A 72089-nucleotide genomic window follows, 5' to 3' on the forward strand; every position below is an offset into this window, starting at 1 on the left:
AGCAACTGAAACTTCAGCACAGGAGAATTGGTTATTGGAGCTGAGGGGAGTCCTCAGGCTGGTGCTCCGGCTAAAACCATTTGAAAATTTCTGTTCTCTATCTGGCACCTGCATACGTTAAAGAAAAGCAAAGGTTCCACCCAGACTCTGTTCCTACTCCTAATCCAGAAGGCCACTGCCACCCAGCAGCAGCACAGTAACAGCAGGCCGGGAACGGAGCTCAGGAGCAGGAATGGTTTGACTGGGATGGCGGGCACGGGCAGAGAAAGGAGGTGACTACTTTGGAAAAGCATCTTGCCTGAAAGAGAGCACCTCAATGTCCGGCAGCGTGAGCAGCCTTTGCTTTGCTGGCAGAACAAGGAGCTGACCTGGCGAGGTCCCCTCCTCTCTGCAAACACTCAGCCTTTATCCCTTCTGCTCTTAAATTAGATTTTGCTTGTGACTTGTACTGGTTTAAGCAGTTTACTGCATGCTCGTTACATGCAACCCGCAGAAGACAAATTCCCTAGCACACAGGCTTAATCAATATCTGCCTTAGACAGCTTGAGTATATAATACAAATAAAGAAATACTGTAAGATAATCTTTAGAGATAGAAGCACAGTATAACTAACACAACAATGCTACCAGTAAAAGTTTTACAAGTATGAGTAGCCATTGTAGAAGCTTAGACTGAACTTCACTTTAAGTTATGTTAATAGACAAAATGGATGGAAAACAGTGGTGGAGAGACGATTCGGGAGAAAGAAATTATCTGGGGCTTTCCCTGGACAGAGGACAGGAAGCCCACTGAGTCACCAAGTAGCCAGCAGATCTATTTGTGATTTCACAGAATCACATGGGGTTGGATGGGACCTCTGGAGATCATCTAGTCCAGCCCCCCTGCCACAGCAGGTCCACCCAGAGCAGGTTGCACAGGAACTTGTCCAGGTGGGTTTTGAATGTCTCCACAGAAGGAGACTCCACCACCCCTCTGGGCAGCCTGTTCCAGGGCTCTGCCACCCTCAAAGTAAAGAAGCTCCTCCTCATGTTTAGGTGGAACTTCTTATGTCCAGGTTTGTGCCCATTTCCTCTTGTCCTATCCCTGGGCACCACTGAAAAAAGACCAGCCCCATCTTCTTGACACTCACCCTTTAAGTGTTTATAAGCATTGATCAGATCCCCCCTCAGTCTTCTCTAGACTAAAAAGACCCAAGTCCCTCAGCCTCTCCTTGTAAGGGAGATGCTCCAGACCAATTTCATATAGGATAACTTATTATCATGGTATATTTATCTATTCTCAATAGATCCGATTAATTTAATACTAATAATATCCAATTACCAGGATGCCAAAAAAACCGTCCTTGAAAATTTCCTCAAACTACCCCTAAATTCCCACAAACTGGGGGGACAGTCCTTAACAAGCAGACGAGTGGGCCGTGTTCTCTGAAGGAAATTCCTAACCAGTTGATCACAACATATGTTATTACTAAAATATTTACCGAATGGATATGGTGCAACATAGCCTTCTGTTTGCAAAGCTCTCCTAAGGCCAAAAATAGGTTATGACTTAAAAATAATGTGCAGCACAGTGGAAGTCAATGTAATATACCCTGACCAAGACCCAGTTGGTAAGTCACGAGGTGTCACACTTCTATTTTTAGCAATAAATTATGGCTTTTCCTGGGCATTGACAATGACTGCTTTCTTTCCGCATCAATTACATAAAGTGACCATCCATTTACTAAGATTTTTATACACAACCTTGTGACAGTGTTTGTGGCAAATACTGGAAAAATGATGACCAGCATTACCCAGAGGCTGTGCTGGAACGGCGAGATGTGCTTTAGGCAAAGACCAAACTTCTCCCGGGTGCCTTTTTGGCTGAAGTAAACCAACAGAAGAGGGGTGACAAAGTAGATCGCAGCATAGGAGCCAGCTATTCCTACAGTCACTTCTATGTTCTCTGTGGTCAGAGCACCTGTGGTTGACAGTGTTGGACTCTCACCAGGAAAGAAAAGTCTTCAGTCAGTCCCACAGGGAAGGAATGAGCACAGAGCACAGAACGTCACTTAAACCACTGCATTTAGGGTAAAATCAGCACTTATCTTGAGTGTTGAATATAGTCTGAAGAAATGAATGAGGAACAGCTCAGGAACAAGAGAGCAGTCCAAAACAAAAAAAAGTAACAGCATAATTGCTTGAATCTTACCATTTTAGCAGTTGAACAGAACTGGCAATGAAAGGGTTATAAAAGGCCCCAACCACCAGAAAAACAGCACCAACCCCAGCATCAAGGTGATTCCCAGTCTGCTGGGAGGAATGATCTGGGGAGGCACCGTGTGGGACTCAGCAGCTAGCTGGATTTCCTCTGCCTTGGCTCATCACCAGGGGATGGAAAGCTACCATGAGCATGAAGTAAGAAACTGCAAGAACGAAATCAGCATTTACAACTCACGGGGCAATTCTTCGTTAGGACCTGTCACCTTTCTAGCCAAAGCCTGCTGCGATGTCCTCTTGTGTTTGGGGTTGTTTTTTTAAATTAACCCTGATGTTAACCATTATCACTTCCTGCTTTAGTAATTACAGCAGATGAGAGAGATGAGCCTGAAACGTCAATGGATGCAAGCAGCACTTGACTTTGCAGAGCTCCAAATCAATTATTTTTAGTGCAATCTTAGCTTGAGCAAAACAAAAAAAAATTGTTAAAAAACAAATGCAATGAAGAGTGAAATGCAGGTTGTCAGGTAAGGTAATTGAGGGGCCTGATAGTCCTTCAAGGAGGACATGACACGTGACAGAATGCAGATACGCAATCTCTCGCTAAATGAACTGGACCTGGTGTTCAGCCCAGACCAAGAAAGATCAATCCCACAACAGCTTAAATACATGCCAAATGGATTACCTGGGCAACACACCATTTCACATGGTGCCAGCTCATCTTCAGTTGGCCTCTAACATGTGACAAAACACGGGTGATAAATTCCATGATGCCAGCACAACATCCCGCATGACACCCACAGCACTGAGCAGCTCTGGCTGATGTCAATGTCACACGCTATGATAAATTCAGGCTCATTTCTTTTTGCTTCAAGAAGTATTCGACAACCAAACAGCAACCTGCTAAGGTGTTCTAAATCATCCTAGCCAGGACAACTAGGGCAAGGATGTGACCAAGGAGCCCTCCTTACTCTAAATTCTGGCATTTCTCATAGACCATTATCAGCTTTGTTGCCAGATGTACACACATGTAACAAAGGTGGAGAGCCAATGCACACCTGTGTGGTATTTCACTGCTGGAAGCATTCATGGCTCTTGCTTCTACCTCTTCCGCAGCTGAATCCCCAACTTGTCATTCAAGACTCCAGATATTCAAATCAAATAATTTCACTAGTGTCTCACCAACATTTTCTGCATTCTAGCAGGATATATTTTTTTCAAGAAGTAAAAATTTGTCTTTCCTTGACCCAAACAAGTTATAGAATCAAGTAAGTCTACATAGATTATCCCTAAAATGGTGGCTGCTTTTACAATTGCTCAGCTAGCTACTCCAGACTGGTGTACAATGGCTATATTAGCTGATTGCAGGTAAGATCTTGTCTAAATGGAGGGGAAGATGTGTAAACATCTGCCAGAAAAAAAGCTATACAGTTTCCCATAAAACTCTCATTTATGGATATTTTAGTCCATGTTTAGCCTGCAGCCCCTTATTCCACACTACTTTCATTAACTTTTCGTACTGATATTGTTCACCAAAATCTAAAGCAAAAGATGAACCTGGGCATGTCAAACGCTTGTACATTTTTATACTGTCTGTGGTGCAGCAAGCATAAAAGGAATGTGATTTCTGTTTCTCTGCTTCCCTGGGGGACTTACTGCTCCAAAGAATCCCACCATCTGTTGAAAATACCTTATTTCTTACCTTTTTTATTTGCCTGTACAAAATCAACAGAGCTTTACATGACAGTCAAACTTCCCACAGCCCTGATGCAGGAGGCAAACTCCTATGCAGCACTCCTGCTCCCAGTGGGAGTGATTTCTATTGCATCCTTGCCACCAAAACTTTAGAACCGTTTCACTGTAGCAGAGCTGTTATAAATTCGTGAGAGCAGAGATCAGGCCGGGACCTGTCTCGTGTGAACCAGGCAGTTTTACATGCCATCCATGTAAGGCTTCTTAAGGGACCACCTCTTAAATTTGAAGGATAAGAAGAGCTCGCTGTCATTGCCTCCTTGGAGGGAGTGTGCCCCATTCTGCCTGTCGCCGTTCTCCAGTAATGCAGAAATACCATGTATCAGAGAGAATAGCTCCACATAGGACAGCCAGTAGGTAATGGGGAGGGAGCAAAGCCAACTCAACAGTACTGGAAGCCATGCTTGTAAATGGTTTTGGTTTATTTTAGTAGGAATAATGTAACGGTCAAATTGCTTTTGCACAGATCATTGTTAGAATGGGGTAGCAAGAAAAGGAGGAGGGATTATTTGCAGCTTTTCAGTACTTAAAGGGGGCTTATAAGAAAGATGAGGACAAACTTTTTAGCAGGACCTGTTGCGAAGGGAAAAGGGCTAATGGTTTTAAATTAAAAGAGGGTAGATTTAGGCTAGATATAAGGAAGAAATATTTTTACACTGAGGGTGGTGAAGCACTGGCACAGGTTACCCAGAGAGGTGGTCAATGCCCCATCCCTGGAAACATTCAAGGTCAGGTTGGAAGGGGCTCTGAGCAACCTGATCTAGTTGAAGTTGTCCCCGCTCATTGCAGGGGGGTTGGACTAGATGACCTTTAAAGGTCCATTCCAACTGAAACTATTCTGTGATTCTGTGATTATGCTGCCTCCTGTAATTAAGTTAATTCTATCAGGATAACCATTATCTGGGTGTACCCAACCCTATAAAGACCTTTCTTTTCATGCATTGGCAAATTATGTTTTAATTCCTCATTATCACTGATGGAAATAATACATGGAAATCCATGCACGCATAGATAATATGGGACTTTGCACCCACCTCTGCCGGCTGCCTCCTCTATGGAGTTACTGTGCTCCGTGTTCTACTCAAGCACCTGAACAGCCTGCTGATGAGCTGAGCTCACTTTCCACATTTAAATTAACAATTTTGTGTATCATTACCTGGACTCAATTTATTCTTCATCTTTGGCTTCTTAATACAGAAAAATGCAATAAGAAAGAGCCAGCCAGAGGGGTGTTTTTATCAATAGATTATTCAATATGTTTTTCTATCCCAAATTTGAAGCCCTTAAAAGCTCTCCTACTCCACTGCGTATTGAATCCTGTGGATGTTTCTTATCTCATCTACTTCTCCTTGTCTCATTCTGTTAGAGACCCTCCCTGTCGGATAAAGTCATCAGATCTTTGGATAAGGAGAAGCAATTTCTTTCGCTTGATTAACTGCATGACTTAATGCTATCAGCTGCATTAGGGGACAGAAGCACGAGACAGGCTATCAGGGAATCAAAGTCAGCCACAGCCACACAAATCTCTGCAGCAGCAGCACCGTGAGGTTTGAATAATCAATTGCACATTCCCAGACAGTTTGCCTGCAATAATAAAAATATTTCTAGTAGCTTGCAAAGGAAATAGCTAGATTGACAGTACAGACCCAAAAAAAATCCTACAGCATCACTTTTTATATTATTTGCAGAGCTTGAGATGGGTAAAGAGCAAATTTTTGGCAGTCCAGATGTGAGAATCTGTTATTAAGAAGAAGATTTGCTTAAGTAACTGCAAGTATTAAAATGAGGGAAGGTAACATTGGCTCTACCCAGGTGTGACCGGGCAGAAGAGCACCCAACAGAGAGTAAACTCTCAGCTGCCTGAAGCCGGAGAGCCCTGCCAAGGTTTTCGCACTGACCAATAACTCAGTAAGTGTGAGGTCACTTAGCCAATGCTAACCTGCTAAACGGTTGTTGGGTGTTTGAAAGAGAGCTTCCCACCACCCGAGGACGGTGTTTGGAAGTCCCAGAGAGCCAGCAGAGGTACACCAGCCCATGCTGAACACAGCACAGCAAAAGCCAAGTTCTCCCAGAACCCGAGTGAGAGCCATGGCAGGAGCAGCGCACTCAGCCCTATCTTCACCTCCCTTAACGAGGCATTCATATTTCTTCAGCTCATGAACTGCTCAGCTAGAGTGAGGTTTAGAATTTTAGCTGGGAAGGAGATAAAGTGGAGCATACTGGCCAAGTCAGATAAGGCTTTTGCTTCTAAATCAAGCAGTTTAGTTCAAATCACTAATAAATGCAAGCTATTTTTGTCCAATGGCATTCATCAGTCAACTCTAGTACATCAGTATCCATGTCAAAACTGTCATATGTGGTAGATGTCTCAGAAGAGGAACCGGGACTGATAAAGTCTGATAAAGCTAACCAGCTTTATGGAAACTTGAAATTTGGAGTCCAGGCCAAACACCAGACTTGGTAAGCTCCTGGCTGAAATTAAAACCCTTGTACCACCTCAGGCAGAAAAACCGCCCAGAATAAACATCACCATAGCTAACAAGAACATGGAGTGAACTGTAAAATAATTAAACTCATCATGTGTCAAGGAAAACCTGACTGATTGCTGTAACCCTGATTAGTTGCTCCCCCTGCTCTGTAAAGCATTAGCATGAGAGCAGAAGATAACCTTGATATTTCATTGAAGCTATCTGTTCAGCAGCACGAGCGAGGTTATCGGCCCAGAAGAGGCTTGTTTCAGCTAATTATCACAACCTCTTCCGCTCCTACTGCTGATACACATGTAGGGGTGGAGGCATAGTTCCCCCAAACAAGAAACCAGTCCAGTCTTGGGCACTTCTGAGCAGCTGCTGTTCTTCATGCCTGATGAGGCCACTTCTTTCACCCAGCTAGATGGTACAGTAACTTAATCCACTTTCTGCAACTACTGCTTTCCAGGGATTAGGACTTTCAGCCCTTTTTTATTAACTAAAAGAATTTACATCTCTAAGTCAATTCCCAGCCTGCTACAGTTCATCCATTTGACAGGAGCACCCCAAACCTAATTCATATATTTATATACATATATATTGGAAATTCATATATATAAGTTCCCAAATAAGATATATTCATTATCTGAAGCCCAGGCTCCAGGCCTTTTTCTGAGATGCTGAGCTCCAGCCATCTCACATGCTGCAGGAGGAAGCCATAGGTCTCACTACCCAAGTAGATTAACTCTCCAGAGCTTTTCTAATTAGAGACACCAGCTCCATGCCAAGGAAATGTGCTTGCTGCAGCTTATTTTAGCTCTGCAGTTCTGACAAACCAGTCACTTTTCTTCTTATGATCTTGTGTAATTGGAAGACAAACTTTTTCTGAATAATGAATGCTCAGAGATACCACCGCTTATGAAGCAATGTATTTTCATGGTAAAAATAGATCTATAAAATGATAGATTAACAATAACAGAGAATTTGCTCCTGTAAATCACAGAAGCAGAGAACAGTTGAGGTGGGCAGGTGGTCCCCACTCCAACCACTGCTCACAGTGGGGCTAACTTCAATGTCAGACCAGGTTGCTCAGGGCTGTGTCCAGTTAAGCGTTGAGTGCCTCCAAGGACAGAGGTTGCCCCACCTCCCTGGGTCCCTCTTGCAACATCTGACCACCTTCAGAATGAAAATGTTTTTCCTATCTAACCAGAATTTCATTTGCTGCAAATTCTGCCCACAGCCACTTGCCCTTAGCTGTGCAGCTCTGAAGAGTCCAGCTCTTCTCTGTAATTTCTCATTAGATGGCATTGCATTTATTACTTGAATTGCTATTTGATGCTCTCCGCATTTTAAGGTTTCAGAAGTTATCAGGCTTTTCTTTCTTCCTCCACCATTAGTTCATGGACAGATGCAGTAAATGTAGACCCTAAACCCCACCGAAACTTAACATTTTATCTAGTGAAGCTCAGGCAAATCCTTGCCAGGCACTATTTCTAGCTGAAAGACTTACGCTCGGCTGCAGTCCATAGGATTTGTCAGTTTCAGTCCTCCTCCTGGTGGGGAGAGATATAAGGGCTCACACCAGGGGAAGAAAGGAGAGGGTGAATTAGGGGTGGGATGTGCCTGGTAAATGAGCTGCTCCTACCTCCCCCTCAAGGAAGGTCTCTCCAGATGGACAATCAAAACACAGTCACAGAGCCAAAAAGGAGCATTTTCCTCCTGCTGTAAGTTAGTGGCATGTGGGCAGCACAGAAAGGCACCTCTTCCCTGCCTGAAGTCTGCTTCATAGCAAAGGGGGTGAGAAAAATGAGGTCAAAGAGCTGTTTCCATTCCTCCACCACCAGCTTTGACCAGCTCTGAGCTCCCTGATGGGTAGCAAGGAGCCAGCAGCAAGTAAACAGCATCTTGCAGTGGAGGGCTGAGGAGCCGGAAGATGGAGGTTAAGGGTGTACTGGCTCCTCAAAGGAGCAAGCAACAGCAGAACAAGGCCAACACTTCGGTGTTGTGGAGGAGCCCAGCGCAGAGACGAGATTTCCATTTGACCTGATGGTTTCTCTCCATGTGTTAGTTGTGTGCCTCAAACATCTGAACTGAAATCAAGAGCTGGGACTTGCACTGCCCACCCTTCCCCACAGCCTGACATGACACCACACAGCACCCAGAACATCACAGAAATGAGGAAAAAGATGGGAGCAAATAAAAGGTCAATGCAATACAGAGGGATTAATAGAGTTTTCTGCACTGTTTCCCTTGGACAACATCGAGGGCTCAGCCCTTTGTCTCAACATACCAATGCAACTTGTGGTAGGTTTTTAATAGAAAAAATACCACAGGGATATTTTAGTCTATCTGTTTCCTTTTCTGCTCTTTCTCCTTCCTACGCTGTCTTGGGAAAAAGTAGCTAGAGGAGTTTCAGCTATTGCCAACCACTGTATTAAAAAAATACAGTTTTGGGTAGCCCCCAAGCATTATTTGTAGCCAAAACAGAGTTTATAACTAAGGTTTTCACGTCAGCAGGTCACAGGCAGGGGGCTGAAAAATTTATTGCGTACCTAAGCACATACGCATCCCACCTAAATATCAAGATTTAATTTGCAGTGTTAAATGCCCACAGCCCACACATTGCATCCTTCAAACTACAGAGAGAGGAACATCTGAGGTGAGCTGAATAACAACCCAGATGTGCACCTCACTCTCTGCTTCCTGCAGAGTGAGCCCAAGGGAAATGGTGTCCCATCTCATGGAATAAATGCCAAACCTCAGGTGAGATGAACCCAAAGCCCCACCCCAACATCCATTGCTGCCACCAACAGCTCCACAAGAATCGATAACTGAGCCTCTTCGCTGTTTCTGTATTATTTGAAAGTTCAGCTGTTGATTCTAGCAGTCTGTCAGATCACAGCATATTGCTGTTCTCTGACTATAACGGATAGTGTGGGGTGAGGAAAACAGCAAAGATACGTTTTTTCTTCTCTGAGCTTTAACTCCACAGAAGAAGTCCTTCTCCCCCAGATCTTTACATCCTTCTCCTATGTTCAGCACACAGGCTAAAACGCTAACCCTGAAAGAGCTCCCTGTAGCACAAATTCAGCAGCAGTACGAAAGAGCACAGCGGCTTTTATAATTTGCTATCTACTAATACAACATTATACATCAATCAATAGGTCAGAAGATTTCACTGCTCACTGGTTTTGTGGAACCGATTAACTGGGTGATAAAGAAGATTAATTCATTACGGGGACTGCTAGGACACTAATTGTTTGCAGGAGGAAAGAAATTGTTGACTTAGATTTAACAGAGGAATGATTCCCATTTATATATGTGTACATGTATATAATAAAATGTAGGACTACATGGACCTTAGTTCCAAGCAGCAGCAGCGTGTGGTGTTGAGTGGCTTTGCATTGCAGCATGAAGCCGGTGCCATGGGGCACAGCTGAGCCCCTCTGCCCCACAGCACACTGCAAACCCTGTGGCAGCCCAAACAGCCCCACGCCATGTCCCTCGGTGGTGCACTCTGTATGTACCGGCACTGGTAGTGTGTCCTGTGCTCAGTCTGAAAACTTGTGCAAAACTGGCTGCAATGTCTCCATCTGCTGAGTGAGAAGCAGAGATTTAAGTCAGACTGGAGAAAAGCAGCACAGACCTTCCTTCTTTTGCATCCCTTCTGCACTGGTGGAAAAGCAGCACTGCTCTTCTCTAAATACAGAGATTTAGGAGCCTTTAAGCAGTAAAAGGTAATAAAAAACACAGAATAAGGCACTTTAGTGGCCACTAATGAGTCTGTGTGAGCTGTGTTGCCATTAATCCCACGGGCTCAGCATGGCCATGTGTAGGTGGGTGGCAGCACACGGGCCAGCGCAGCATCACACATGACACAGCTTCAGTGTGACCCAGCTGTGGCTACCCTGACCAGCAGCTACATGACTGGTTTTACCATCTCAAACCAGCCAAGGTGGCTTTGCAGCATGCTGTGACTTAGACATGCCCCAACAGCCTCTGCATTGGTCCTGCTCATGTTGCCAGCCTCCAGGACCCATCTCTGCATTAGCATGTCTGCTGGCTAGGCTCTGCCACCCCACAGTGGCTCTTCCCTTTAGTTCATCTGCCTAAAAAAGAGCAGAGTTTTCCTTTGGGATCTAGCTGCAGCCTCACACAAGCCCTGAAGAGCACGCAGCACCCGGCACTAGTGCCACATGGCATCACTGTGGATTTGATACCACCAGTGCAAAGAAAGAGATCCCCGGCAGAGCAGAGAAGATTCACCCATGCAGGCAAGGGCTGGGGGACAATGATGGGCACTGATCCCCCCCCGTGTCCTCATGCCCCTGAGTGCTGGGTTGCGGAGTGCCGGCAGATCACCTGCGGGGCTTGTAGTACAGGCGAGACGAAGTGAAAGCCACTGCAGCATGAAGAGATTGGCATCCACCCAACGGGGCTGCCGCTTAATAGACTGATTTTAGATACATATATTTGGACAAGGAGCAATCAATATTGTACAGAACAGCGCAGCACATACATTGTCTCCAGCCAATTATGCCACACTCTCCACTATACAATATTCATTTTAATGTTACCCTGAAGGGAGGGAGCATGCCAGGTCAGCCAAGTAAAGTGACAGCCGTTGCTATACAACCCAGTCCTCATTTCTTTGAAAATCCATGTCAATACAGTGCAAATCCTGACAACCAGGCCCTTACAAAGCACAGTTCTAGGAAATCCATTAAACCTTTACTCGGTTCATTGCCGTTGCTGTTTTCTCTTGCCGGTGCCACACATGCCGTTTGGGCTCTGCTGCTGGCTCCGCTCCATGCCCAGCACAGCATCACCCCTTCCCACCAGCACACCCCGGTAACAGCACACCCTGACTCCTGGGGAGGAGCAGGAAGGAGTCCCAGGGACTCAGTTCATCCTCCTCTTCCGCACCAGGCACAGGGAGTTTAGGGTAACACAGATGCTCGCATTGAGCCTGGATGCCTGGGGGCCTTGCCCTGTGCCTGGGTATCTGACTATAGATTCACACAGCACAGGGCAGCACTGTATGGAAAGCCATATTATGGCACTAAGGGTGCTGCTCGGAGCCAAAGGGCCTGCCCTCGAGACAGCACTGCAGTCTGCTGGGTCACAGCATCCTTCACATCGAGTTATAATCTGCGAAATACCATAACCATCCTTTTCTCCCAGCCTTCATCTCTCTGTTCTCCAAGGCGGAAGCTCCCCTCACAGCACCTTCAGCTCTCGTAAGTTAGTCTCATGCTATCTGGCACCTGTTTTAAAACCTCAGAATGACAAAGGGAAAAACCAAACAACTAAAAAAGCAATTATTTTAATGACTCACTCTGGGTGCAAAAAGACCCTCAATTGTTTGAAACCCATGATTCAAAGGTATGACTTTTACAGACAGCTGGCCAGCACAACATACGCTGCTGCAATGCTCTGTGCAGTACCTGAAGGTGCTTCTCCATCCCAAATAATAGGAAATTAATGTTTGCAAGAGGCTTTTGAGTGTTCCCAGGCAGGAAGCATTACAGGAGGCAGCAGAATCAGTATTATTTATATAGCTCGCATTATTACAAACTAGAACTCCACACTGTAGCTATAATAAAGCGTTACCCAGGAGACCACTGAAAAACCTGAACAAAATCCTGTAATATGCTGGGATGAAATAAGAACACAAAAGCAGACAGCCTTTCAGATCATTTGCCGTTATCCCTTTAAACAGAGCCGCCTCGACATATGCTGTGCATTGCAGGGGATTGGCACGTCAGCAGAGCGCTCTACGACAGCTGCAGGACTTTAAAACCACTTTTTCCTTCTCACCTGTATTTCTTGGTTTAATTCTTCCCATTTTGTTTTTTTTCTACTGATGTGAATATGCCTCTTCCGTTGGGGGATTTGGCAGTAAGAAATGCCAGGGGATAGCCTTGGCAGATACTGCCCGATTTGAAGGCAATACTGAACAATCTTCATGCGGAAGATCCCTAGCAGGGACTGACCGAGCCAAATTCCTCCTGAAAGACCAGGATACTGCTCTGCGGAGCCCCATAAGCTACCTTGTGCCCTCTCCTTTTAAGCAACCAGCTACAGAAATGGCAGCAGCAGCATGTGCTGCAGAAATAAAGCCAAATATTCCCTGTGTTTGGAGCATGCCCAACGGGCGAGCAGTTTCTACCTGCTTTTTATCGCAGTGGCTGCATCGATTGAGCAGCCGGGGCTTACACCGCAGCCCTGCCTAAGCATGGTATGTATGTACCAGTGCTGCTGACCCGGCCAGTGGCTTTGCCTTTGCTCAGGCATGGCTACAGGCTTGGCTGGGGGTGACAACGTTTTTGCACCTACAGCCAAGGTAATTCTTTATTTTTAGGCAGAGGCTGCTTGAATGCAGTGCCCCAGGAGCTGGCGAGCTGCTCGCTCGGCTCCACTGAGGCTCCCTCCACGACTGCAAGCAGGAGATGCACACCCCGGGGAGAGGGAAAGCCAGTATTTCTTGTGCTCTTGCTGAGGGAGCTGCAGAGAGAAGCTCATTAGTATTGATATAGAAACCCAAAATCAGGCCACTTCAGTCCCTCCTATTTGTAGAAGCAATAATTCTCTGTAGGTGCTTAAGTGAATACAGAACAGGCCACGTGCAAAATAAGCTCATTTCAGATCTGGATCCACTTCGGAACAATTATGGGCAATTAGCAACGTTTGGTGATTGTGCAGTTGGTCAGCGTCTCAGTAGTGCCCGTTAGAGACCCTAAGAAGCAGACGAGCAAGTGACGAGCAGACGTCACTGCAGACCCTAAGAAGCAGACGAGCATGTGAAGAGAACTTGCCCAAGGAGAGCCCTGAACAGTTCATGCCAACTGTTAATACATTCAAAAAACATAGCAAGATCCATCTGAGGACTGTGGATAAAGCTCAATATAAGATAATACTTATAAATAAATGGGGTATCTGGGAAGCAAGGGTCAGCTAATCTGTATATCATCATCATCAACAACCACCATGGAAAATAAAATGTCAAATGAACCAGGTATTTTGATTGCATCGGTACTTTGTTTGACAGAGACCTAAGCCTGAAGCAGATTTCCATGGGCAGTAGATTTTCAATCTAAAAGTGTTTTATACAAAATAGAGGTACACAAATCATTTCAAAAATAGTTAACCGATAGGTTCTACATGATAAACAGGCAAATAGCCAAATAGTTTCCGTCCTTGATTCAACCCTACTCAGTACATTACTCAATTATCTGGGAAATACACAAAACCATTACTAATGCAGTTTGTGCATGGCAGTACTTGGTGCCAGGAACAGCATTAATGACGGGAACAGATCTGGAAAGCTGGGTAATATCAGTTGATTTGAGCAAAGTGCTCTGAATAGCTGCAAATGACACATTGCCCATCTAAGGACCAAGTACACAGATCATGCTAATAACATGGGTGACACTATTTTGGCATCAGTAATTAAGAAAAGGAAATGGGGATGTTTGTACAGACACAGCCACACACGAACTCCTCACGTGATGCTGTTACTAAGAGGGGAGAAGCAATCCAGGGCTACATAAATAGGAGATTAACAAGCAAGTGCAGGGAAATGGTGTTATTTCGGCATCCAGTATCCAAGATACCATTGCTAAATGCTGTGAGCAGCTCTTGTGACCATAATTCAAGGGTAGTCTTGAAAACATATGAAGGATTCAGACAAGACTGAAGTTATATTGGCTCTGGAAAAGTTGCCTGATAGTAAGAGGCTTTCATAGCTCAGGCTATGCAATTTTCCAAGAGGTGGTAGGGATAATTCAGCCATGGTCTACATCTACCTCCCAGAGGAAGAAACTCTGATAGCATGCGGCTCCTAGCCCAGCCGAAACGGATACATAACAGAAGCAGTAAATGAAGTAAATATTTTAAAGTAGAGGGCAAGCTGGCACAGACAGCACAGCTCTAGAATGTAAGCGACTCCACTCCACCAGCGAGAATCATAGAATGGTTTATGTTGGAAGGGATCTTAAAGATCATCTAGTTCCTTCCCCCCCTGCCATGGCCAGGGACACCTCCCACTAGACTAGAAGCATGGGTGAGGTGCGGAGAAGACGCCGGGGGGCTCAGGCTGCAGCTAGGAGCCCAAAGCAGAAGATGTAGGTGGTGTTTGGATGTACAAAGCAGCACTTTCCGGCTTGGACACCTGAGCAAGGCAGGTGCTGGGGATCCTGCATGAGAAACCCCTCCCAGCCATGCTTACATGGTCTCCCCAGCTGCCCCGTCTCTGCCCCGTGGGCGATGGTGTTCCCTAAACAGTACCGAACTTGAGGTTAATGGCAGTGGGAAAACTTCCAAGTGAATAAAAGAAAAAGATAGTTCACAGAGAGTACCAGGGGAGCCAACTGCTCAGACCACCTGCCAGGGCCATTTGAAACACAGAGGCTGACCGAGGTCTTTTGGGGTTTATTCCTCTGAGGGGACACATGAACAACATGAGGATGGTTTTGGGCTGTGTCCCTGTACCTTCCTGTTGAGACCATTGCAGGGTACTACAAAGATCATACAGAAGATGCTGCCTCCAACCGAAAAACATCATGCGAAGTGACTGAGTTCTGCAGGTGGAAAAGGCTCTGAAAAAATGAGAGAATCCCCCTGCAGTAGTAGAAAACCCTGCTGGGTCACTGTAGATTGCGTTAGACAGCACCAAGGCAGTGAGGTAAAAGCAAGCCTGACAAGGCCCATGCTCCCTGCAGACAGACCACAGTTGTGGGGCTGGCATGGTCCAAACTCCACGCCACCCATGACACCGGCACTGACAGACACACAGCCCCAGGCAGCATCTGTCAAACAGTGACACACACGAGCATGTGAGCCCTCAGTTCACCTCAGGCTCCTAGAAAATGCAGCCCAGCTCAGTATTGCTCACGGCGGGGGTGGGAGAGGGGCGTGTGCCCCCCAGTTCCAAGCTGCCAAGCAGCTCTGCAGCCTCTCCCCAGGACCAGGACATTTGTCTGGCACTCAACACCACGAAACCTCAGCTAACACAGGAAGGGGCAGACTAACCCCTCCCCGCGTCCCCCCCACGTCACTATGCAGCTGCAGAACGGGCAGATCCTAACGCCAACCTGGGCTGGGGGCAGGAATCCTCATTTCTGCTCAGTAGCAAGTCCACTGGGGTCAGGTTCTCGTGCACCAGTGGAGCACGGGAGGACTCATCAAGCCTTAGTGCCTAATTATATATAAATGATCTACCCTCTCCAGTCACATGTCTGATGTGCTTTCCAAATTACCGTGAGCACTTACATCAAAACCTGTGCGTGCATTAGCTGGGGGGGCTCTACACACGGTCTAATTAAAAGGAAGGGGAAAATAATGCGACAAACCTCCAGAGTGATGCAGCAATGTTTCACATGTCAGAACAGCAGTTTTAATTCAAGTTTGGAATTTGATAGAAAGCTTTGACTAAAAAGTAGTAAAGGCTGGCCCTGTGAAAGAATATATTGTTAGTAATGGAGGTCTGCAGCATGAGATCTTTTCCAGGCAAAACCTACTTGTTACAATAAATGATCTAAAAAATTTAGTATTCATGTAAGAATCCATATGCATCCGTAAAATAAAAGAGTTGCAAATAGCTTAGGTTTCAAACAAACAATCTCAGGAAAAAACAGAACTCATTTTCAGTTAAGTTCCCCCGTATCCTGCCCTCTCAAATCACTGCAAAGAGCATCTGTACAGTCTCAGAAATCCCATTATCTCCCTGTTCTTGTCATAAATTCAGCAATATTTCTTTGATAAATTACATTCCTTTCTATCATATTATTTTACAAAAATTACAAGTCAAAGTTCTTGATTAAAGGCCACACCAGTAAATTGGGGTTATATATATATAGAATTGGAATATATATATGTATACAATATAAATACAGTATATGCACATATAGATGGGATCATGATGTGCCATTACCAAAACAGCACTATCATTTCTATAGCTCTTAAAGAGCCTATTGTGATCTGTGATTCATGTGTTTTCAGGAGCTGTGCTTATCACCCAGAGCTCTATACCTCCTTCATTTTTCTGGTTAAAATAGATAATTATTTTTTTTAGTTTGTCTACGTGATAAGTTATTCTGGAACAGTTATTCTTGTGCAGATGCCCTCAGTCTAGAATGAAATGCTTTATCGTTTTGATTTAGCTTTACCCATATGCTCAAAACTTTTCCCTTATTCCAGCTGAGGAAACCAAAGAACAAACCAACCAGCCAGCCTGGCTCCAGCCCACATGACGGATTAATCCAGACACCCTAACACTGGTTCTGGGCTCAGCCTAAGGACCCACATGCTCCGTTTACACAAATGCTCATAGATCAGGGACTATCCTGTGCTTATTTGGGTTTGTTACACAAGGCAAATTTCCCACCCTCTCCACATAAAATACAAAGCCATACACAGAGCACATGGAATTAGAAACAAATCTTCCCAAATTTCTGCCATCTTCCCAGCTGGGGAGTAATGGAGCCAGGAAGCAGTCTTTTGCTGCATTGATCGAGCATATTAGCCAGCAATTTTACTGGGACGATTTTAAATATATGAGACCGCAGTGTCATTTTGGTTTCCTTCTGAACTTTTGAACAGTTACCCACTGACCAGCCTTATTCAAGATTTAGATCTCTTATGTGCAACCCACACCTCTGCATGCATGTTATTTTCCCCAATAAGTCTCTTTCAAAATGACTAAGAATGCTGAAATATATAAAAGTAAAAAAATATCACTCAACAAAAAAAATAAGCCATAGAGAAAAAGATGTTTCTAAAACAACAGCAAATTTCAAGGAGTGCTGTGCATCCTCAGCACATCCTTAGTGATGCAGTGGGTGATGCAGGCTGCTGCAATCAAACACGTGCCTCCGTTGAAACATTCAAATAAAAGAAAAGTAAAAGGCACCACTTTGGTGCTATATGTGTGTTATTAGCCTGAGAAGGGAAAAAACCTCCCTCTCTTTCCACCTGCCAGCCCCACAAACTCAGCTTGGCATAACAGAGGTAGCTTCATGACAGCTCTTCCCGTCCGCCTCTGCTCCCATGGCTCAGCACCACTCCCTGAACTGAACTGCCCTCTAAGAACTCACCTCTTCTGTTTTGCAGGTTTTTAGGTCAAATCAGTCCACAGCATGGCCAACAGTGCTGCTGCAGCGGGACTGCAGGATGCTGCTGCTGGGAGCAAAGCAGGCGGCAAAGGGGAGGGACAGGCAAACCTCGGCTTTCCCCATCCTCGGAAGCGCAGCCCAGGAGCCTCACTCTTGCAGCAGCTGGGATGACATTCCCCACCTGCAACTCAAACACCACAAAACTCACAGAAAAAGGTCCTTAGTTGGAAAGTTCACTCACACATCAGCTGTACGTTGGCATCTTTCCAAGGGGTGACCGGTCCAGCCAAGAGGAGAGAGAAGACCCTGCAAACCCCATCCAAGATACAGGTGCCTTGTCCTCGTTCTTGTGTTCCTCATCACATCTGTAAGTCAAATGCTGCACTTTCACCCATTTTACAGACAAGCAGCTGAAGCACATGTGGAAACATGGGTAATTCCTTTATCTGAGGGATTTGGGCACTCAAATCACACAGACTTCCATCAAAAGCCCACAGTGATTCCAGTGACTTGCCTGGGGGCAGGAAAGGAGCCTGTAGCGACACAGGGAATTAACCCTGAGTGGCCCCGAGTCCAGCTTTGGAACTGGCCATTGATATTCTCCCACTTAGCACGAAAGTAGCTTCTTCAGGAAAAGCTTCACTACAAGACTTTAATTTTATACAAAGTTACTTAAAATTAGCTTGTGCTGTACAAGCACGTAGGAAACAAGGAATTATGGAAAAGCATGGGAAGACTAGCCATTCATTTTCCTGTGCTCTCAGCCTGCAAAGCAGCCGGGCCACCGCTCCTCTGGCCGAGCGCATCGCAGGGGCTGACCATGGTGGGGCTCACAGGGACCCCCGCACACACCGCCCTGCCCTGCTGCATCCCCCATCCCCGTGCCCGAGGCCAGGGAAAAGACTTTTCCGCTGAACCCAAGGCTGCCACAGCCACCCTGGCCCCACAAGCAATGCACAGGCTCATCTTGATTTCGTTAACAGCGGTTTTGGCAAGACTCAGTGCCCAGGTTGGTACAGCAGCAGCGCAGGAAGCAGAGGAAACCCAAGCGGCCCCAGGACACACCGGCAAAAGCAACAGGGGTTTTTGTGTGCAGCGTCGCACAGTATTGATAGAACTGATGGTATAGAGCGAGCTGACGAGGCTGCAGGAGTGCATCTGATATCCTCACCTGCCCCAAGGAGGCGGAGGATGAATCACAGCCGTAGGTAGGTCAGGCTGCGCAGCACTGCTGGCAGGAACACGCTGAGCAGCCCCAAAAGCATCCCCGCGGGAGACAAGCAGCCAATTCACCTCTCTCTTCCCAGCCAGCAAAAAGTGAAAACCCAGCCAGGAGCTTTATAGCCTCTTTATTTGAAAAATAAAATGGAAATAAACTTTAGAATGACATTAACTAAAACTTTCTAAAATAAGACTTCCATTTAAGGGGAAGCTGAAAGCAGGTATTTCTGAAGCTGCTGTGTCCTCCACGGTACTCGCACTTATCACATCCTGACCGACCCCCCCACCCCCCGATCCACCCCCAACCTCCTGCTCTAGCCTTGAACTACTTGCTCTAGTTAAAATAAAAAGGAAGGATCATTGTCTGCAAAGACAGGCTTGCTGAGAGACCAAGCTCCTAACAATCAAGTCACAGTATCAGGTTAATTAGCACATAAATTAAGAAATGTTTTGCACACAGTAGTACAAGGCACAACCATGGCCCTCCTTGACACAGCACAGAAGAAGGGTTGTGGGGATGAAAGTGAATGAGGCACCAGGGAGCAAGGGCACAACATTTTGCCACATCTGTGGCCAGTCTCAATAACCAAAGCAAATTAAAAAATAAACATACCTTGTTTCTATCCTAGCATCTATTTCTTCCTTGATTAATTTTGAAGTTTTCTAGGAACTTTCTAAGAAAGTTGGGACATATATTCCAAATATTCCAAATTGGGCACCTAACCTATGTTTCAACCACACTATTTCTGGGGCCAGACTATAGCTGGGAACCACCATAGAGCTCCACTATCAGGTCAAACCCTTGATGCCAACAGCAAGTGCCACCACACGAGGAGAAACTAGTACATCTGCAACCACCTTCCATCCTGCATTGCTCCCCTCGCACCAAAGCAGGATCTTTGGATGATGATGACGACATCATCTAAATACTTTTTTTTTTTTTAAATTATTTCTCCTCATTTATGAAGAACCATGAATTAAATTAATCACTCAAATATAGAATGGCAGAGGTCAAAACGTGTCTGCGTTCAAAGTAATAAGCAATTCCACTCAATTGCCTGAAATTTTCTTGAGGCTTCTTCTTACCTGAGGATGGCACAATTGTAGAAAAGACTTGAATAAACTTATTCTTCCGAATGGAGAAAAATGAAGAAGTTCTTATCAGTAATACTAAACCAGCCTGCCAGAAGAAAAGATGTGGGTGGAGGGAGACAAAAAACATGATTAACAATGTTGTAATTTTTTCATGCAATAATTTCTGCCCTCAAGGGACTTCTGGTAAATACCACAAAAAAATCTCACCAGGAAAATCCCATAAGTGTTTATCTTGATACTGGGCCCCGACAGGTTTTCAGTGCTGCAGATGACAGTCAGATGCTCCCTTGGCACAGCAAGGGTATGGCTGGGACAGCAGACAGATGTGAAAATCTATTTCTGCTGTAAAAGCAGCACAGCTTGTAACATGGGGAACCCCATCTGGAGCTCTGCCACCCCCTTACACTGCCAGAATCCTGAAAATCCTCTTCTCCTCATGTCAGCAGCTCCTCTACAGAGCCTGAGGCTCTTTCTGGTGCTCCACCACAGGATGCCCAGTCCACCACGTACTCACTACTCCCTGTTTGCTCCATGACAGGGCAGGACAGCAGAGCTCCTTCAGGTTACTCACATCCTGCATGAGCAACCCTGCGGTCCATCCAGTCACACCTCCCAGCCCACGTGACAAGTGACAACCCATTGGGACCATACCCAATCACTCTCCTGCCTTCATCCTGTGGGGCAAGCAGCCTGGGAGGAGATGAGGTGTAGCAGTCAAAGACAACAGGCTATAAAATTTCCAAATCATAGTCAAGCAGCTCTGAAGAAAGAGTGGGTTCTCATGAACCCATCATGAACTGTGCCTTTCAGAGCATCTATTAATTTTAGGAGCATTGAGTGATGCAGCTGAGGGTTTGAGCTTCAAGTCAAAGCATCACCTGAAGGGCAACACTCTGTGGAAGGGACCAGTGGACAGGGAATGGAAGGACAGGGATGGAGAGAGACGGTGGGCATGTAGATAGGTAGGTTTTGACACATGCTTGGTCAATAGACACTAAGAGCAGGAAAAGTCTTTAAACCATTATATAAATTTATTTATTTAAATCTTCCAATTTGCACACATTTCATCCTCTTCTACCTTGTCTTAGCAGTAGCAGAACCTTGAGGGCAGGGATTTGAAGGATGGGGCAGCAGCTTTACAAAACCATTTCCCAGAGCCCTCGTTAGCCCCAAACAGGCAACAACTGTTGGGTGAACACAAAACAAAGGAGGCACACGGGTTCTACAAGCTGAACCAGTGCAAATTGGTGTACACGTGACGCCACCCATGCTAGAGGCGCAGAAATTAAAGGGAAGGAGAACTTCAGGAAACACATCCAGACAGGCAGGCAATCATGCCAGAGATGAGTAAGAGCAAAGGAAGGGAACTGGTGGGAGCTGGAGGAGGAGCAGGTCGGCCAAGCTCACACCACCCCCTGGCAGCACATGTGGGCATCCAGGGCAGAACCACAAACTGGTGAAAATGGACATTGGATGGACAAACCCACTGCTGCTCTGATAATTGCCACCCAGCAAAAAGTTGCTCACTGAAAACAACTCAGCAATGTGTGCTGGAGATTTGTACTGGGATGAGGCCATGGCCAAGTGCCCCAGCCCAGAGAGAGGTGGGTCCCCACAGCAGCTCAAGGTACTTTCCATGTGCCATGTGAGAGCTGGTCACCGGTCAGAGAGGGCTCAATTAGAGCAAGCTCACAAGACATACAGAGAAGTATCTCAAGTAAACCTCCCCAGACACCATTCCCGGTACTCAGCCATATAGTTCCCCTTGCAGGCAAGGGCCATATGGATAAACAAAGGTGTCCCTTCACCAACACATGCTAAGGAAAGGAGAGCGCCAGGCAGTTATATGATGTGTTCATCACCTTTCGTCTCATTTAGGCCAATAAATTTCACAATTCTACAGTAAGATATATAGGGAATTGCATACATGTGTTGCATATGAACCCTGGGCATCCCTGGACATTTGCTTGGCCAAAGATTAAGGTGCTTGATTTTCTCACAGTCTGAAGTCAATGTCATGAACTCAGACCACAGGAAAGATGGCACCAGTGGTATTCTGCTTCTGTTACGGATGCTGGCATTTTAATGCAGCTTAAAAATGCACATTGCTCTTCCCAGTTCCTCCCTCACTCTTCTTACCTCTACCTCACTGCATTGTGCCCTGGTCATTTTAGCACATCCCCATATATCCCTTTCTCATCATCCCCAAATTGCCAAATCGAATCCTGCTTTGTATTTGGTACCCCCAGACATTCCTCTTCCTGCCAGAAAAATAAACTCGTAGAAGGCAATAAATTTGCCTTTAGAAGTATGAAAGTACTATCCCAGGACAGCTCTATTTTCTGCAGTATGTTAGTATCTAAATAATAAGCATCTTTGTTTATTTTTCTAACCCCTTTTCTTACTTGCAAGCCTTTGAAGGCCAGGCTGTACAACATGTAGTGACCTGGGAGGCAGAATGGGCAAACAAGCTCAGGTGGGCGAAATATCCAGTACCAGAAAGGCTCAGAAGCAGCACAGCCTACAAGGACAAGAAATAGGTGGGTGAGTTGTGGAACTGGTTAAGGGAGAAGAACAGCAGGACTGGCTGTGCTGCAGCTTCCCAAAATACGCAGCATGTATTTATCAAGTGAACATTAAAGGACCAGCTCCAGGAGAAAAGATTATTTTTTTCTAAGGTCCCAGAACTCATAAACCCTAAAAAATTCCATTGATGTAATTTCTTTTTGCCTCCTCTCCTCCCTTTCCTTTCCCACCCATTCATGTAACCAGAATTTGACAAAATTAAAACTGGATATGCAGGCTCCCAGCTGTGGCTGATGAAACGTCACTCTCCGTGTTAATTTGCAAAAGGCTTTTTCAGACTGCAGAGTGCCATCTAGATGAAGGAAGGAGGATTTGCTGCGAATCAGCCAGCTGGAGGTAATAAATCCTTCGGGGACGCATCGCAGAATGCCTACAAGATGCTTTGCAGAACAGCTCTTTGCAGACTGCAGATGTTTTGTGGCAATTTTTTTAAAGTACTAAAGTCCTCCTGTGGCTGGATGAGCAATGCTCTCAAATGGCTTGTGGGATGAGACGAGAGCCCTTTTAGTTTAGCATCTGAATATTTATGCATTCTTATAGAGAAACATTTTAGGTCCTTATTTTTTTCCAGGCTTTTTAAGGGTTCACCTAGTTCAGATGGATACTGAATCTGGACAATTTTGAGGCTGTGTTTCCAGGCAGACCCTAATTAAAGGACTCATGTGGACAGGCATAACTGGACCTGAATGAGGTCCTGCACCTAAACGAATGAGTTTTTTCATACGTGCAAATATTTGCCTATGGGGAGGTATTGAAAGGCATAGGCTCTATGAGCTGTTTAAGACAGGCTAAAAATCTCACCTATATCATGGGTGGAAAAAAAATCATCCAAGATAACTATAGAGACGCAGTGGGCAGCAGTTGCTGCAGCAGAAGGGGACTGCTCCAAGAGACGGTTCTCCCACAAACCTGCTGAGCAGCAATAAGGAACCAAACAACATATACACCTATCTTCTGCAATAAGGAACCAAACAACATATACACCTATCTTCTGTTCTCCTTTGCCAAGAACGCAACCACAGACTTAAAAAGCATCTTCGTTTTTGTAAAAAGTAGTAACAAAAGCGCAGGAAAGTCTCTCTTAACTTGTTACATTTGCCTTACCCCAAGCTGTGCATGAGGGCAGATCACTGAAGATGCTGACCACCACACATCAATATCAGTAACTCTGTAGCCCTTCAGGAACAACACTGGAAACGCAGCGACCTCCTAAACATGCTTGTGCTAGACCCAAATGTGCTACACCCAAATGTGCCTTCACTGCCCAGGAGTTTGCTTCTGGTTCGGATGAGCCTGAGGACAAGGTGGTGCTGTGAAGGTCATGGAGGAGGATGAAATCCCCACTGATCTGCTTGGGTGGGAAGGTACCTCCTGCTGTTCCATCGCCCTCGTTAAATCCAGCGTGGAAATCAGCCCACCACACCTTGCTGGCTCCCCTTGCCCAAGCTCTCCCCCTCGCAAGATAACCTCCATTTTAAGGAAAAATTTGGCAGAAGGCAGAGCGAGGGAGACAGCAAGCTGCACGAAGCGCCTTTCTCCTGGGCCTGTGTCAAAACCCAACCTGACAAATGCATCGTTTAAACTAAGCAGCACTGAAATTGCCAAACGACGTCTCATATCAAGAGCCCATATTTAAAAGACAGGCTGCGGCTGTGGCAGCAGAAACCTGCCCTCCAGAAGCATGACCATTTCTTTGGGAGTTATAAAATTATATACTAGCACAGCAATGTAATAAATAATAGAACCTGGTGAATAATGCAAATAAAACATTTTCCCTTCCTGTTTTTCATGTTTCTAAATATATTTCCTTCCGCTGCAGTTGGGCCTTTCTGCTTTACCTTTCACAAACCTTCACGTGGAGCAGAAACAAACTGCAAAGGGACTTGGGGGAGAAAGGAAGGGGCTGCTGCCACCCGTGCCTCATCTCCCCTTCCCTCTGTCACCTCGTCCTACGCTCCGACAGCACCAGGAAGCTGGGGGCTGGATTTGGATTCAGTAGGGAGGCTCTCCCAGCCTGTAATTACGCCAACAGCTTCACAGGAGCTTTACTTTGGGTCTAATTAAGAATTCTAGTTGAAAACCAACAGAACTTGGTTCTTTCTGACACAATAGACTCTTTCCATGTGCAAGGCAAAAAAAGCTTAAAACAAAAAAGGACAGAAATTAAGGAAAAAAAAAAAAAAAAGAGGTCTGTGCTTAGCATTTCGATTCAGGGCAGGGAGCCGCTCACCAGCATCCCCATCAGAGACGGTGCCTGGAGGGATGGAGCCTGCCCCAGTGGTCCTCACTGGCCAGTTAGGGGCCACTTGCTAATTGCTCCCCAGCACACCATGTGTTAATGCTGTGAAGCAGGAGGGAAATTCAGCGTTTTCATAGCTTCTGGTAGCAGAGAGCTGGGGGCAGGAGGAGGGGCAGCACAGGCTGGCTCTCGGGGCAAAGGGCTGCTTACTTTTACAACTGCGGGAGAAACTGCGACAACCTGAGTTTCCCTCGGACAACATGAATGTCACCTTAGTTTGTGTACTGAATACCTAATGGAGGTGCAAAAAAAGGACACTACATCAGAGGTTTTCAAAAAACGCCTACAAGAGCTGATGTACCAGACACCAGAAGATGAACTTCCCTATGGAAGGGGGCAGGTTCCCACCCAGTGCATAGCAATTTAGCCCCAACCCTTTGATTTCTCTGTCTCCAGAGAGACACAGACAGTAAGCACATCTCATTCACTCTTTTCTTAGGCTCCTGTCTCTTATTAAGAGCGCAAGATGCTGCAGGTGTGTGCTGAGATGCAGTCAGTCGGCCCCAGTGGGGTGCTGAGCCCAGCAGAGCTGCTGGAGTGCCAGTGCCCTCTCCTGTTCAGTGCGCACCGGCTCCCCAGCTCCCTGTTCGCATGCCTTCGGAGGCTGGCGGGAAACACTCTCAAACACAGCCTGACAGCCTGCTGCCGACTAATAAAAAGTGGTATTTATAAGGTTAAGGGAAACGTGAAAACGCTGCAGAACTTACTTGGACGCTGCCTCCTCTCCGCTGCAGTCCAGAAGAGTTATGGCTTGCATTGGGCCATTTAGGAAGAAATAATCCTCAAAGTATCTCATTCCATTAAGTACAGCAGGCTTGGATCTTCTTTCTGGGGCACATCTTCAATGACATTCAGCTTTACTTTCTGTGGCTGTAACTTGAACTCCAGCTGCTGCCAAATGTATTTGCAAGTCACAGAGGAGGAAACCGAAGCCAAAGGGGAGTCATGAGCGAGTCTGACGTCGGGGAAGTTTATGCTCCCATTATACCTGGACTGTTTTCCAGACTTTTCACACCATCACTTAATTACGACGGCACAGACTCATCCTTGTTTTACCACAGTATCAAAAGCAGTGGTGATGCTACAACGTGTTTTCTAGCAACTCTTGTTTTTCAGTTACCCCCAGGATTTCTGAGGGGGAGCACTGACGAAGCTGCTTTCTGGCCTAATGTTATCACCCATCCTAAAGCAACTGTAGGAATCAAAAGAATGAGCAGCAAACCTTTTCCCGGTGCGAGACAGAAATATTCCCAAAGGCAAGGTCCCTCAGATGCCTTAGGAGGGGCAAAACATTAGACCAAGATGGAAAAACATTACAGAATTGTTAATGTGTCAACAAAGAGGGAACATTCTTTCCTCCTTCTGAATCACTCTTGCCTGGAGTCATGCTGTAATGTGGGAATTTCAGCCACCGGGCTATTACACTGCTGGGCAGAGCAGGGCTTTGGTGACACCTCTGCCACCAGCACCATGGGAAATCGTCCAAAGTCACACTGTGCTCCTGGGGATGCTGTGCCTCCCAAAACCTAAATTGTTCCAACTGGAGCAGTACCACTTTGACCAGCTGAAACCCAGGGCTCAGATGAGCTGGTGAACACAGTTCACCCTGTAAAGTGGCTCTCGTGCCACTCGCAGTTTCAGAGTTATTCTCACCATCACCAGCAACAACCAGCAATGGAAGGCAAGCGCAGATGGGCAACCTGTTATGAAGGCATGTCATTCCTTCATTTTACTTAGAGAACAGCATAGGAGAAATATAACAGGGTCAGCCAAAATTTCATGCTAAAATACTACCTAGTATGTTGGTAGCAATACATTTATATAGTCTCCCTCACTTCAAAAGTTGTAGTAACCTGTATAGTAGCTTAAATTAGTTTTGCTTTGTGTTTTGCCAGTTAGAAACAACAAATACAGCTGCTCTGTTATCAGCTGCCAACTTTCCTGCCACTATCTCTCCACAAACCTATGGCTGGCAGCTCCTTCTGGGAGCAGAGACCTGGTGTGGGTTCACAGGGATGACACACTCCAGCAGAGATGTTGCTACAGGGCATGGAGAAGAGAGGCCACACCAGAGCCGTGGTCATAGGAGTAACCCCAAGGAGCCCCGGTCCAGCCAAAGAACAAAGCTCACAGTGCAGAGCAAGGATGCAGAGGCCTTGGATGGCAACACCCAGGAGTTGCCCACAGCTTTCACATGCAGATTTTGACATCTCTAATTTCTTTTTTTTCTGCACCTCAAATCCATGAAAGAAAATTAATTTGTCCCAGTTGGATGCTCATATAAAAAACATAAATATACCAGGGCTTTTCAATGATAAATTTTGGGTTTTGTTAGTTCTTCACATAACATATGTTCACACAGCACTAATTAGGACCAGATCTGGAGCTTGCTGAAAGCCAGTTGGGAAATAGGGAGGTTTATCCAAGAACAAGTTTTGGAGCTCTTAGGAAACAGGGGAGGTATTGCACTAAAAAAAAAAATTAAGCTTAGAAGATACTAAAGGTGTTCCTGTGCCATAAACTGGGTTGGTTGGAGCCTAAAATGAGTCACATGCAATGACTTGTGGCTGTAACTCCAAATGCCCAGTAGCCCTACAACAAGACTTTTTGGAAAAGCCCATCAATGGACTTCCATATTCACTGTCTGTGGATGCCAGACAGATATGCAAACAGGAAATTACGCCCCATACTTCTGAGAAAATCAGTCCTAATGTAAAATATGAAGGGAAAGCTGTACATGCAGGAGCCTACCTGTACTGAAGAGCATCTTCATCAGATGAGTCAGAGAAATCAACTCCTTTATATCAAGAACACCGGGTTTGGGGTCTTCTGGCCTGAAACAGCAGCAGCTGAACTGGGAGCTTCCTCAGGCTGGTTCACGTGCTGTGTGTAAGTGTGGGCATCCCCTGTGGGGTACCAGCCAGGGCATAACCCAGGAGAGGATGGAGCCATCCATTCAGATGGTGATGCGGACCATGAAGGCAGACACTGAAGGTGTGCATGTCCCCCGCAGCTGAGGTCCCTGCTGCAGTTCCACATCAGCCAGTGCACAGCAAGTTCAGAGCACGGCTGCCAGGGGCTGCCGTAAATCCACCCCACGACTCTCCTCCTTCAAGCTCTGCATGGGTGCTAAGGGAGGCTGCTGAAGGTTTCCTTCTCTGCAGGACACAAATATTATTTACTCAATGACTTTAAAGCTACTTATGGCACAAAAGGCGTCTCCTGAAATTTCTAGTTACAGCTGATGCCCATGCCTAACAAGCTGCTTTTCTCTATGAAATCACTGCTGACACTCAGCGTTTCCCTTCCACCTGCCCTGCAAGGAACACGATTTCCAGCCGCTTTCAAGGTCCATGTGCTCAGGGAACTTCAGGTAATACTTACCCCAGCAAAACAGCAACCACTCTTAGCTCAGGAGAGGGACTTACTGTGGTTCGGTATCACCTCATCAGGGACAACGCCATCCTTCATGGTCCCCATTCTGAGAGCCTCCTCAGTGAAGCCTTCACTTTTTCTCTTGTTTATGGCCAAAAAAGCATCACTTCGAGGTATAATATATATAAATTGTATAAATACATATACAACAGTTACTTGTGATAACTAAAAATGCATTGATACCAGAATTACCAGCCTCGCAGTCTTCAAAATCTCTAGAGTACCTAAAAGTAGGAAGCATTTAATTGCACTCTGATGGATTTCAGTCCATCTGTAACACTTAAACTTAATAGTTATCTCAGATAGCTACATCCACATTAACAAATAAGGAGAAAGAGGTCAAGTGCGAAGCACACCAAAATCAATACAGCTTTAAATGTACTCATTTGAGATTAATCTAAAAAACCCACACATTAAAAAGTGCCAGCTAGACATTTTTCTAGGAACTGAATCACCTACCTACCAGCACCACAGGGCTCCAAAATGTGTTTCAGAGAGGGGGAAGATGTCTAATAAAAAGCCCTAAAAATGGGAACAGCCCTTGAGGCTGCAACAGTGCATGAGTTCTGCCATGAACTTCCAAAGGCAAGGGAAAAATGGGGGCTACCCAAAAGAAAATTCAGGAAACTACCAACTAAAGGGATGTTTGGTGTGCAGACTCTTCTGCTTTCTGAGGGAAGAATATTTTCTTTCAGCTTTTAAAAACATGAAAGAAAACATTAGTGTAGCAAATCTAAGCAGTAAATACTTGTATTTCCTAATATTGATTGATTGTAAGTAAAGAGTGAGACCCTGTCTTGGCATAAAACCATGTAGCTCTAAATCCGACCCACTGCATGCAGCATTACAAGCAACAGCCGCGTTCACTCCAATATTACTTTGCAGGTTTAAAATCCTGCCTCCACTGCTGAGCATGTGTTGAGGTTTGATCAACCCAACCCTTACGCCAAAGGAGCAAAAGGTTGTAGCACCTGTATCTGAGATTGATTTGGGGAGAAGGGAAAGTTACCTGCATGGCTTAATTACTTCATAAAGCTTTCCAGAAGAATACATAAAACTGTTTAAAACATGATAAAGTTTTGAAAAATCTGATCCATGGTTCATTCTACAGCCTCAGCACATTAAAAACGTGTCAGAATCTGCGCTCCAAGTTGCTGAAATTCATCAGAATCAATGGGGAACCTGGAACCAAGTAAAATTCCCATCCAGATGAAAACACCTAATTCCTGCTGACCCACTGGTGGACTTTGTCTCAACATTGTCTATACTGGGGACTACATAGATCCTTTCAACACAGACTTATTCAAAACCATGTAAAAATTAGAGGATGTGAGGAAAAGGAGTAATGACAGAAAACGTGAGGTATATATTACTCATATGTATATGAGTAAGGGCAGAATATAGAGGTGCCAGCAGGAGGAACATGGAAGCAGGGATTTGTAAGAATGGGATGCAGACCCACAGCAAACTGCACTGCCTTAGTTTTACTGCCATAAACAGTTAAACATAAAAGGCAGTTGAAAAAATATACTCTCCTCTTTATGGCTGTCGTATGTCTCTGTTCCAAAGTACACACGCTTCTGCAGAGACCTTTCCTTCAATCGGGAAGGTCACAGTGACACAGCTGGAGAAGAACAGCAGCAGGTATTGATCTGGACTATTAAATGTCTCGTTCATCTACACCGACGGATGGTGAAACCGCCCCGGCAGCCTCTCTTCATCCACCTCTGAGACAGCCAGCCCGGAGGAATTTAAGACTGTATGTAAATTCATTTAACCAGGAATTTGAGCTAAGGGTAAAATACCAGCTGGATTTGCTGAGGTCTTTAACTCGTAGACCAAGATAAGCTTAGGGCAAACTCACGTGGCTTCAGCACGCTCAGCCAGGCTTAACTTTAATGCAGCAAAGTGAGAGGCCCGTTTGCTGGGCTTTACAAATGTGAAGTCTGTGGAAAGTGGTCTGTAAAATGGAATTTCAGTTGCACCTGAGCTGGAACTACAAAAAAAGTTTCCCTCTTCTTTAAAGGCCTTGATGTGGGGTCAGAGCCATTAGTGTGGACTTCAAGCTCAGGATTGATTTCGGCCAGAATTAAACATCTGCTCCCTAACCGTGCCCCAGAGCCCGGGCAGGAACCGGCCCACAGCCCAGATTTGGCTCAGGCTTTCTCCACATACACGTGAAAACTTCTTGGATCTACAGAAAACAACCACACATGCCAGGAGGAAGGGCTGCTCCATGGAGAGCCTGGAGTCGCTGCCAGCGATCTCTGATCTCTTCCACAAACCCTGGCGAGCTGCACAGGTACTTGTAAACAAACCAAGGTAGTGCCCAGCCAGGTGTAGAAGGCTGCCCCAAGATCAGGGCTGACCTCGGTGGGGACAAGACACCCACAGCCAGCAGCGGTAGTGATGGTGCTGCTGTGGGACACAGCTCACAGCAAAGCCAGAAACCAATCCCCCCATCTCCCCAAGACCACGCTAATGCCCAAGCTGCAATGCAATGCTCTTCTGCAATTTTTCATGCAGCTTTTTCCACAGAATAATATATTGTATTAACATACAGACACACACCGAGCCTCCAGGCAGTGCTCTGCCCCGGCAGCCGCCGTGGGCTCTGCTCTGGCTGTCCCTACACCCTTCCTGAGCAGCACCTGGGGAGCAAACACCACGGAAAACACTGTGGAAAGTATTTTGAGAATGCGGATGCTCCGTCTGCAGCGAAGCCTCCGCACACTCGCACCCTAGATGGCAGCACCTGCCAAAGAATGGGCCTGGGAACCCATCTGCCAGAAGAAATCTGCTTTTTACCTTCATGTACCTCCTACGTGAAGGCCTCAATCTAAAAAAGTAATAAATTCTGGAAGCCAAAGCATTTCTGGATGCTCGGGAATCGCAGTGCCTGCAATCAGCACAGGTCACCGGGACACTGCTCCCCTCAGGCCAGGAGGGAAGTAGGGAGCCAGCTCTGCCAGGACAGCCTGCAAAGGGCACCGGGACAGTACACTTTTCTGTTACTTTCTGGGATTTTCTGGCACAATAATGGCGATAAACCTGCTGTAAAGATACTGCCTTTGCATAGAATAATAGAATCATCTAGTCCGACCCCCCCCGCAGTCAGCGGGGACACCCCCAACTAGACCAGGTTGCCCAGGGCCTCATTGAGCCTCACCTTGAATGTCTCCAGGGAAGGGGCCTCAACCACCTCCCTTGGCAACCTGTTCCAGTGCTCCACCACCCTCACGGTAAAGAACTTATTCCTAATGTCTAATCTAAATTTGCTTTTTTCCAGTTTAAAGCCATTACCCCTTGTTCTGTCGTTGCCGGCCTTTGTAAACAGACTGTCTCCAGCCTTCCTGTAGGCCCCCCTCAGGTACTGGAAGGCCGCTATGAGGTCTCCCCGGAGCCTCCTCTTCTCCAGGCTGCACAACCCCAGCTCCCTCAGCCTGTCCTCGTAGCAGAGGTGCTCCAACCCCCTGATCATTTTTGTGGCCCTCCTCTGGACCCTCTCTATCAGGTCCGTGTCCTTCTTATATTGAGGGCTCCAGACCTGCACACAGTGCTCCAGGTGAGGTCTCACCAGAGCAGTGTAAAGTGGCAGAATCATTTCTCTGGATCTGCTGGCAATGCATCTCTTGATGCGGCCCAGGATGCGATTGGCCTTCTGGGCTGCAAGTGCACACTGCCTGCTCATGTCCAGCTTTTCATCCATCAGCACCCCCAAGTCCCTTTCCTCAGGGCTGCTTTCTAATGCCTCATCCCCCAGTCTGTATTGATAGCGAGGATTGTTCCGGCCCAGGTGCATAACTCTGCACTTGCTCTTGTAATAACTTGTCTTGCATAACTGGGAAGGCTGAACATCTGGGTAAAGGTAAGAGCCACAACATAGGGGAAATATTAGTCTATTTCCCTGCGTAATCATTTCTAAGTCATGCCCACACCTTCAAATAATTTTACTTGTTTCAGTACAGGTACGCTTCTTGTCCAACTCCCCTAATTTCATCTCAATACTCAGACAACAGGAAAGCAACAGCCAAGGAGCAGGGAGCAGGCACCAACACGGGGTGCGTGTGGGGAGATGGCTGCGGGGGGACAATGCTGGCCAGCAGAAGCTGCTGAGACATCCCCGTTACACCCACCTGACAGCAGCATAAGTGCATCCTGTGGGGATTTTTCCAGGACCCACATGGTAGCAGGTGCTGCTGGGCATCCCTGGCATGCAGGACCAGCACTCACTTCACAACGAGAGGTTTGTCAGGGAGCTTCAGACAGCCCAGGAGAGTCAGCTCACACCAGAGCCCTGCGTAAGCCCCAGGGCAGGATGGAAAGACAAAGATAAAAGGGTTTCCCTGTTATTTGCCTGCCAAGGTGAGACTCCTGCCAGCAGTGACATCAGCCAATGCTCTGGGCAAGGAGAGGATGCCAAGACCAAACATGGGGCTGAATAGGCACACCTTGCCCACCTGAAATCTTTTTCCAACACAGGACAAGGATCTTCCATAAAACCAGGCAGGTCACAACTTGGGACATGGAGACTGGCCCTTCCTCTGAGCTCTGCTCATCTCAACCCTTTCCTCTGACAGGGAGGAAGGTGATGCCTGATAACTCATATCAGACATTTCTTCTCTCCATGCCTGCGCTTGCACTACCCCCTGCTCTCCAGCTTCACCTGAAAACTCTGTGTCACCCTGAGGGATCGTGGTCACCGCTGCGGTGACCTCCTGGGAGTGAACTTCCCCAGACCTGGAGCCACATAGAAGAAAAGCAAGCCCTCTATTCCACCCCTCATTTTCAAGAAGCATTAATATTTTACTGTCAATGAATATTGACTTTCTTTTTCCATCTTGCATTTCTTGATCATGTCCTGTATGGAGACAAAGTTCAGAGGAAAAAAGAGAAAGCAAATAATGTCATTTAATTTGCAATGTATTATTGGTTTCATTATGTGAAATGCTAAGCCTGGATTTCACCACATGGATTAAGTGTCACTCTGGCCAATAATGGAAACAATACATCCACAAATGTAAAACTGTGAATGAGATACAAGCTGCAGAAGCGGGAAAGCACAGGGCATCACTCCATCCGCTGCCTCATGCATCACCCTGCGGCAACCGAGGCACCAGCCCGCGCCTCCCCCAGCTGGGCCGGGCAGTGCCACCACCACATCACCTTGAAAGTGTCCTGGCCATGTCAGTGCCTGTTTCACTACTGTCCGAGGAGAGGAAACTTCGGGCTAGCTATGCAAGAGTTATTTTTGTATAATAAAGTTACGATTATGGAGATGACACCAACTCCACCGATACATTTTAAAGTTTAAATGTAGGAAACATACAAGATTAACAAAAAGTGACAGTTTCAGCACCAAGGGCCTGCAAAGTTGCCTTCAGCCACTTAGAAAGGAGGAAAGCAGGCTGTCAAGATGTATTTTGGTCTTCACAAAGGACAGATGACAGCACATAGCTCTTTTAAGGATACAAATACAGCTAGTAAATTCAAGAGAGATTTTCTGTTCCACAGTTCTGTTCATCTGATGATATTAGAGTTCATCAGCTAAAAAAAGCATCGATTCCTCATCAGTCGCACTAGCAGGCAAAGCCATTGTTTGAAGGACGCAGATCCAGCCCTGCCATCACACAGCACAGCCGTTGGCACAACCTGCTGGATGCCATGTACTGAAAGAAAATCTGGGCTAAAACACAAGCAGCAAAACTCCTCCAGAGCTCAGGAGAGCTGGGATTCCTTCCCCGCACCTTGGGCCATGTCTTTTCTGTGACAGTTAACATGGGGGGCTCACGCTGCTTTTCTAAAACGTTTTTCAGGCAGTAGCTGGATCACTGTCACATTATGGATACGCGCTGGGGTGGGCCTCCCAAAAGATCAGGGGCTGCACCACACATGAGATTTACTGGGCCACATCACCTCTGTTGGATTTTCTCCTCTTCCTCTCCACTTGCACACTGTAAACACCAGGGCGCTGCGGTTCACCCACCACTGGGAGGTTCTTCCTTCCCTGCTGCTGACGGGCTGGGAGGCTGCGCCATGGGAAGGAAGGAGCTCCTCTGATTCACACTCCCAAGCAGCACAGACGGGCACAGCTCCATCAAGCAGCTGAAGATCTGGCTCCACTTGACAGCAGTTTTATCTGAGGTTGCAATGAGCTTGACTAGAGGGTGCCAGCTGGATTGCTGTGGGGGACCATATTTATAGATAACACTTGAAAGGACAAGTTCAAGGTGATGGCCCCTGGTGGCCCTTTTTGTATTCCTTCGAGAGATCCTTATTCACACCTACCCAAGTGCTTGCCAGGCAGGTTGGAGAGATAGCAGATAATGGAATTAAGGCATAAGGGTTTGGCTGAGTTCCCTCTCTCCACTTCTGTTCCAGTATCCTGTTAACTAAACTAGAGCAAGCAGCTCAAGCAAGACAGAAATTGTAGAAAATCTTATCATATAATTTGCTTTTGTTTCTGACAAATTACACCTCATTCTCCCTCCATACCCAGATTTTATTTGTTACTAAACATCAGCTTTTGCAGAAAACAACTGTAGTCTGCACCTGCCCCCCAGTCAGCACTTGGGCACCAGGAGCATTCTTCTCCAGCCACCTAACAGCAGCACCACTGCCACTTTGCCCCACACCACGGCCATGAACAGCCAACACCTGATCTGCAACGCAGCTACGCATTCCTCAGGCCAAAACTTCATTTTCATGGTCAGAGCAGTACATTTCTCTCTGTAAGCAATGAGATGCTCGGTGCAATAACAGCACATCAGCACTCCTTAGAGCCGTCATTGTCCTGCCTCCCAGCGCTGCTTGTGAGACTCCTTACTTGACTCTGGACATCTCGCTTTACAAAGAACATCATTGGCAAGAGTCACCAGAGGGATTACTTTTGCTTGCTGAATGACTGGTTTTCAGAGGGGTAAAGGGACTGGGCATGGCAGTTATATAATCCCAAGGGCTCTTTGCATCGCTTTAAAGCTTTGAGAAACACACATACTTTAAAGCATCAGCATCACCCCCATGAAATCCCCTGTGATAAAAACAGATGCCTCCATTGACCCTAAACCACATACCAAACTATGGCTTAAAAAAGATGTTCTTCTCCATACTACCGCATCATGCCTTTATTCAGGAACTTAAGTCACTTGTTTTATATAGCTTTAAGTAATAGAGCATGTGGGCAGTTGTAAAAACGACTTTTTGAAGTCACCCAAGCCACCAGTTGGCCAGTACAGCAGGAACACAAAGCTATTCCACTCTGAGCTTCAGAGTTACTGTAGTTGAAGGCTGTGACAGCTGATGGGCAAGTTCACTTCACCTTCTAATCTTCCTGTACCACCTTGTCTTTCTGTGTTGACCAAGCATCTTTCAAATGAGACTGACCTTCCAGCTCATCATTTACCTGTGTGTGGATTTGAGATAATACCATCAACTTTTTTGTCCCCCCTAGTGCATCTATTTTGCCACAGCTGTTCTGAACAGAGATGACAAATCTAAAGGCTGATTCCACAACCTGCCCAACCATAAACTTTCCCAGTGCAGTGCTCTGGGTCAACCTGTAAATCCTTGTGGTAGTTGCATTAATGTAGAGCTTGGTGGCCTACTGAGACCCCTAGATTCTCTACAGATGGTCAGCAGGAGACAGTCTTGAAGAATGTAAGGAACAAGTGGCAGGCAAGACCTGGCGGGTTACTGACCAGCAGTGCTGGGAACCTCATGCAACTTTACATCCGTAAACACTTAAAACCTAAGAAACATAACTACAGAACTTCCCATGATCAAATCTACAGATACCTGTTTACTCCAGCTGGTACCAGATCAGCCTCTGATGGACTGAGAGGTATCAAAGCCACCTACCCTTGGCACGTCTGCCCCCATTTTTGGCACCTTCCAGTGACATCTCTGATCTGTCCAGCGCATCTTCTGGAGATGCAAGAAACTGTTGACTGTGTTAAAAGTATTCCAGTATTGTCATAATGATATCATAAACTAGGACTCCAAGTATAAAAAAAAAAAAAGAAAAAAAAAAATCACTGCAGCAGGCACTTGCAAGAGCCTGTGGCCAACAGGTCATACATAGGTTTCCTCCCAAGCCAGAATATTTAATATACATTCAATATTATTTTTCACACTTGCCACTAGTTACTGCTGTGAATTTGACATATCCTTGAAAGGAAGGATGCTTAGCTGGGACCGGCTGCTTTAGTCTCAGTGGAATACACTAAAGTCTGACTATTTCAGGAAATAAAAAATTTAAGTAATGCAGTCCCAGTTCATAGCAAACTTGGGCACTGGAACAACTTCAAAAATCTGCGTTTCTGGAGATCTTAGACTGGAACAGTGTAACTCTAATCCATATCCTACTTTTCAGGCAATTCCCAGGTTTGTGAAAAGCATTTTCAAGCTGCCATTAGTCCACTGCTGCTTTTCTGAATATTCAGCACAGACAGTGTCCAGTAAGTGGAAATCTTTAGACCTTTATAACTGATATGATTTTACCATTTGTCTCCAGTAAGTCATACGAGAAACGGACATAACGACAATTAGAGCTTTAACTGATTATACGTCTAATCTGTACTGACAGTTCCACTTTCCTACCCTGTTTCCCCTGTATCAGATCAAATCAAAACGTGCACCCACAGAAGCTCACACACAGTTTCCCTCCAAATTTTGTGATATCTCTTACCAGTCTTCCAGAACATTAATGAGAAGGGGCTTTGGCCTTAACACAGAAGCACTTGGCTACTCTTAATTGGAATTTCACCTCTTAGAAAATGGCCTTTTTATGACTTATCAAAGCCAAGATCTTTCCTGTCCTTTGGAGATGATGTTCCCACCAGCTGAGCAGATGATGTAGAGCAACCATCCACCATGGCAGCAGCTTCACAACTCAGCCCGAAACAACTCTGTTACTGCAATGCCCAGGAAATGGGCAACACCGGAGCAAGAAATTCAAGTGGTCAAATTAGGGACCAGTTTGTACTTTCCAGGACTGCGTATCCTTAGGAAATTATAGAGTAGCAATTTTGATAGAACAACCTTTATGTTTCTGGAGGAGTATGTGCCTCATAGGAAAGGAAAATCGTCCCTTCCTAAGTTACCATCAGTGGTGGGTTGTTATCTGAGCAGCGGGTGCCACTAGGCAGCAAGGACACCAGTGTCTTTTACCCCCCTCTCGGGTAAAACTGCGTCGAGGACAGTATATAGTGGATCCTGGTGTAACTCAGGTGGAAAGGCAACCGGAGCGTTACCTGGTCCAACCCCTGCCAAAAGCAGGTCCCAGAGCAGGATGCTCTGGGGTGTGTTCCTTTGAGTCCTAAGTATCTCCAGGGATGTAAACACCACAACCTGTGGGCAACCCAAAATCATGTTAATTTAAAAGAAACAGCACATGCATCACATACAAGCACTTACCAGAAACATCTCAATGTTCAGACACGCTGCATCCAGCACAGGGAGACGCTCCTTGCCGGAAAAGAATTCAGAATGGTCCACAAACAGGAGGGAAAAAACAGACGTAGATACAGATTATGGGTGTATGCTTTAGGAAAGATCAAAACAACCTGAAAACTAACTCTGAAGGAGCTCTTAGGCCTTCTTGTGTTGAAACTATTACCAAAGTCCCCAGCTACTGGGATTTAAATATGTTGAACCCATTTCCCTAGAAAATTTCTACACAGGAGAGATGAATTGCCTGTATTTTGGGAAATGCATCTGGGCCTAAGGAAATGAGAATTTTGGCAAGGCCACATCTGAAGCTGTTACAGAGCAAGGAAAGGCAGATAAATCAGTTTTTAATAAACAATCTAGGACTCCAAATGAGTTGCACCAGTGCACTGGCATCTGGCAGCACACAAGTCTCTGCAGCTACAATATTCACAACATCTTCAGCTGTTTCCTGCTCTGGAAAACTATGATCATTTCAGTCATAAAGACTTTGAAATGCGTTTTAACATCTAGAAATGCACCTTCAGTGATTCATGTTAATGACAACAGTATCTCCAGGGAGAAAGGAAAAAAGCCTGCCTACCATGGGGGATCACAGATGCTCTTCCACAGGAAGTCATTTACACATAGCCATGAAAGAGCAGACTTAACTGTGTGAGCTTTTCCAGCAGAAAGGCTTAGAGATGAAAGAAATAACACAAACTATGGTTCCCTCAGGAAGATGAAGAGTTGGATTACTGGCAGGATACTCAATGCAAGTCTCTAGAAGATGGTCCACCTTAGCTGAGAAGTCCACTCGCCTCTAAGGGCAATCCACACATTTCTGTTTGTCAGTGCTTTTAGACTTGTTGAAGACAGCATTAGTGATGTTCAGCTGTGCTTTACGAAAGAGGCATAGGGCAGCATCACCGCTGCCACCTTATGGCAAGACTTTGTCCCCAGAGCTTTAAAGTTTTAATTATATTCAAAAAAACACAGTAGGTGTTTTTTAAAAATAGCTACAAGACTGGCCTAAAGCATCCCAAAGATGCAAAGATTTTTGTGGTTTGAAAGTAGTCTAACGATCATCGATTTGCAGAGACAGTGCTATAGACAGCTAGAGTTATTAACTGTATGAGATCAAGTAATTAACTCAGTTAAGCAGGAAAACAAACTCAGTATTTCCTCCCCATGTTACTCTTGGTCTTGCCTCCTGCGTTACAGGTAAGTAAGACTGAATAAATTCACATCAAGGCAAGAAAGCTTGGTTCAAACCATTATCAATATAAAAACAAGTATTAACAAAGCAACAAATGCTAACCTTAGGACTGTTCATCGAGCACATCCTGTGAGCAGGGGTACCCCACGGCTGTACGGGCAGGAGCTGGAAGCTACCCTACCAAAACCCCGGCAGAAACATAGAAAAAGATTTCAGTGCATGTAGTTTAAAGGCAAACATTTTGTATCCTCTGCCCTGATGCGCCATAGAAAGTGCAGTAGGTGTACGAACTCCAGAAATCTCGTGGCTTGAGTTTTGGAGCTGGAGAAGCACCATGAGCCCTTCCAGTGAGGGTCCCAGTGCGTCCTTTCATGCACATCTCACACTCTCTCATGAGGCATCCAGAACTGACTTTACCTTTACAGTGAAAACAAGGTTGATATAAAAATAGTGAAACACTACAAAGCATGATTAAGAGTGGTCTTAAATGCTATCTTAACAAATTGATCTGTACTTTTTATACTGAAATTCCAAGATTTTCTACAAAGCATAGTGTATGCTCCATGGGCTTGTAGCAGATTCCAACCAGGTCATATTCTTGTGCACTCCCCCACCACATCCCATCTCAGCCAGTGAAAATACAGCCCCATGTAGAGTCCCAGTGCTCAGAAGGCCCAGGCAGCTGCTGTCCCATCAGCCACACAGCTCAAAGTCACATCAGAAACACTGGAATCTCATTACCCACTGAGAAACATCTCACTTCCAAGTCTCCCTGGAGACTGGCAGAGCCAGGCATTGCTTCCATGCCGCACAAAAGTGGGTTTAGTTGGTTTATTCACTCCTACCCTCGTGAGCTTGAGACACATTTAGTTTTCCATTTGTGAGGGTCTGAGAGAGGCTTAGAGAGTGCCAACAGAGAGCACCAGTGGTGACTACAGAGCATCTCAGCAGCTTTGAGTTTACCAGCCTCAAACCAGGCACAGGGGTTACACACAGTCAAGGAAAGCTCCTGGCCAGTGCTTGTGCCTTCCTCATTGCCCCAAGCCACCAGTGCCTCAGGAGGGAGGGAGCAAGCCACAGGGCCTTGTGGCTACCCCAGACAGCCACACCCGCCCCACCTGTGCAGGGAACAGTGGGGCAAGTCAGGAGCACATTCCTTATTCTGCCAAATTCCTTATTCTGCACATTCCTTATTTCCGCCAAAATACCACTAGCCCTAGGCTAGCATTGGAAAGGCACTGAGTTTTTTTAGAAGTCATTTAAGAATACTTTCCAAATCCCCACTGCAACATTTCACTGGCTAGAAGTGAAAAAAAAATGTTAACATTTTAATTAAAAAGACATTTTTAACTTAAAAGCTCCTCTGAAATAAAGCCTTCTTTCATAATGAAATTCAAAGACCTGCTGATATACCAAGTGCAAAATAGCTTGCAGGTTTAGGGACACCCACATGGAGCAGGAAAAGCTGCCAAATAAAGGACCTAATTTCACTTAAGTCCAAAGACTCTTTTGCAAGAGACTAGAAAGCACTACTATTCAAGTCAATACAACTTAACTTTCTAAAGCAGTTTTAAGTGGCATAATTTAAGATGCTTTTCCCAAGTATTAGGGATGCTAAACTCTGCAGAACATCTTATACAAATGTAACAGTGCGCCCCTACTCTTAGTATCTTCATTAGTCCCTAAAAGGCAAAAGGAAAGCCTCTTAAGTGTGGCCAGACTGAACAGCTGCCATCAAACTGCATTCCCAAAAAATCCTGCTCTGCAGAAGCACGTAAGCCTGTCACTGGCACTAACCACATCTTCACTTGGGTTTACTGATGGACTGTGCTATTCAGAAACTTAAAAGAACTACAAAGCAGCCTGATTAGTTGTATTTATTCATTTTTTTATTAGGTTTATTATGACTTAGAGTTTCTATTACTCCAGCTGGGTAAACCACATTTGAGTAAGTTTAACTGCAGGACTTCAGTTTCAGCCAAAATCATTTTTGCATTACTTTATTGTAATATAGATTTAAATTTAACATTTAAAACTTACTTCATTAATAAGCAAGCCAAGCTCAGTAGCTTCAGTGCAGGATGTACTTTATGTAACTTGCCGCACATTCATGTTAGATTTGATGTACATGGAGAAGAGACCGGTCAACTATACGATTCATAGGAGAAAGCAAAAGTAAGCACCATTTTTACCAAACTAAACAGTTCTCAATTCAGTGTTTCTTAGAGAGAAAAAAAAGAATCAACTCACTTCTGGCTCCAGGAGCTACAGTTCGGATAATAGCTGAAAGCTATTTCCAGAACATCAATTTTCTACACTGGCACAAGAAATAGTCTTCAAAGCAACAGGTACTGGACTTTTTTTTTTTATTTTTTTTTTTTTACTTAAGAGACAACCTGTTCTCCTTGTGTTTACCAGGTGAATACATGCATTTTTGATCATTCTGGCAGAGGTTAACAAAGAGCAAACAGTTGGGGCTAAACAAAAAACTATCAAGAAGTTGCCAAATATTTAAGGTACAAGCAAAAAAAACATTAATGCAACCAGTTTAATACCTAAGCCTGCTTTCTTTCAAAGAAAAATGGCACAAATTAAATAAATAAACCAGACAAATTTAGTTTTAGATGGTAGTAGACTGAATTAATGCTTCAAAGCATTAACAGGATTTATTTCACTGCAAGGAAAGGGAAAAGAAATTTGAACAGGCTCTGTATATTTGGGCTAGACCAGAAGCACTGTTACAGTTCAGTCCATATATGCAGAACCGATCCCAGTATGTTGTTACCTTTACTAATAGTAAAGTGTGTTAGAAGTTGCAGAGCATAAGCATCTTAGTTGTACAAGCCAGTTAATGAATAAACAGAAGAGCTGAAGAATGGTTCTCACACACATCCTTTCTGTTCAGGACTCCAGATTTTTCTTCTGGAACAGAAAACTCTCACTGCCAACAGCCTAATAAATACTAACAGATATATTTAGATACCATCTTCAAAATCTTTGTTGAAAATGCAGTCTCCAAATGAAAACTAGCTTTATGCAGTATTAATATTTTACATAAAATAAGTCTTATGAATCGTAGTTAATAGCAGTAACTGAAATTAATGTATACTGAGTCTTCAGGTGATGTGCAAGTTCAGCTATGTAACACAGGTGGGGGTTTTGAACAGTTCTTACCATCTCGCTTTGGACAGTTCTTACAATTGTCCCATGAACTACAGAACCTCTAGCTACAGTACTGTGCAACTGTTGACATCTTCAAGAGCTCTTAGATGTAAAGAAATCTGATGGAAGCACCACAAAGCAAGAAAATTATGCTCTTAGTAGAGTGCCTTGAATTCTGAGAATTTGACACATCACTGCTGTCTTGCCTTGACTACAGAACACCAATGAGAGGACACCAGGGTAAAAGGGTGCAAAACTACAGTGAAGTCTGTTTCAAACAGGGAAGATAATACAAAAAAGATCTGACTCTACAAGCACATAAGCAAAAGTCTTGAAGAGCTGTGTATTAACATGGAGCTCAAGGTGCCTTAACTTAGCTAGAACTTCACAATTCTTTTAGTATTGTGAATCTAGCATAGCTGCATTTCATCCAAGAATCAGCCTATGCTTCCAGTTAAAGCATGCATACATACCACCTCACTAAATACCTCCTCCCAACTTGCAGGTTTGGAGCTCTTCATTTTCTTATTCCTCCTGTACTATCCCTTTCCTTGGCAGAGAGTTAGAGGCCCTTAAAGCCAGAGCCCTCCACCAGACTTGCTGCATCTACATGTAAAAATAGTTAGGACACTCTTTTGAGACTGACACTTATCCTTCCCCATTCAGAAACGGATTTGCAGCAGATCAGTCTTGATCTCTAGTTTAGTTTTAGATTATACTTAAGTTATGGCAGCCAGAGTTCAATCCTATGAATGTAAGCTCAACACAAAAAGAAAGCCATTTATCCTTTTCATTCATTCTTACGGCATGTTTATCCAGAGCTTTATCAAACTTCCAGTTTTAAATTATTTTCTTAGCAACTTCACAGAACCTGCACGTCACTCCCTCCGAAGGAGGGAGCATCACACAGAATCTTGTTTAAGTTAGTCCAAGCTTCCACATGTGACCAGAAGTCTTACTTGTTAGAACACACCCCTTTTCCAACTATTCCCCCTCATTCCCTCTCCTCCCACCCCTCCCCAGCAATGGGCAATTACTTCACAAGAAATGCAAAATGGGATATGGGTGTACACAAAACCTACCCTTCACTAATACTGAACAGAAAAGCCTATTTTCCAATTACAGGACATCTTTCTCTAAATTTAGGTCAGCACTGGTGCAGTCTGCACTGTGTATGATTACCACGAGGATAATACCAATAAGTACATATATTTTCTCAAACTGATTTAAAAGCCTATGAAGTTAATCGGGGAAAAGTTTAATATTGCTACTTCAGAGCACTAAAACACACAAAGTGAATCCAATAAAGATCCTTGTATTGATTCAATATTAAGTATTAATTGCATGACCATCATAGCACCTCTTTACATTATCACACAATCACCAGAATTATCAACTGCTTTTAAAACTAAAAAGGGTACAGTCCAATATTTATAACTTGCACACTGTTACTATATAGAAACTAGGTGCATGGTACAGTGCTGCAAAAATGGAAGCCTGCAGTTTTGACAAAGATGCCAAGTCATGTTGTAGACAAATTTCAGTCAAACTGGCAATACTGTTTAAGCAAATACTCAACACAGCAGGAAATAAAGGACAAAAAAAAAGGCATTCTATAACCAAATAAACATCTGAAATTTCCTTTCCCTTTAAGAATACAAGTAAGGTCACTTTTAGCCTTGGAACGGATACATGTTCGCCTATGATGATCTTGCTAACTACTACACAATATCTGATGTCCTCTGCTAAGAATATAGTTTAAGAAAGCCGCAGTTACAAGAGGCATCTAATGTAATATCTAAAATTTCCTTTATGGCAATTATTGAATTCATTTGTCTTAAACAGTGAATATGGAAAGATGGCCTCATGTTTCCTTTTCAATAGTACTCTGAGGATCAAGTGGCTTTCAAGCAGCATGGTGGGTTTGAAATTTTTGCAGTTTAGATCATTCTGTTGCGTTTATGAGTTGGTGAGTCTGTAATGACATCGCCACACTGGGCTGAGGTACGCTTTCTAGTTCCACCATTGTCCAAGTGGAGTGCCATTTCTTCTGATATGAAAGTGTTCAAATCAACATCATGGAGTCCATTTCTCCTTCGACTAGCATTGGAGCCACTGCTCACGTGAGTGGGCGAGCCTGGGGTACTTGAGCGAACACTTATACTAGCCATTGCACCACTAAGACCTAGGGGAAAAAAAGAAAGAGCATTTAGGTCAAACAGTAAAGAAAGTAACTTCCCACGTGCGGCAGAGGGGATGACGCTTATCTGACTTCTAGTGAGAAGTAAAAGGCACTTCATCCTGTTATTTGCACCACACTTATTTGAAGTCCAGACCACATCTTCCCAGCTTATATATATAAGCATCTAACAATCACTAGAACTGCTTTTTAAGACATTCAAAGTGAGTTTATATACCAGGTTGTCCCAGAAGTATGACATGCTATGCAAAATGCATACATACTCAAGAGCAGACTATTTCACTACAGAAGCTTCACACTAGACCAATAGTTACACAGCAGGAAAACGCCCTACCAAGGGCTTTCCAGGTTGACCTGCCTTGGTCTCATTTCAAACACCACCACCCTGCTCCCCCTTCACTCCCTCAGTTACTGTCATTCTACAGAACATGGCAGTATGCCAGCAGATCTGACAGGTGTATACCACAGCTAGTTTTTAAATAAGAGTTTTATTTCATGGCTGCTGCTATTAGTCAACACATTAGTATTATCAGAATTCAGAAGAGCAATAAATAACAAATAAGCCAAGCAAAGACATATGACAATCCCCCAAAATTTGCTATCGACAGATCTGATCCAAAACACTGTCACAGGTACCCTGGAATTACTTTGGTTTGTGCTCAGGTTATTAATAAAATGTTTAATGAAAGCAGAGGTTTATTTATTGTAAAAACAAAGCCATAAACAAGAAAATAATGAACTTCATACTGATTTAAACTTTGTCTTCAGTAATGTTACTATTATGGTAACTTTGCAAAAGCAGGACATTCCAAAACATAAGCTTAATAAGGGCTAGTACATGAAAGCCTAACAATTCTCAGTTTGGAATTCAGGCTATATTTGTAGATAAACAGGAGCTCAGAGATAAGACAAACATCTTTGCTACAACAACTGCTTCAAATCTGAGAATCACTAGGAAAGTACAAAACATCTGTTGGTCCTAGAAATAAAGTACCAAAGCAAGAGTCATACAGGAAGATGAAGAGCAGAACAAAATCTACACCTTTGTATTTTTCTAGCAATAAGAACAAGCAGATGTTAAGCTGTCCAGGAAGATTTCTGTCTCAGTAGCCTTCAAAATCTTGAGCTCTGAGGCTTTCTCCAGTCTCAAATACTCTATACCTTTGTCCAACCATCACATCTTGTGTGTGCACAAAGCCACTTAATACACATCTTCATATACAGTCACATATGCAGCCAGAAGTCACACGCTGATAAATAAAGCCTAACAAAACCCTATTTATTAGCTGGTGATAGGCCAAATAACCAACTTCAGAAGCTCTGTGAAGACTGCTAGAGCTACTAGATCAGTTGCCAGAAGCCACAGTTAGAAGATAAATTCTAAAGCCATCTGCAGCAGTGGCAGGTTGATACAGAAGTCAGGATAGAACAGGCCAACCAGTTCCACTCTACTGCACATTACTGCTGAATGCATATTTAAAGCTTAGACCTTGTAACAGCACAGGATATACTTTTTACCCAGACTGAGCATTACGCAGGAACAGCCACTGATCATTGATGCTTTCTTAGAGCTTCTGCTTACAGCTCAAAGTGGTGTTCCAACATGACTCAGACACATGGTTTGAGGTCTGACAGGGACCCCGCGTGTTTTATTAGTATTAAAATCATCTTTTATTCACAATGGCAGAAAGTATTTAAACAGTAGAAGCTGTTTTAGTGAAAAGGTAATTCAGAAACAAGGTTTGTTCCAGTACTCCCAGGATTAAGGTCAAGTTTAAATTCAAAACCATTACGAAGAGGTTCCTATACATCTACCAAAGAAAGTAAAGCAGCTAACTGGATGACACAGATGAACAAGCAAAAAGCTAATTCAGATACCATAACTTGGATAAACCACCAACATGCAAAATTTGGACAGGTAACAAATCATTTCACAATTCAAAGATAGCAGCAAATTTAATTTCAACTGGCATTACATTAGAAAAAATATTAATTCATCCTGTACATTTAAATTGAAAAAAACTGACAGTGCACAGAAAGCAGTATTGCTTCAAATCCAACTTGATTGCAGAGATCTCCCCCCACATAACTATTCCAAGCAAAATTGCTCTGAACACCCAAGTTCAGTGTTGTTACTTCCACTGAGTCAACAATTTACACCACTTTAATCATTTAGTCGTAAATTATACAACTTGTAACCAAATGACCAATATACTAATTCAGTTTCATCATGACACCTTCTCATTATGTCTAATGCTCAAGTAAGGAGAGTAAAATTGTTCTGTAATAAATCCCCAAAACTGACCTGTGATGCGAGGATACCTTTTTTGGCAACACGCAAAAATTATGTTTAAGTAGAGCCTTTTCAAGTAACAAACATTTTTTAAAACAGTAGATATAGAAGTCTGAAAAGATGCATCTGTAATATGCTCCAGCATATTCTAAAACAGACTGCCAAGATTTACAAGCAATGCCTCAAGTAGGCATTAACCTTCCAACATTTAGGTAATAATGAATCACTGTACATTGAAATACACAAACAACCTTCAAGAGATGAGTTAAAATCTTCATTCAAACCTGATGTCAAAGGCAGGAGAGTAGTTTTTAATTAATTTCTATAAAGATAGGAGTACAAGGATTTTGCATCACAACACGGACTTCTAGTTGCAGTTTAATCTTGCATCTCATATAGGTATTTAATACTGAAGTAGTGAGTAACAGTCATTACTGAGTATGCTAACAGACTGAGTGACAACTTACCATCAGTTACTGGCAGTTAACCATATTACATAGCACTACACATCAATCCAAGAGAGCAGAACTGTCAAATGAAACATTTAGATCACAGCTTAGGACTGGGTAATCAAGCCAATATGGAAGAATCAGAAAGAAAATTCAAGGCATGCACTGAATTATCAAGTTGCCATTTCATGGCATCGATGTCTTTGAAGACAACCAGCAATGCAATTTAAAAGATCTATTTTTTTTGTTGACAGAGAAAGCATCTCTCACAAGCTGTGAACCACAGTTCATTTTTTTCTTGGAAAGTTGTTGTAATGCAAAGAGGAAATCTTAGAAAACCCATTTATTGTGAAGTATTCTGAGTTTTCAGTGGACTCAGACCTTTCCCAAAGCAATTAACCATTCAGAACAGTAAAGCAAGCAGTGATAGATACTAGGAAATAGTAAGACAACATTAGTTAGCAACCTCAAATTCACAACCTCAAATTTCTATGTTGTGATTAACACAACCTAATCACAGGCACATCAGTTTTGTCTATAAAACAGGATAGAGATTCAAACAGCTACTGAAGTGTCTTTACTTTTGTGATCTCATGACCACCCCTGTAGACTCCCACTGCTTTCTACAGGAGACATTTCCTTTTTTGAGAGGCCTTTAAGAAAGGTACATGGGTCTTTCCTTTTTAAACTTGAAAGGATTGAAGTGGAAAGCGTATTTGAAATATCTTGCAGTACCAACTACACTCTCACTCCTGCCATATCTTTCAGCCAAGTCATCAACAACATGGGTGTTTCATAACCAGCAGTTTCACAAAAACCTGCTTTAATACTTTAGAATATAGATTCAGATAAATTATAGTACTATTAGAAAAAGCTGTAGTATAGAAGAAATTGAGATCAATACTAGCTAACTTAGTAATAAGTACTCTCCAAAACTATCAAGTGATTAGAATGCTTGGCTAAAAGTATGTTTTATGGAGTATGAAATACTTAAGGTAAGTAAGACTGTCTATGCAAAATTAGCAAGTTTATCAACTCTGGCCTAACAAACTGGAAATACTGTTTTATCTACACTATAACTATGTCTATAGTGAGTATGAGTTATTCAGATCACTACCACAGCATAATATACCAGATAACTACTGTTCACTATAGTAACAGTATTAAATACTGTTTTTCAGAAGTTTTAATCAGGAAGTATCAAAAAGAATATTCACGCTTAGATAAGTGTGGCTAAAGGAGGAATTAGTTAATAACCCCAGATAAATACAAAATGGCATGCAGATAGATCCTTGTCACTCCTCTATGTCATACTCACCCTTTCACAGCACTGCTCAACAAGCAAGTTTTAGCAGGACATACCAATACACAACTTTGTGACAGTTATATATACACACAACCTTTAAGTTAAACTCTTTCAAACCAACCTGAACTCTGCTCTCCCATCTCCTCTACCAACTGCTTCTTCTCCACTCCACGAACAAGTGCTTATGTTTTATATTGCAGTTTAATATTTGGAGACAGTAAGAAGGCCTAATGGAAAGTCAGGCTCTTTAAAGGGGCCAAGCCCCACACTTCTCCATGCTAGAGCCAGGGCTCTACCCCACAGAGAGACTGAATCACATTAGTGATATACACCAACCTTAAAATTAAGAAGCAAAAGAACTAACAGTCCCTCACTGCACTGTTGCCTACTGACATCATTTTTAGTGAAGAATGCTCAAGTCTAATGCATTTCAGCATTGCCTTCGCATGCTTGCTTCTTCACCCTGCTCAAATCATAACATTTTCTCCTATTATGCTGGGAGAATGATTGGTAAAGCACAGAACACATCCCACATCAAAAGATCAAAGCATCATTTCAAACATGGACTATGCACAGCCACCAGCACTGTGACACTTAGTACGCTAGCTACAGCCAAGCAGAAAATGACCTGGCACATGTCAGCTTTTGGGAATCTTATAACCATTAGCTCAGTTTGATTTAATTCTGTCATTTGAAACTTACAGAATTGCATATGGCAATACACATCCAGAAAGTAAGTGAAGATATATCCATACCTATGCTAACTGCAATGACATTTTAGGGTCTTGTGGAAGTTAAAAACCCAGCTCTATTTGAGATGTTGAACAAAGGTATTTATCTTCTATCTTCTACCGTCACATCTTAAAACACTAGGCTTCAGATGCACAGTTCTTGAAGTTTCAGAAAAAAACTACTTAAACCTCAGAGTAAAATAGCATATATTACCTTGAGCTAACTACTCAGCTTTTCTTGAAAGCTTTCATTTCTTTCCAGGTATTCACAGTTCAAGTTTCTTCTCTAATGTTTTATTTAGTCTAGGGAATACACCTAGTTTGATGTTCCAGGAAATATTTAGTTATTAGCTATCTTGTTACCACAACTTCTGTCAAAGTTTTTAGATCTGATTTTGATGGTGTACCCTCTAAGTGCTTCAAAATACAAGTGTTTTGCCCATCGAAGAGCAAGATCAACAAGCTATAGGACAATGGTCTTTGGACATATATTGTACCTATTTGAGGAGTCAATAAACCAGCTCAACTTCAACAGAGCTTTATTTGGTGTCATAATACGAGAGATTCATATCTATCCCTGCCTCACTAAAAAAGACCTTGCTTAGAGCAGCAAGTTTTACCATTACCCACCAAATCTAACTCAGCCCATCCACATCACCAATAAATACTCAATTTCCACTTTCCTATCACTTGCACTGATAGGAAGCCTATCAGGAGAAAACAAAGCCTCACTCCTTTACATGCAGAAACTCCCCTTAAAGCCTCAGTCCTGAACACTTGCTGAGACTGCTACTCACTATCATCAGGTTTTACATTTCCTCACAATACCTAGAAGCAGAAAATCACTTTTAAACAGCCTGCCAAAAAACAAGATAAACATGGCCCCACACAGGGCATTAATTTACAAACATGTGAAGATCCTATACAGGTTTCAAAAATCAAAACATAGTTCTGAGAAGCCCTATGATAAATAGGAAAATAGTTTGGGAGACTGTTTAATTACAACTTCCTTAATGTTAAAGAAAACAAGAGGAGAAGCTGGAGGAACACACACATGATAGGCAATAACCTGAAAACAGTTACAAGGCCAAATACAAGCGTAGTCACTAAAGGATCAGCACAAAAGCATTTATGTCAAAGACCAGACTGAAACTGATATCAGGAGAACCTAATCCCAAAGGTGACTGACATGTAATCTTGTCAACCAGCTGATTAAGGAGGAGAGTGCATTTTAGCCCCTGCAGTGCCAGTACAGAACAGGGAACTTCCTACAGTCCTCATGACCCTGTATTAAGTAATAAAATATGAAAAAGCTTTATACTTCATGGTTCAGATTCCCACATTATAAAGAAGTGACTTCCATAAACCTATACAAAGCAGATGCCAAGAAGCAATACAAGGGCATGAAAAGAGCTATGTTACCAATAAAAATGCCTGAGTTTACTCTGAGAATTCACTGTACTGAAGTGAGTCTACCCAGCTTGCTCTCACCTGACAGTAAGCCTTTAACTATAAAGCCAACAGCACACTGGATTCAACCAGTTTCAGAAAACTATTTTTTTTTATAGGAGGGTGTTTATCACATCATTATCAGGTGAAAGTCAGCTTCTGCAGTTGTTCTCCTCATGAAATTAGCTTTACCTACTGAATAAGCAAACACTGGTGCACAGAATTCTCTAGCCAGCTTCAAATATAAGAAGGAAAGCTGCCAAAAACTACATGACCGGGTGGAAGTATGCTTGATTTAAATGGTAACAGAGCAGCAAACAATACCAGAATTAGGCTGTCACCTAGACAGTAACAGTGTCTGGCTTACATATCTTGAAAAGCCACCACAGCATAGCAGAAGCAAAGACTGCATTTTCAGGAATCCACTCATCTAACTCATGAATTGCACCCCCCACTGAGAATACTGTGACTGTAAAAATGCCATTTAAGTTTCACAAGTTGTATTTCTAGATAGCTTGACTTTTTTTTTACTGTTAAATGGTCTACTATTATACCTTAAGATATCTGCTACCCTTTGGAATTTTAGAAGGCATTAACCCCACAGTTGAACTGCCTCATTTCACCTCAGGAGCAATTTAAAACACATTTTCCTTTATCACTTGCTATGGAACAGTCCAGTGCAGAATAAACTACTGAATATTCATATCTGAAAAGGAGAAAAGACACACAACCAACACTGTTGGTGATAACAAGGAAGGAAATTCAGTATGACACTGGAAGACATTTAAGACTGAAATTGAGCTAAAACTAAGTTCTGAAGAGGACTCAATTACTGCAATGATGTGCAAGTGAAGTATACTTCCCAGGGTACTCTAAATAGAATGCTAAACCATATTATCCACTGTATAACAACAAGGGTACTAGAGTAAGGTACCCCAGAGACAGAACTGACCCCAGCGTCAGACATCAAATTCCCTCCCTCACCCTGCAAAGATTTCCTAGTTATTTGCTACTAACCAAATCTTAATATTTAACTACCTGCTAGCATAGTATTATCATTTTCCAAGAATTTTGTTTACTTTAACATTGGTATGAATGCCAAGTCTCTTCATGCTTCAAAAACCCTACCAAAAGATGACACTTAACTGTCGAGTTCACAGCTATAGAATATTACAGCTCCAAACCTCATCTTTATACAGTAGTTTTTTCTCATTCAAAATATTTAACTATGCAACTTTTTAGTAGCTACATGCCTTATACATGCAAAAACTCCCTTAGAGAATGAAGGAGATGCCTTCAGCTGGAACATTAGGTACATGACACACAAGAACACCAACAATGGCCAAGGGCCAGACATGCTTTAAGAACCCCCACCCAATTTTAACCAAGTAGTATTGAAAAAAATTACTGTTACCATGCAGAGCTATGGCTTCACGGAAGGGTTGCAAATCAGTCTCTACAGATGAGCTAGTTTCTGTTGAAGTAGCTCGGTTAGGGGATACTACAGTCAGTCTTGGGGGAGCTCTAGAATTCCTTGGAGGAGGAACTTTTCCACATAGGAAGCTGATTAAGTCTTCTCTACGAATAGTTCTTCTGCGTTTTTTAACCCAGGCTAACACATCCTTATTCCGACGCTGATAGCCAATTTGAATTCCTACATCAAAGCTTCGCTGATGGGCATCCACACTTTCTGCAAGAAGACAGAAAAAAGTTCTTAGTAAGTGTTACAGAGAGCAATGTATAGTATGGCACACCACTGACACTCTTCTTTCCCATGGCTGACAGGAAGCCGTATCTGCTACAGGTTACTGTCACACTAACATTGAGGATGAGTCCTATTAAACCTAAAGAAAATAAGTATTAGCTAAAAAGTTCCACCCCCTTTACAAGTCAGAAAGTCAACAGCAACTCAAGCACCACCTAAATAGCATTTATTATACTTCAGGTCAACACTACAGCACTGGTTACAAAATCATATTGTATTAACATTAAAAACACACTTTGAGCTTGTCCATCTGAGGAAGGTACTTAAATCAACAGACAATGCACTTCAAGAGTTTGTGTCTTAAAGTGCACTAGTACAGTCAAGAAATCCCATGAACACAAATGGAGTAACTGCTTTTGTTGATTCCGATAGGTAAGGAATTTTCCAAAAAGTCACATTTCTTTAGTCCCTCTAGTTTCATCTCAATTTCAATTGCAGGAGGCCATAGTTTTGAAGCTAGTTAGAGTACAAGTGTCCCCAGTGCCTTTCAATTAGGCAATATACCATTTACAAAGGAAGTCTAAAAAAAAAAAAAAGTTTTCTTCCCCATTTAAGATCCCACTGCAAATTTGATATACAAAAGCTTAAACACATACTGTTTCCAATTAATCCTACTACAAAATACAATTTCATTCTCCATTGATGTAATTGGTCACCTGTGCACATCAGTTATAACAATGCCTCTAAGAAACTCCTCAATGCCCTGTATTACATTGCTTTCAAATTTCAGTAAGTACATTTCTGGCTACTAGTTTGAGTAAATTTCACACAACAGTAACAGGTGGGACATACCATACTCTCTACACAATTATGCTCATCTTGTTTGTCATAGATTTGTTATCAGAGCTTTGCCAACAGCTATTTCAGTTTTATGAAAATTAGTGCTATGTTAGCTCTTGCTCCATTAAAAGGCATCAACATATCCACTCCAATTTCATTTATTTGATTTCCATTGATTTTTTTTTTTAATCTGGCAGAGCTGATTAAAACACTTTTTATATTCTTGTTTTACTAATGAAGTCCAACATAAGAGCCATTTGCCCAGAATAATATTAAGAGATTTATTTAAGAACAGCTGTCCAAGATACTGGTTTACAGGTAAACAGTGACATACACATCTGATCTAGTTCTCACACACAAAAAACCCCAAAATAATCACTATTAAATGCTATTCTTAGACTTATATTCTAAGGCACCACTGTATGGTCCACAAAAGACAGCACTAAAATCTATGTTACCAAAGAGCAGCACTTCAAACATAACACAATCTACCAAAAAAGAAAACATCTCAAATTGGTCACAGCTAAATCTTGGGGCTTTTAGAATATAAGCTTATACAGGTATACATAGTGTACAATTAACATGTTACTTTTGCACACTTTAAGAGTATTTTGCTTATGCTGCTTTGTAATCCAAAGGCTAGAAGATTTACAAATGCTAATTCCTGTGAAAGCAATGGCAACACGACAGATTATTCCTCCAGCCATTTTATCCTGCACAGCCACTCAGGCTCCACTGCACTCACCAGTGAGAGCTCCCCAAACACTCTGGGGCTAACCTGGAAACTGACAATATTCCTTTAATCACTTCCTGAAATACCATGAGAAAGTCCTTCCAAGAGGTGAGGAGCCCAGCTTTAGGTGAATACTCTGCTTCCCTTGTGTACAAGAAAGAATGCTTTTACAAAGGATCAACTATGAACTAGTGATGAGGTCAAACACACCAACTGCTGATGTAGCCTGCACATATTTCAAGCGTCATTACCCTGGGAAAGATTAGATTTTTATGGTAGAAGTTACAACTACTTTGTTTACAGTTAAGCTGGCAAGATGCAAGCAGTCAGGCTGCCTGCATTCTGAAATTACTAACATTATTTAAAAAAGCTGAATGTTTTGTAAACTGTAGGCTCAGAAGTCTTATTTTAATATACACCTAAAGCTTTCTACAGTGGCCTTAAGTTCTAAATCTGATGTTACAAGCCATGGCTCCACATCTTTAGTACAATCTGGAAGATAATCAAATGTCTTTGAATGAGGCCCCTATCACCAGCACCAATCAGAAACTCGTGATCCAAGACCTTCACAGTGTGGTATGATATTAAACTTCTAATCTATTTTCAGAAAAAACACTGACATTCAAGACATCATGGCATTCTCCTTATGCACTGTTCCTCATGTAGCTCTTGTTAAAAGAATTTTAATGCCTCAAAATTGCAAACATCAGAAACCAGCTGACAGGGCAGAGGGCAGTTTGTGGTGTTCAGTTTACCACACCAAGAACTTCTCCAGTGCTTTGACAGAGTCCTCCAAAACACAAACATTACTGAGTATGTGAGAAACAACAGGAGATTTTTTAGAGAGCCACATTCATCGCCAGGGCAGGGAAATTCACATTAAGAGACTCCAACTTGCCTGGTATGCCAGCGCCTACATGGTCAATTTAAAATTGAAAGATGGTAGTTCTGAGCAGCCAAGGTACTTCAGCACTTCTTAAAGATCCGCTTTAAGGAAAGATCTGTTTCAAATGCTGGTTTTTGAAGTATTACACTGCACCTGACCAAAGACAGCTTCCTATTTAAATTCTAGTTTCCATAACTCTTCTGTTAATCACATCACTGCAGAAAAATAGGGCTCATTTTGCCTATAGCAAAAGCAATCAAATGAGATAAAAAAAATAAACAGCTTAAGTCTTCATAGTAAAGATGCTGTAAGGGAGAGCAATGCCATTTGTAAAAAAATGACAAATTATTCCAGATAATTTGTTAACACTGCCTACTGCTACTCTAGCACCATGCTCAAGTGACTTGTGTCCCAGACCACATTCTAGTGACCCATTCCCTCAGGCCAACACCTACCCTGTTACATGACATGCTGCCCCTCTATATGAGTCACAACACACACAACATCCAAATGACTTTCTGCAAAAGTCAAGTCTCTGGCAGCAAGGGTTATGCATCTACATTTCCTCCTTATTCTACCCACATCTGTCAGAAACCTGATCAGCCATCACAAACACATTAAGTTCAACTGCAGATCCAAAATGGAAAAACTGGCAACAAATGAAAGAACATGCAGGTAGAGCTATAGATAATGCTGTACAGACCAAGAAAAAAAAAATCATCCCCCACTCAAGGAAAAAAAAAAAAAATCAAACTAAGTGTCAGAAAAACAACAATTTGGAACTTCCAAAGTTTTTTCCATTCCTAGGAATGGAAGACAGTAACAACGGCAATCATACTGTGCCAATTTAAGCCTCCACTAATAGAGATATCATTTTTGTATAATCTTGTACACAAACTAGAAAACACTGAATAATTCTTCTGCAGACAATAATTCTTGTGACAACCCAAACAACAGCAGAGCTCAGAAACAGACCCTGACAGACAGAAACACACAGTAAACCAGCACAGCCGTGTGCAGAGTGCACTCTTAAAGTTTTGGCTAATGCTGCTTTCTTACAGCCACCCAGGACACAGTCATAGTGACATTCTAGCACTTAAAATAAACTGGGAGACTTACTCCCAGCTTACACTTTATTATTCTAAAATAAACTGGGAGGCCACGCTGTCACAACAAGATAAAACTTTCTGTCATCTAACATCTATGTAGAATTTTACAGACACTAAACCCAACCTATGCTTCACTGCAAATGTACATTACTATACTGATATCCCAAACATATAACACACCATGAAATATACAAAATGCAGGAAATTTAAGTACTGTTTAATAAGCTATTGCACTCTTCCCTTGAATTCATGAGAGCAAGCCACACATTAAGAACATCCTTTTTCAAGGGTCTCAAAATAAAACAGCTTTTAAGTTATTAGTCACCAACGTGAGGCAACCAAAAAGATTCAGCTACCGTCAGCTAAAGTGACCCAGGGAAAACTTGCAAGATTCAGGAAGCAGTCTCGGGTTAGATTTTATCAGGGTGAATAAGAGACATTAACAGGCCCTGCTTATGAGTAAGCCGGGGCAGGAGCAGAGCGGGGCCCGGCTGGCAGGGAGGGCTGCCGGGGCAGCGGGGGGGGCAACCCCTTACCTTTGTAGAGGTTGGTGACCGCAGTGGCGGCGTTCTGGAAGGGGACCCAGAGGGAGAGCCCCGGCTGCTGGCACACCCGGTCTGCAGGGAGGGAAGGACACACGCTGTTTATTTTGGAGTCACCAACTCCGAACGGCCATGTTAGGTTTCGCCATTTTGTTCCACCTTCCGAAGGCAACCCGGGATCAAGGCCGAGAAGGGCGGGCCGGCGGCTGGCCCGCTCCCGGGCGACGGGCGCGGCGACGGCGGCTCCCCCAACCCGCCGGGGGAGCGCCCTGCCCGGCCTCCGCCCGCAGCCCCCGCCGCACAATGGGGCCGGCCCCTCACTTCGCCATTTTGTCGGGAGCCTCTTCCCTGGGCTGGGCGTCAGGAGCCGCCGCCGGCGGGGCCGGGCTTCCCGGTCTGCCCCCACCCTCCCCGCCCCCGGACCCCGTCGCTCTACGGACATTCGCAGGGTTCGTTCGCCCCCGCCGACCGGGACCCTCCCGGCGCGGCCCCCCGCCGAGACCGCTCTCCTCCCTGGGTCAGGCAGGGCCGGCCCGACCTCTCCGCCAGGCCGGGGTGGGGGAGGCCAGGCCGGGCCGGGCCGACGGAAGAGGCGGCCCAGCGGCTCCGCCGGCGCAGGCCGCTCCGCCGCAGGCCGCGAAGGGCGATGTCCGGGCAGCGGCCGCTGTTCCCCCCTCACGCCATTTTGTTTTCCCGTCTGCCTCTATGGAGGGGCGCGGAGCCCCCGGGCCGGAAGCCCGCTCCTCCTCCTGCCCAGGCCGCTCTCGCCGCCACATCCCCTTTGTGACGCCGCGGCACCGTTCCCACCCCACCCCCGGCGGGCTCCCCCCCCTCCATACAGACCCCGCCGCCGGATCCCCGGGCCCGGCCTCGGCCCCGAGCCCACCGCGCCCCGTCCCGCCCCGCTCACCCTTGTAGAGCTGCGCCACGGCGGTGGCCGAGTTCTGGAAGAGATGCCAGAGCTTCTGCTGCTTGTGCTCGGGCTGCGCCGCCGCCTCGTCCTGCAGCTCCGGGGCCAGCGCCTCCTCCTGCTCGGCCTCAGCCAGGCACTGCCGCTCCCACTTGCTGAACCAGTGCTCGGGCCCGTGCTCCTGGATCTCCGCCTCGCCCTCCTCCTTCTTGTCCTCCATCCTCCGGCCGGCTCCGCGTCCCTGCTTCTCCTCGCCGCCGCCGCGCAGGCCCAGCCCCGCCAGACAGCCGCACTCGCCTCCCCTCCGCAGTCGGGCCGGCCCTACCTCACCCCCATGCTCGCGGGCCCGGCCCGCCCGTCCGCCGGCTCCAAACACACTGAGCGCCGGCGCCGCCCCGAGCGCAGTAAAAGCCCGTCGGAGACGCCTGGGAACGTGCTGCCGCCCAGCGCCCGCCCCCGCCGCCCGACTGGCCGCCGTCACCCCGGCACCGCAGGTTTGAACGGCATCCCCGGCTCTGATTGGTCCACCCGCCCGCCCGTCAGGTGCGGCGTTCCGCGGGGGGCGGGCCCCGCTGCAAGATTGGTTACGCCGTCACACGCCCGTGCGCGGATGGCGGCGGCGGCGGGGCGCAGGCGCGGCGGCCTCCCCCGCTGTACCCCGGTCCCTCCCCCTGGCCTGATGCGCCGGGCCCGGCGGCGGCTCCGCCTGCCTGCCGCCTCTCACCCCCCGCCGCCGGGCTCGCCGGGGGGGCCGGAGCCCCGCGGCTGGGCTGGGCTGGGCTCGGCTCGGCTCGGCTCGTCGGGTCGGGGTGTCCGCGGGGGCAGGGCGGTTCTGCCATCTTGGCGTTGGGGCCTGCCCCAAGCCGGGTGAGGCGTTGCCCCGCCTCGGGCTTCCCCCGCCTCGGGCTCCCCGCCGCCTCGGGCTTCCCCCCGCCTCAGCCGTTGCCGGCGGGGCCGAAGCCCGTGAGGTGACGGCCGGCCGCCGCGCTGCCCACAGGAGGAGCAGGTCCCCGCCCCGGAGGGGGTTTCCTCCGCCCGGCCTGCGGCCGAGGCCGGGGCCCGGCCCGGGGGAAAATGGCTGCCGCGGCGGGGCCGGGCCCTGCTGCACGGGCGAGCCCGGCCCCAGCGCCTGAGGGGGCACGGTGTCGGCAGGGAGAGTTGCGCCGAGGATTCCAACCCTCGCGATCCCTTTTCCACCGTTTTACACGCTTTTAATATTTACCGTTTCTTGCGGTGTGTTTGGACTGTGCCAGGCAAAATTCCAAACGAGACTATTAATCACGGCTTTGCACGTGTTTAAAGCATTCGCTTACCTCATGATCTCTTCGAAATGCTGCTGTGAAAATCCACCGAACCACTCCAGCCACACAGCTCCTTCCAGTCGGAGCAAATAGTCCCAGCGTGCGAGCCAAGCCATGGACCGGGCTGGAAATGGCAGGAAAGCACCTTGAGTTCCCCCTCTGGCCTCTGTAACGTTCTCGGTTTTGTGCAAAGGCCGGACGCACCCGCAGCCGGGTTTGCGCCCGCAGTGCCACTGCTGTGCCTGTGGCCGGGTCTCACATCAGCCCTTCCCTGCTATCGAGCTGGTGTTACACGTACACTGCCTAGTGCACCCATCCCACCCAAACCCGCCGGCTGCTGAAAACACAGGCTTCAGGGACTGCTTCCTCCTCTGACGGTCTGTTTCATTCAGCCCATACTTGTGCCCGCTTTGAACATGGATCTGCTTACAGCTTCCTAAAACGCACGGGAGTTCAAGCCTAAATCGTAGGTAGTGAGGAAAGAGAGAGTACGAGGAAATATTTAGAACTGCTGGGGTTTTTTTATCTCTGAGGACAACTGAAAACTAAAGCTGCAGGCTACTCTATTTCCCAGACCACCGAGACCAACGACCAGGGACCTCCTGCTTGGGGGTTGTGCCCTGGTGCCCCGTGTGAGCAGAAAGGATGCCGGTATCCGTACCTCTGCGCACGTGCTCTTAAACCAAACTTGTGGCGCTGGCTTTTTAACACACGTTTTGTAACACTAACGCACATGCACAGAGGATGAATGTTCTGTTCCTGTCCAGGTAAAGCTCTGCCCAATCCTTGTTTAGGATTCTGAGCTTCAGCAGGTTTAGGAGTAGTCTTAGGTATAAGGTATTGGGCTTTTATGAATATACAGAGATAGCATAGAAAAGAAAGGAATAAGTTTAAAAAAAAATTAAAATGTTGACAAATTAAAATCAGGTTTGTAAATCATATATTGATCAGTAAGTACATATTGTGGTGGAACATGGATTTAAGGAAAACAAAGTACAGAAGAGGAAACTATCTTTTCTATTGAATAGAATTTCTTATAAGCTACCTACAACTTGGAAGCGTTCATTCCTTACACTCTTAAACTGTTTAAATACTGAAAGGCATCAAGTGTGAATGTGTGATGGGACTGTGTTCAAGTACTTCTCCAATAAATAGGGTACTTAAATCCACCTCCCTCATCAGAAGGTGGGCAGAAACGCTCCTGTCGTCGTCAGTGGTCTGTGCGGATGCTCCCCGTGAGACCTGAGATCAGCAGTTGCTGCGTGGAGCTTGATGTAGAGGGCGACGCGGCTGCCATGGGGTTTGTGTTCCACGCATCTGGTTTTCTGAATATTTCTAAAGAGTTGCATAACATTGGCAGCTGTGAAATAAACAGTTGGTTACTGCAATACAATGTAGTGTTAGTCATGATTTATCAAGCGCACAGAGTCCTGAAATTTGGCTATGACTGATGCCCAGTCAGGGTAAGTCAAGCAGGGGGTTGTGATGCAGCACTTGGTAATCCTGGGCAAAAGCGTGGCACCCGAGTTTCCTGCTTTAATGTAGAGAAACCTGGGTACACACAGTTCTCAGGAATACCTGCAGCTGGTAGCAACCCCTGAGATTTTAAGAAGGCTGTTTTCCTTTTTACACACATCAGGCCAAGTGGGGTGGGTAACATCGGAGTTGTTGTATCAATTGTTTTTTACAGTGTTCAGAAATGGCCGTTTCTGAATGGAGAGGCTTCTCTCCATTTCTGTGGAGAGGCTTCACACAGCTGAGAATTGGGATACTGAATTTTGAAACTGGAAAACTTAACGTCATTTTTTGATAGAACGGATTAGAGAACTTTAACTTGGTCTACAGACTTCTTTATGCCACCTGAAGGTAAAAAGGGTGTTAGGGACCTGGGAAAGGAGTCGAGCATTTCCTGGGACTAGAAGGATTATGTGCCAAAGGAGTCCTGCAGGTAGAAAAGGAGCGTTAAATGGAGAATGAAGAGAACACTGATTGACTTTTCTTGGGTAAATTGTGGAGGAGGCAGCAAACGAGAGAAGAAAAAAGAACAAAAGCACCATATGCAAAAAACCCTTAACACACCCAAACACTCTTCTCCCTGATGCCTCCTAAGAGGCCTAGTGCCCGTATCCTGTGAGCAATACTGAGTCACTACAGAATTTTTCTTCCCTGTAAATAAAGAACAAGTTTCATGCTAATCCATTTTGACCTGCCACTGGTGGCCTGGAACAAACACAGCTGTGCTGGTTTTGGTCACTGGTGAGCGATTTGTTGGCTAGAGTCAAATGCAGGGAGACTGGGAGATCAATGGTGTGCGCACGGTGAATGTGGCGTCTGAGTAATCTGGGTGTTTTGCCTCTTAATTTCCCCTGTGGGAGCTCTGTAGTGATGAGAGCAGCGTGGCATCCCAACTGAAGTCTCAGGGGAGATAATTACTGGAGCATGATGAGGGTATGTTAATTGTAGAAGGCTCTGAAGACTTGTTTTATTCCCTTATGCAGGCTCTTACTGGGAGTTGAATTTAATGATAAATAAAGGAAAACATTTTTTAAATATGAAAATATGAAATTGGAGGAAGAGATGGGTTTATTGATAATATAATCTATCCAAAGTGAGCACTAATGTTTTAAAATATCTGAATGTATAGATAGCTGAATAAAGACATGGAAATGTTTTCACAGTGCTCAGAGAACTTTCATGGTAGTTTCTGATATTGGAGGAACTGAAGGGAGCAGGTATTCATTTCACCAAAAGGAAAAAAACAGGTCTGAGTGTCAATATTTTCATTTCCCCTCACCATTTTGTCCTTTGGGATCAAAATCTAGGTATGGTGTCCTCCAAAAAAAAATGGGTCAGCAGGGAAGGAAATTGTTCAGCTGGAAATTGTAATGTTTCTCAGGCAAAAGTTTTGAGCCCAAGTACCTCTGAAGTGGTATGTGTGCCTGAGCCAGCAAGCAGCAGGTATCTATGAGAAGTCTGGTTTCTAGAGGACAGCAGTGTGCCGGCTGTTGCATATCACATCATCAAGGGAGTTTAACCTGTTATTGATGCGATCAGTTGGGCTTTTATGTATATTGGCTTGTTACTGCTATTTCCCACGTGCTCCAACCCTTAGAAACACATGATCAGTCTGAAACAGAAACCGATGGAGAGATGTCAATAGCATCAGTGTACGAGGGTTCATAATGGTCATAAGAGCCTCCTATTCTCCTGTTTTGGAGTCATGGGAAGTAGAAAAGAAAGGAAATAGGATAAAAGGATTTCTTTTCCAATATCTGCTCCTAGGTAATGGTATGTTCCAAAACCCAAAACTAGATAAGCACTGCAAAAAGGCTATCTGAATGGTGTTTGGAATTTTAAAATGTTGATAACCTTAAATAAAAAAAGAATATTGCACCAGTGTCTGCATCCTTCCTGCAATTTTCTGGGAGCGCTTTAATAGAGCACTTCTAAGATCATGATCAAAATGCTGTCATATAAGAGCAACTTGAAACTATGTGATTAAAGCTTGGTCAATTTATTTTTGCCTAAAATAGAAATCCAGAGACTTTTTTCCCCAAAAGCCATGCTCAGTATGAGAAGGAAAGCAGTTTGACTCAGTGGGACCAAGATCCTCAAAACCTCATGTCAGGGCTCTGATATCAAAATCATTAGACAATCCAGACAAGGAGCAAGACTCCCCTTTTGCAGGAAAGACTACATGACTACACTGAGATACAGATCATTTACATGTCAATTCAAACTCTACCAAAAAGAGTAGCAGACAGCTTTCAGTTTTGCTGGGTAGTACCTTACTACATATTTGGTTCCACTGAAATAAATGGTATTTCTTGCATAACAGGATAAAGCCCATGGTGAATATGCAGTTGTCCTCCTGCTCAGTACTTCAGAGCAGCCTAAAATCTTTCTTCATGCCTTGATAATGGCTCTGAAAGGAGAACTCTTCTGGTCTATGGTACTTCTCTAAAGAGCTTTTTTTTCCTCTGGATTCAAATCTCTAGTGCATCATCAAAAATAAAAATATTTTCTGCATAGCACATTAATTAAGATTCACAAACAAGGTCCTATTGTCATGGGCTGCGTACAAATGAAAGAGATGTTCTTTTCTGTGAAGGACTGGCAATTAAAACACAAAGGAAGAAAAAAGTGCACATCTTATTTCCATGATATACGATGAGTGAGCAGACGACTATTCATTCTAATAACACAACCTTATCAGTCTGTGCATAAGCTGCTATTTCTGTTGTCAGTAGGAAGACAGACATATCTCAAAGCTGAATTCAGTTTGGGAGCTCGTGCTATGGTTAGTATAACTGCTGGCCCAATATGGACATTTTTACCCAAAATTCAATCCCAAAGCCACGTCCAAGGCTGCAAGAGAAACAATATCCAATAATCTCTGACTACTGCAGGTCAAAGTCTGACTATAAAGCATCTTAATCACTTACTGCAGAGACATGACTGGCCTATAAAACAAAAAGGCTACGGAGTAAATGAAGGATTGGGGGGAAAAAAACGTTGTGGGGGTCATCTAAGTGGAGTTTCCTTTGCTTGCAGAGTCGATTGCTTGCTCCAGTGCCTTAATGAGACAGGAAGCCGAGGCTTTTAAAAATCCTTAATAGAGTACAAATGAAAGTAGAAGTTCTCTGCGTGGTCTTGTGATGTGATGTTGGGATATTTGGCACTATGCAAATTGCTGCAGCTGGCAGGTGCTTCACCACTTACTGTCATTTATTAGTTGAAGGAGCAGCAGGATGCCAAAGGTCTACAGTAGGTTGCCTGCACACTCCCAAAGGCAGTTATGAATCACTTCAGCATTTACCTCCCCTCTTTTTTTTTTTCAGAGCATCACAGACTATAAAAGAAAAAGTGGCTTGCTGGATCACTCTTTGCAGAGTGGTTTGGAATCACAGATTGCAAGAGTGTTTCTTAAGTTAACCCTGTGCTCAGAGATGGGTTGGTTTGGGTTTTTTTTGTTTCTAGACAGAAAGTCCCACTCCAATAGCTTTATTTTTGAGTTGTCAGCTTACCTCCATATAGCTGGTAATGTCACATAACCCACCACTTCTGAAATCAAGAAGCGGGGTCACAGGTAGAGCATTAGTTTGCTGCGTAGCCTTGTTGGGTACAGTCGTGAGAACACTCATTTTATACTGCTGGAGTCAGCTTTGAAGAGCAGGGATCCCATAATCTTTCTATACCTGATATTGTTGCAGTGAGAATAAATGTCCTCCTTTTATCTAGTAGCACACATCAGTCCTAGAGCTGAGCCTGCCTCAGCCTCACTGACAGTGCTCACAACTGCACTAGACACACAGGAGCGGGAGTGCAGGAGGGTCTGGTTCAGTCGTGCCTACAGAGCTCTGTGGGAAACGCTTTTAGCAGGATTAGATGGCTGAATAAGCCATGAAAAGCAATCTCCCTGATCAAACCTTGGAGGCTCAGCAGAAACCCCACTGAAGCTACTGAATATTTTGCTTGCTCAAGGACAACTGAATTGGAACTTTTCTTTAAAAGGGCAAGTGGGCATATCGTGCACAGCTGTGCACAGAGGTAAGTGGTAATATGCACAGAGGGTAGACATCAGATCTCAGATTCCAGCTTCAATAGCAATGTCCTTTCAGTTCTTGACCAAATGATTTATTTCAAAAAGTACATCTCTCCCCACGTTCTTCTAATCAGTTGAGTAGGAAAAAAAAAATCAAACCACCTACTCCCACGTTGTAAGGACTGACTGTTCGAGTTTAAAGCATTTCAAGTGCTAAATATAATATTTGCAGTTCTGCAGCTCAGCTATTGGAGGATTCAATAGCTGTTTGAATACCAGTAATCTCTTGGGACCCTGGCCAGGGAAGACTTCATTTAGTTCGTGTGGGAGTAGGATGCACAGCACTCTCTAAAATGGACCCTCTAGCTTCTCTGCCTAATTCTCCACCTATATAAAGGAGATAATGCACTTCTATTCCGTAAGAAGAATGGAATTAGTATCTGCCCTTCAGGGATCCCAGTAGTGTCAGTTCTTTAAAATCTTCTTAACAATTTGTCCTGAGCACACAGGACATGTAGTAAACTGGGGATGATATTAGAGTCATTTGGTCTCAGTGGATAACGTATGCGGTTCCTCTTCTGGATTGCCTGGTTTTCTAGTTCAAGGAAAATAAGTGTGATGTCCCATTGACTTGGTAAGTGCTTAATGAAATACCTTATTTCACCAGGAATGTTGCATAAGAACATATTTTTGATGTGAAGGGTTAATAAAATATTTAAGACGAAACATGGTGAAAATACTGAAGAATATGAGGTTTAACAGACAGGTTCTGGATTAGTAGATGTAACCTGTCATTATCCCCTCCAGCAGTTTGGCTGGCCTGTGCCAGAAGCCACAGCCACGGCAGCCGGGGTGGCAGGGCTGTATGTGAGCCCCAGGGTCAGCTCCCACAGTGAAGCCCAGCGACTTGGTCTAAAATCACTTTCTTCAGGGCTAAGGCTGTGAACCGAGCCCCCTTCTTCATGGTGGGGGCTAGTCGTGCAGTGGAGGAGGGTAATGTTGTGAAGAACACAACTAGAACTTCATCTCAGATCATTCAGTCTCTCCAATACGTGCCATTAAGAGCGAGTGCTGGGCCCCAGAAAGTTGGTGTGTATTGAAGGAAGTGAAAAGACTCTTTCCCCAGCTTTGACCCCATTTTTCAGTAACTCTCTGCAGCGTAAGAGAGGTGCTACTGATGTTTCCCGTTGCTGCTGTTCGATGGAGTGCAGGAGACTTTAAGTGGCACTGGAGCCGGGACTCGGGCTTCGAGTGCTACTTCAGGACCCGAATATATCAATTTCCTTTGAGAAGCAAGGACAGGCAAAGATTGGTGTTGCAGAGAGTGGAAACGTACTCTGATGGGGCAGTTTTCTGGGTTGCTATGGTGAGAGTATGTCCTGCTGTGCGCTGTTGTAACAGCCTTAGAAATACAATGGCGAGAGCCTATTCCAGTACAGATTTATGAGGATGCTGGAGCACTTACTCCAGAGCATATTTTTCTCCCCCCATCGCTATAGTCAGTTGTTGTCAACAAATGTTCTGTAACTCTTCCTGTATTTTACTCCAGGGAATAGAACAGAAACAGACCCTTAAATCCAACAAACATGAAAATGGGATAAGCTTCCTTTCTTTAAAAAAACTGGGTTTTTTTCTGTATTTTCTTTGCCTTTTACTCCAGTTCTGAAGTTCTGGTTCTGGCCTTGCAGCTCAAGGCAGTTTGGGTCATCTCTGCCTACTTTTCCCACTCCAGCTCACCCCCATTTCATTTGCTGGGAGATGAGGGCAGTGTCAATCAAAATGAGGTTTAGGCAAAGGACGGGCATTCACCAAAAGTTCCTCTTCAGCCAGATTTTTCCCTCCACTTCTTTTATGTCAGCATAGAAAAACAAAACAAAAATAAAAATAATAAAAACCAGGTCAGATTAAAACCAATTTTTTTTATCTTATCATGTTTGAAAAAATACTAGTTTTCAGTCGAATCGGTTCCCTGAGCTGGGTCTTTGGCCTCATGTGATGTGGAGATGGTGAGACACATTCTGGTGACAAAGCAGACTTGAATCAAGCTACAACAGCTAAATATTGTGGTATAAGTTATTCTTCTCTTCTGAAGTTAAAATATTAGCTAACTCCTTCACCTTTAAATTGTCTTTTGGGGAGAAAACAGGAGGGAAGAAGATACAGGAAGGAGGGATTTTTAGATATTGGCCTTCCCTGAGGAGAAAATATCTGCTCAGATGAGGAGGAAGAATCATAAATAATTCCAGTACAACCTGTAGAACAAGTGAGGCATGCTAAAAACTCAGTTCAAATTTATTTTTAATTCCCTGTGCCCCCACTAGGCGCACAGCTTTGCTAGGCTGTGTCAGCGCGCGCTCTGCCAGCACCATGGATTATTGCCGTCGCCATCCAGGCAGTAATTTATCTTTATTAAAATCCCCTTGTGTGAAACAGAAAGTGAGGTGCCTGGTCTGCGGGTGGGTGCTGGACAAGTAGTGCCTCATAATCCACGGGACCTGGAGGGGCTTCTCACGCTGGGAATTTCTGGGTTTTATCACAGTTTGGAGGATTGGGTTGGTTTTATTTGCTGGCTTAGCTCCATCTCCAAGGTTTGAAGAGACTCTACTTGACCACGTCTAGCAGGACAAGTTTGGTAGCTTAGTGTTTACAATGAGTAAAACCTGGCTAGAAGGTACCTGTGACGTGTTTTCAGGGGCACTAGTTTGGTCTTGCTAGATATTTTGTAAAGTACTTTTATATTTGGGGTTTTCCTATACCCTATACCTCTGTAATCGTCACAGAGAGGCAGCAATGAGATCAGCTGTTTGATAAGTTTCCCGGCTTCTCATGAACTCTTACTATTCTTTCTCTGAAGTCATGCTTTGCTGCTGTCACCTCTTTTTTTTTTTTCCCCCTCAAAAACTGAATTATTCTAGTCCATGTGGCACATCATGCTCTCTACGTTTTCTTCATTTGAGGGAGAATTGTCATCATGTATCTCTTTTAAAAGGTGTGTTTGTATTTATTTCTGTCGTCTAAAGATCACTGTGCCAGGTCCTTATCTATGAATCAGCAGAAACAGGTTGTAAAAATACATATGGGGTAAGAAATGTCTGAATTTCCTTGTCTGGAGTGGCTTAGTGTCTTGGCTCATGATGTGCCACAGCTGAGCTCTAGGGACATTGGGAATGAGGGTGGTGGAGGAGAAGAGATATCTCAGTATACAGATATTGAAATATTTGGGAAAAAATAGATAGTTTATCTGTTCTAAATAGTAATATGTTTCTCTAAATAGCCTAGAAGCATCACATTGAGTTTGAGTTGGGAAGGGAAGAGATTTTCTTTTGAGGGCTTAACACTGCACATACAATTTTTTTATAGCTGTTTTATTTGAATTCATGACAGATTATCCCTTGGCTTTATATTAGTGTATAAGATTTTTAATATTCAGAGATCCCTAGTTCAGCAACTGTAATCAAATCATTACAGATGTCATTAGCTGAGTTATTGCACTGATCTGGGTGTATTTCAATGGATAGTAATTTAGTAAAAGTAGCACTTAACTTCTGGAGTCCTCTCCTTTCCACAGAAATGAAAACGAAAGGAAAGTGCTACTCTTGACTTCCTTCATTAAGAAATTCCATCCTTGATTAACAGGATCTGAACACCCAAACATTTAGAACTTGCTTTCCTAAATTTCTACCCCCATAAGCATTCACGGGAGGACACCGCATTAAAAAATGGAACGGAAACTCCACGTTTCCACAAACCGTGTGTGGGAGGAGAGATGGGAGCAGCGGCGCCTCCTCCCCTGGCTGCTTTCCTGGAGTAGAGCACACAGTGAGCAGTTATCTCCAGCAGACCTTTGGATGGTGGGCATGGCCATACGAGCAGCAGGTGAACGGGGAGAGGTCTCTGTCTCTGTCTCTCTCAGTTCCTCTCCACCCTTAGAGCCTGTCTGTGAAAGAGGTGGCTGATCAGAAAGGTCAGGAAGATGCATATCAACATCATTTGGCAAGAACAACAAAAAGAAAGAGGGAAACGGGTGCCAGAGTGCCTGTTGGTGTTCCCCTCCAGTGTCTCGGACACGGACGGAAGGCTCAAGTCTAGATATGATGATGGTTACCCCTCGCGATGACCTTTGGTCTTTAAAACTCAGTGTCTTTGCTTGACATGGTGTAAATCATATAGTTTACAGTAAATGGATCCTTAATGTGTAGCCACTGACAGCAGGGATTTGCGCTGCACCGCATTTGAACCAGCTTTAAACTCATTATATTTCTCAAATAGATTTGGCAACAGTGGTGTAAACTTGGTGCAACCCCGCAGCTCAGAGCAGCTGAATCTCTTTAGGTGTTCCCTCCAGAAACTGCTGAGGCAGCCTGAGATGTTGTCTCTCACCTTACTCAATCCGCCCATTCTCTGAGGGTTCATATCCTTCACCTGTACCCACCATAAAAGGGCAGAGTGTTGAATTTATGTGGCATCCACGGGGGCAGAAGCTGGGACAGAGAACCTGGCCCTGGAGAAGATCGGGAGCATCCACTACATCCATTCCTGCGCCGCTGCTGCGGGGCTGCCGTCCTCTGGCTGGAGCCTGCTGCAGCCCTGCGGGCACTGGATCTCTGCTCCTGAGAAAACACCCACCCGAGCGTTCAAAGGAGACTGAAACAGCAAGGAGTCTCATTGTGAATACAAGAGAACCAAAACAAAAGGATCTGTCCCTTTACAAATAAAGACAAAGCTGTTGGGAAGTTATATACATGGGGATCATTTTCATCAAACCAGACTGTCAGAAGCTTTTTTCCCTCTGTCTGGCCCAGGAGTGAGCGACACTTTGGTGACCCAGAAGGACACTTGTGTCGAGGTGTAAGGGTGAGGACTCTGCCCTTTGGGACACTTGGCATTCCCTGGTGTAAAACTTTATGGCTGAAATTCTCTGCTGTGTGATAAGCAGAAGATGAGGCAGATTTTCATAATACTGCCAGCAGGGAAAAATAAATTGGAATTCTAGATCAAGCCTTTTGTTGAAGCACTACCCTATTTCTGGGTTTAAATCCCTTCTCATTCTCAGTCCCATCCTTGGATATGGTTCCTCACTTTCTGTACTGAGTATTGCTGTGTGCTATGAAGGGAATGTTACGTTCCCTTTGAGAGGTGGCAAAGCGAAAATCAAATAAATACTCAGGGAAGAGCTCTTTGAGATGCTTCAGGACTTAAAGGGCTATGAGTTTGGAAGCTCTACTAGCGTGATCTCCTTTTATGGCATATATTTGTATCAAAACATGGGATTTTCACACTCAGATTTGACACATGGGTTTCTCCCAACAGGAATAGAAAGATGACATCAGTCATCTGTATTTAAAACCCGAACAGAGGAAGTTGCATATTGGAACTGGCATTAGATAATGAGAGGGAAGATGCCAGTGATTCCTATTGATCCTCAAAGCGTGACCCTGAGCGAGTCCCTGCATCTCTCTGTGCCTCAGCCTGTGATGCTGAGACATGATTAGCATGTGTACTTTATCAGCAAGGACGTTGCGCAGGTTATTTAATGAATACTTGCAATATGATTTGCGGCGTGTGAATGAAAGAGGCCGTGTAATTGCAAAGCAGTGCTGTATTGTATAATTGCATATGTTACAGGAAGCGTATGGCAAGCCGCTTGCTTGCTCCTTGCCGGATAGCCCATGAGCAAATGATCTTTTTAGAGCTGGAAGGAAAATCATGTTACACTGAAGCACAAGTGTGGATCCTCTGCGTTTCTGGGCAGTTTACGCTGCCTTGCGTAAAGCTCGGTGGCAGAATTTCGCTGCTGTGTGCTAAGCAGATTTTCATAGTGGCGTCTTCAGACTTGAAATTATTATTTAAGCAGAGAAAAATCTGGCAAAGTCAGTAACTTCCATCTCAACAGCAGGGAGAAAATATCACACTTCAAGTGTGTTTCCATCAGGATTGAGGCCTTGCCACTGGAGGTGTCTTTGTCCCAGAGGAGGAGTACGATCCTTGCATATATATTGCCAGTCCTCTGCACTCCTCACACGTCCAGCTGGAAGGTCAGATCCACAGATGTCTCTTATCTATCAGAGAGTGCTGAGCCCTTCCTTGTATGACAGCGAGGAAGCTGGTGGCTGGATCTCGCTCCAGAGCCAGCATCCTATGTCGCTTGTCTCTCCCTCTCCCACCACTGACTTCAGGGCCAATGCCTTCTCTGATTCCCTGACCCCTGCAGTACACCATACACAGCTCCAGCCGGGGCCTTGGCCTTCTGCCTGGGTAAATAAAACAACTTTTTTGTGATGTTTGCACTAGTATTCACGACCTGCAGCAGTGCAGAGAAGAACCAGTTCAGCTGTCACTTGTGGCATCATTTTTTCTCCTAAGCAGGTGCCTTTATGCAAAGTGCTTCTGTTTTAAAACTTCACCACATGCCTCAGGAGGCTTTGATGTGTAACTAAAAGCACCAAAGTATTTACTGTTAAAGAAAGTCTGTTGGAAGTGGTCCAAAGACCGGCCCAACTTGAGGAGATTAATTCTTTCTGATTTGGCCTTTTACCCCCATAACACACCAGTTTTATGTCCTGGTTTGAGAGAGGCAGGACTAATTTATCTTCTAATGCTTGGGAAAACTGAAAACTGCACTTTTAGAAGACTCTAGTGTCTGAATTTGTGAAAATATCTACTTGATAGCCAGCTAGGCTATGTGGGTTTCAAGGTCTCAGGTGCAGGGATGAGGAGGAACGAGACCTGGGCACTTGACCCAAGCTGGTGAACGGGATTATTTCATACCATGAATGTCACATTCAATATAAAATAGAAAGTTTGCTGCACGGTCTCTCTCTCCCTTGATGGCTGTGATCCTGAGATCTCCTTGCCCCGGTGCTGGACCCCTGAGCCTGCCCCTTCCTCCTGAAGCCACAGTGCTCACAGTGTCTGACATTGGCTGTCCCTGCTGGGAGTGCACAGCTTTCTGCTGATAGGATAGGCTGAGTAAAATCCTCGTCTATTTTATATTGGTATTGGGATCAATATTGGTTCTGTAGTGCTATTAATGTTAATTATTCTGTCTTATCCAATTCAATCTATTTATATTTCAGCTCTCATGTTTCCTTGTTTTTCCCCAATCCTCCTTCCCGGGTGGGGAGGGCTCATCAGGTGATAGAATAATTAACTAAATGACAGAATTTTCTCAAACTGTAACAACATCACATAACGCCTACCAATTTCAGCTCTTCTCCTCTTTAAAAAACAGCAGGAAAACTTCCCAGCAGCGTCCCACAGAAACAAAAAGCGGACAGAAAGTCATTTGTCGGTGCTGGAATATTCACTGCTCGGGCAACTTTGACGGGCTTTGCAGCTGGCAGAGCCGGGACTTGGAGGAAAATTTGGCAAACGTGAAAAGACTCCAGGCTACACAAGGTCTTGGGCTAACCTGAGCCCTGGCAGCGAGAGCAGGGGGTCCGTGCTCGTGCTAGACCCAGCACCTGGGTTCAAATGCATGCTCTGAAATGACCCGGCTGAAAACTGCTTTCTGTGCCATCAGGCATCTCCAGGTGTGTACAGGCTCTGCAGGACACCAGCCCCTGTGAGGTTTGTGCACATGTATTTTTGCCGGAGAAGCCCCAGAGGAAGGTGTGACAGCCCCAGGGATGGGGCACAGTGAGCATCCCCAGTCGCACGGGCTCTAAGATCACCATGAGGTACTGCATGAGACAATCCCAGAGTTGCCAAAGGCCGGAGAGCTGGTCAGCTGGGGAAAATCATGCACTTAAGCAGGGAAAACTCTTAATTTCTTCCAAGAGGAACTAAATCTGGGAAAGCATTTCCGATTTGTTCTTTCTGAATGCGGATCTTATTTTTTAGGCCAACTGAACAAAATGTCTGTCTAGAGAGCTCCAGAAAGAGGAACAAAAGTAAACTATAAATATTCAGCTCTTGATTTCAGGTTTTAATAAATGATGAGCTCTGGGAGAAGCATTTTTTCTTTCAAATATCAAATGACTTGATTAATTTTATAGTTTGGGTACATAGCGCTTGTCACCTTCTATCTGGATGCAATACAGCAGTCTCTGGCAACGCTTTAAGATGACACGTCCCAAAGGAAATTGGGTCCAAGGGTCTAATGAGAAACAACCA

At 44.6% G+C, this 72089-nt stretch overlaps 1 protein-coding gene across 1 annotated transcript; it reads right to left on the minus strand.

The window, feature by feature from the left end:
* Positions 1 to 40713: 40713 nt before the first annotated feature.
* On the minus strand, positions 40714 to 57501 carry HAPSTR1 (HUWE1 associated protein modifying stress responses). The gene is made up of 4 exons (XM_074158485.1): positions 57129 to 57501; positions 56213 to 56293; positions 51818 to 52093; positions 40714 to 44160 (listed from the first exon to the last, which is right to left on the minus strand). The coding sequence occupies exons 1-4, from the start codon at positions 57346 to 57348 to the stop codon at positions 43916 to 43918; spliced, it is 822 nt and encodes a 273-aa protein (XP_074014586.1). The 5' UTR covers positions 57349 to 57501; the 3' UTR covers positions 40714 to 43915.
* Positions 57502 to 72089: the final 14588 nt, after the last annotated feature.

The sequence above is a fragment of the Numenius arquata genome, chromosome 14 (genome assembly GCF_964106895.1).
Source record: "Numenius arquata chromosome 14, bNumArq3.hap1.1, whole genome shotgun sequence".
Lineage (NCBI taxonomy): Eukaryota > Metazoa > Chordata > Aves > Charadriiformes > Scolopacidae > Numenius > Numenius arquata.

Bases quoted from the DNA above. Each gene is read 5' to 3' on its own strand.
- HAPSTR1 (XM_074158485.1), bottom strand. From the start codon at position 57,348: ATGGAGGACAAGAAGGAGGAGGGCGAGGCGGAGATCCAGGAGCACGGG. The intron at 56,294-57,128 runs GTGAGCGGGGCG...CCCTCCCTGCAG, and splicing joins CGTGGCGCAGCTCTACAAGG to ACCGGGTGTGCCAGCAGCCG. The intron at 52,094-56,212 runs GTAAGGGGTTGC...GTCTTCTTGCAG, and splicing joins GGTCACCAACCTCTACAAAG to AAAGTGTGGATGCCCATCAG.